Source organism: Petromyzon marinus, chromosome 47 (assembly GCF_048934315.1).
Source record: "Petromyzon marinus isolate PM22_M1 ecotype Great Lakes invasive population chromosome 47, UKy_Petmar_22M1.pri1.0, whole genome shotgun sequence".
In the NCBI taxonomy this organism is placed as follows: Eukaryota; Metazoa; Chordata; class Hyperoartia; order Petromyzontiformes; family Petromyzontidae; genus Petromyzon; species Petromyzon marinus.
Window position 1 is genome coordinate 5,458,615 of NC_133713.1, and position 72,089 is coordinate 5,530,703.

Consider the following 72,089-nt stretch of genomic DNA (forward strand, 5'->3'; position numbering starts at 1 on the left):
CAAGAACATCTGCTGGACTACATAGTGATGGACCAGCAAATGCGAGCCCATGTGCTTGACACCAGGACCTACCGTGGAGCTGATCTGCCCTCTGACCATCGACTAGTCATCTGTCAGATGCGCCTGTCATTCTTCCACTCCGGTGGTGGGTATACACCCAGGACCCATTCCAACCTAAAGTGGCCTGGTCTCAGTTATCTGATGAAAGTTGCAAGCGAGAATTTCATCATCGCTTGCGACTGGGATTGGCATCGTCCCCCACTCCTCCTGATGTCGAGGGTAAATGGGCGAGGTTTAGGACTGTGACTCATGCAGCTGCAATGGCTGCTTTGGGTACGCGGTCCAGACCTCCCCAGAGACCCTGGCTGACAGAGGAGGTGTTCAGGATGGTTGAGAAAAAGTGACAGGCCCACTGTCATCGGCTACACAATCCCACATCAGAGGATGAGGAGGCTTACTGCAGCCTTCGCTCGGAAGTTCGGAGAGCCGTGAGGCACTGCAAGGATGGGTGGTGGTCGCGGGTTGCTGAGGAGATGGAGTCTGCCTCAGTGGCCAGCGATCACAAATCTCTATTTAACTCCATCAAAAAAGTAACCTGTAGCGCCACACCTATTACCATCATTAGGGGAAAAAACGGTGATCCAATCTCCGACCCCCAGGAACAGGTTTGCAGATTTGGTGAGCATTTCTGTGAGGTCCTGGGGGAGGGAAAATCCCTCAGCCAGGAAAACATCGTGACACAAAGTGAGGATAATCCTGCTGAGGCTGCGGTGCCTCAAATATTGGAAGAGGTCACCCCCTGTGAGTGGCTGGCTGAAGTACCATCTGTTGAGGAAGTACTGAAGGCGATCCGGAGTCTGAGACCAGGAAAGGCAGCGGGCAGAGATGATCTCCAAAGCGAAATGCTGAGGGAGGGTGGCGTTTGTGCACAGACTGCCCTATATTACATCATAACAACAGTCTGGACCACTGGACGGGTTCTGCAGGATTGGAAGGATGCCCTGGTTGCCCCCCTCTTTAAGAAGGGGGACCGCACAGACTGTAACAACTACAGGGACATCTCACTCCTCAGTGTGCCGGGAAAGGTCCTGGCAAGGATTATTCAACATTGCATTGCCAGGCACGCTGAGGGGAGGCTTGCGGAGCCCCAATGCGGTTTCAGGAAAGGGCGGTCCTGCACAGATGCCATATTTTCTGTCCGTCTGCTACAGCAGAGGTGTAGGGAATTCCAACAAGACCTACATCTCTGCTTAATTGACCTGGTCAAGGCCTATGATATTATCAGTAGGCATGGGCTCTGGGTTGTTCTTCGTGCTTTTGGAGTCCCTGATCCTCTGCTCACGATCATTAAGGACCTTCATGATGGTGAGCGGGCCTGGGTAAAACTACGTGGCCGGGAGTCAGAGCCATTCCCTGTACACCTTGGGGTGCGACAGGGATGTCCTCTGGCTCCCATATTATTTAACATCTATTTTGACCACGTAGTTCGTGAAGCCTTCAATAGCTGTACCGGGGGAATCTCCATTTGGTACACATATAATGGGAGGCTGCTCGATGCCCGGGTGCGGTCAAGGGATGGCTCCCTATTGCTCAACCACGTTCTGTATGCTGATGATTTGGTAATAGCTGCTCATTCAGAGGAGGAGTTGGAGACGCTGCTGCTGAGACTGGAGCGTGCCACTAAGAGATGGGGCCTTACCATCAGCCCCACCAAAACTAAGCACCTGCCTGGGTATTTTGTACCATCGGACACTCCACCCCCACAACTCCAAATCGGTGATGGGGCAGTTGTGGAGAGAGTGGAGAGTTTCCCATACCTGGGCAGTGTGCTTATGACCGGCTCTAGTTTAACAGCAGAGGTCTCACTCCGAATCATTCGAGCGGCAATATCTTTTCATCGGTTGCGTAACGCTGTGTGGAAGCTACCTGGTCTGTCGCTCCGCACTAAGCTTCAGGTCTTCTCGGCCACGGTCATTCCCTCCCTTCTCTACGCTTGCGAAACGTGGACCCCCTAATGGAGCATCTTCGCCGGTTGGAAACATTTAGGCTGGCCTGCCTACAATCCATCCTGGGTTTAACCAGGCTGGATTGTGTGAGGGGCTCAAAAATTCTTGAAAGATCTGGGCAAGGTCCAATCGGTGAGCTCCTTCGGCAGGCAAGGCTGCGTTGGCTGGGTCATGTAGCCCGTATGCCCAGCCACCGCATGCCGAAACAGCTTTTGTTCGGCCGGATAGAGGGGGCTAAACGGGCGCGGCACGGGCTAGGTCGACTCAGTCTCAAATCAGTACCCGGTGCGATGTGTAAACATCGCCACTAGGGAGACAAAGGCGGCCGGGCGTGGTGCTGGCCACCCACCCCCTCGTGTACCGTGCCGGCCTTCAAAGGTGCTCGCTAACAGCACTTTCCCGTGCAGTCTGTTAAGGCTATACGGGGGATCTTTGTCTTTTTATGGAGCCCAGAACACCAAACACGCTGTATACAAGTGGGGGTCACACTCAACACTGATATAACTATACCCACGTCAACTTGTATATTAACTTTAGATAACGCCTTCACCCGAAGCGCTGTACAAGGGTTATGCGTAGTTTAATGGGGATAGCTAAAGGTGAAACGGTGAACAGGGAGGGGGTATGGAGTGGGAGTGTTGAGTGGGTGCGCGGATTACGGTGGGTGCCTAGGGATGGAGGGATTGATGGGCCAGGGGAGAAGAGGCGGGGGTCTTGAGGGAGGGGCGGAAACTCGACGGGGAGGGTGCTGCTCGTTTCATGTGGAGGGGGAAGTTTGTTCCGGTGGCAAGGGGGTGAGTATGGAGCGACGGGGCGACTCAGAGGCGCCTGTAGGAGGAACCACAGACGAGGAGTGGGAAAGCGGTGAAGAGCTGGCCCCGAATTCCAATCCCCCCCCCCCACCCCCCAAGCTCTGGGGTGTCTCCACGTATGAAGGTGTCACCGGTCAAATCCGCCCGATGATAGATACAGCGCTGGGGGGGGGGCCTTCATCCAGCAGCGGGTTTACTAGAGGCTGTCAACGAGTCGGGTATGATGGCGTATCCACTGGATTGTCAAACGCGCGTTCCCTCCCTTTTATTTTAAAGCAAAAGTTGGAGGTGAGTCTTTGAATCCGACCGGAACGCCTCATGACCTGGAGACTACGATCAGTGCAAGCGGCCACGTGGTTCAGAGCTTCACAGCTCATCGGATTTCCCCAGTAGAAATAAACATTCTGGTTCTGAAAGGACGCGAGTTCGCATCCCGCTTGGGGATTGGCTCAGCCGATCATCTTGCCTCCGGGGTCGATAAATACGAGTACAACTTTGTGGGGGAACTCAATAGTGGCCGTCCTATAGATAGGCACGCCCCCGTCATAAGAATATGGAATTTATCCCACTGACTCAGGGTTGTGAACGGAAGATCAGCACCAATGTCTCAATGAGCATTTGAGCAGCAAATCAATTCGTGACTTTAACTTGACTTTGAATGCGATTATCAATTTTAAACTAAACTATTGGCAATTTTTTTTTTATATTTTATCAGTTAAGGCCCCCTGAGCTATACAGCTGTTTTCCAGAAGCGACCTGGCCAAAAATGATAGCTCAACAAAGCGGCTTATCATCACGTGGAAATTTATACCAGCCTAATTTCTCTAAACGCGTGTGGTTTCTAAGGTATGTGGATCACCATCATCATCACACAGCTGCCGCTATGGTCGCTGCTATTAATGCTGGTAACATTAAACAAACAAACAAACAACACAAATAGCTGAATGCGCTTGCTGATGATACATTTCCTGCAAAGCGGCGTACGGTGCCGACTCAGCACGTCACCTCTCTGCAAGAGATAAGTAGCATGGGTACCCCGCGAAATTATGTGTGTGTGTGTCACCCCCCGTCTTGAGCCATCTGCCTTTAAGACTCTAACGCAGCACCGCGCCTTTGCGACTAGCGCCCACCACTGCTGAGAGACTCGACAAACCTCGCAGCGTCGCCCGCTAAAATCGCCAACGATCACCGGCATCGTCGCCAGCCAGCCGGGCCCTAACCTGTTCGCTCGCTCGATCCCACGTCCCGTCAATTCGTTGGTGGCGCGATTGGAACGCGTGATTCCCGAGACGCTGCTGGCGCGTGGGCACGAGGGATGGTGCGGCCGGTGTACGGACAGCGAAAGGGTTAAACCGACGCCCGTGAGTCTGGATAATGGCTCCACGGGTAAAACAGCAGCAGCAGCAGCAGCCTTGAGTGGTCAGCAAATGAGTAAAACAAAAAAAAACCGATCCCGCACTCTTTCTCAGGGTCGCTCGCAATTAAAGCGCCCATTGCCATTTGCCGTTTGGGACTATTTGTGGATGCGCGCGGAGGCGGGGCTGATGGGGGGGGGGGCTGATGGGGGGGGGCTGATGGGGTGGGGGCTGATAGGGGGGGTTGATGGGGGGGGGCTGATGGGGGTGGGTGGGGGCTGATGGGGTGTGTGGGAGCTGATGGGGTGTGTGGGAGCTGATGGTGGGGGCTGATAGGGGGGGTTGATGGGAGGGGCTGATGGGGGTGGGTGGGGGCTGATAGGGGGGGTTGATGGGGGGGGGCTGATGGGGGTGGGTGGGGGCTGATGGGAGGGGGGCTGATGGAGGGGGGGGATGAGTGGGGAGCAGTAAACGTGGGGAGTCGAGTTCGTGAAGCTATGGCCAAGTGTGGCGATGTAATCGAAAGCTCCCTCCACCCCCCCACCCCCCAACCTCTCTCGCACTCTCTCCTCCGCCACAATTTAATGAGTCACCGCCGTAAATTTTTTTGAGGGGGGCGAAGTATTATCTGCGCTAAATAAAACATAATTAGCGGCTTGGTTTGACTTGCGTTGTACCGCTGTGCTTCGCCTGCATCGTTTGTCGCCGTCTCGCTGCTGCTGCTGCTGTTTCACGCGTCCCGTCTCCTTTCGCGTCTTTTGCGGCGGTTCCGTTCCGCCCGTTCGGCAGCGCGGTGCCGGCGAGGGAGCAGAGGAGTGCAGTACAACGGTGGATTTGACTTCGCCGTTCCGTGTTGCCTTCAGCTTAGGGAGGGGAGGAGGGGGTGCTTTGGAGGTAGGGCAGCTTGGTGGTTGTGGGTGGGGGGTGGGGGTTTGGGTGCGGGGTAGGAAATCATTACATTTCTGACCAGAGACATCGGGACCCCCCAGCAGAGCGAGAGAGCGAGTCGAGTGCTCTTCCTGGTTTACGGGAACCCGCGTCTCTCCCCCCCCCCCCGCGTCTCTCCCTCCCACCCCCGTGTCTCTCCCTCTCACCCCCCCCCCCCCCCCCCCCACAGAGGGGTCCGTGGGGGCCCTGGGGCGCGCCCTCGAACCCCGAGGGCAGCCGTCGTCCTCACCGTCCGAGCCGGCGTCGGTTTCGACATTGGTCTATCCGCTGTTGGATGATCGTAATTCTCCCCCAAGGCGTTAGTCGCGGTGGCTAGGAGACGTTAACGACCTCGCCTGGTATACAGGAGGCCGTGGGTTCGATCCCCGACCCTGGCGCCGGTTATGTCGCGTTTGTGTTTGTTGTTGTAACTTTCTGACCCTGCGCCCCGACTGGACATCTGTGATAAAGAGCTTTAGAGCTCATCGGATTCTTCCTGCAGTATAAACACAGATTCTGATTCTGTATATTTGGAGTTTGCATGTCTCGATCTCCCCGTGGTCGTGTGCCCTATTCGCCTCCACATTGAGAGTCAACGTCACGCGTTCAGAGCATTTGCCTGCTATAAATGTCCACTTTGATAAGCCACTTCGTTGAGCTATCATTTGTGGCCAGCTCGCTTCCTGCAAAATAGCTGAGTCGCTCAGTGGGGCCTTACCTGGTAAAAATAAAATAAAAACATTGTTTAGTTTTAGTTTGACCTCCCGCAACCACGATGTGAACTGGGAACCTTCAACTCGTGGGCCACTCGCTCCGCCACGGAGCCACGCGGTCGGATAGCGCCACCGGCATATCCCCGAAATGAGCGACACTTTCTAAACCCGTATCCAATTACCTTCAAAGGTGACACCATAACTATGATGGGGGTGATTTAAAACGGCGTTCTCAATCGCATGTCCCCCGGCCTACTGGCAAACCCTCGTGGACTTTAGTGGGGCCCCTGGCGTACGACCCCCCCTCCCCCCGACACAACACACAACGAGTCAACACACCCCTCCCCCCCCCCATCATCATCGACGTGCTGCTGTCGAAACCCAACAACGCCTTCAAAATGCGTGGAGGCCCTCGCACGCGGACGATGTCTGATCGGCGAAAGTGGGCGACGCCCACTCTGGAACTGAGTGAACAAAACACTGATTTAGAACAACAATTGAGCGTGAGGTTGCCCACCTTTGTTTGAACGTCCTGATCTGGTTTGCAGTCCCGAGCGAGAACTATCACATCCCGGCGACTTGCACCGTGCGGCCGACTCAAACGTTTAAAGGCGTTTTTGCTGTTTGTTTCCACATTAACGAAGCTTCAAGCTCTTGCGAGACAGACCGGGGGACACGCGGCTGTGGATGGATAGCTACGAGAGGAGAGACGCTGAAGTTGCTCTCTAAGTGATGCACTCCAGTCGCCCACTCAACAGCGGTCGATCGCCTCATTGTCACTCTGCTCTGGCGACTACTGGCCCATGTTTGCTCTTCCTGTGAGATTCACTCGGTGATTGCTTCACTCATGTTGAGGACTCGGCTCTACCAGACAATGACTGTTTCGTCTCACCCACCCAGCACACTGCGGGTCACACCAACACAGTCAGTCAGCACACTGCGGGTCACACCAACACAGTCACTCAGCACACTGCGGGTCACACCAACACAGTCAGTCAGCACACTGCGGGTCACACCAACACAGTCACTCACCACACTACGGGTGACACCAACACACTCACTCACCACACTGCGGGTGACATCAATACACTCACCACACTGCGGGTCACACCAACACACTCACTCACCACACTGCGGGTCACACCAACACAGTCACTCACCACACTACGGGTGACACCAACACACTCACTCACCACACTGCGGGTGACATCAATACACTCACCACACTGCGGGTCACACCAACACACACACTCACCACACTGCGGGTGACACCAACACACTCACTCACCACACTGCGGGTCACACCAACACACACACTCACCACACTGCGGGTGACACCAACACACTCACTCACCACACTGCGGGTCACACCAACACACACACTCACCACACTGCGGGTGACACCAACACACTCACTCACCACACTGCGGGTGACACCAACACACTCACTCACCACACTGTGGGTCACACCAACACACACACTCACCACACTGTGGGTCACACCAACACACTCACTCACCACACTGTGGGTCACACCAACACACTCACTCACCACACTGCGGGTCACACCAACACACTCACTCACCACACTGCGGGTCACACCAACACACACACTCACCACACTGCGGGTGACACCAACACACTCACTCACCACACTGCGGGTGACACCAACACACTCACTCACCACACTGTGGGTCACACCAACACACACACTCACCACACTGTGGGTCACACCAACACACTCACTCACCACACTGTGGGTCACACCAACACACTCACTCACCACACTGCGGGTCACACCAACACACTCACTCACCACACTGCGGGTCACACCAACACACTCACTCACCACACTGCGGGTGACACCAACACACTCACTCACCACACTGCGGGTCACACCAACACAGTCACTCAACACACTGCGGGTCACACAAACACACTCACTCACCCACCCACTCACCACACTGCGGGTCACACCAACAAACAATCACTCACCCACTGATTCACTCACCCACTCCCTCACTCATCCACCCACTCACCACACTGTGGGTAACACCAACACACTCACTCACCACACTGTGGGTCACACCAACACACTCACTCACCACACTGCGGGTCACACCAACACACTCACCCACTCACCACACTGCGGGTGACACCAACACACTCACTCACCACACTGCGGGTCACACCAACACACTCACTCACCACACTGCGGGTCACACCAACACACTCACCCACTCACTCACCACACTGCGGGTCACACCAACACACTCACCCACTCACCACACTCCGGGTCACACCAACACACTCACTCACCCACCCACTCACTAGTCTGCAGGTCACATCAACACACTCACTCGCTTACCCACTCACCACACTGCGGGTCACACCAACAAACAATCACTCACCCACTCACTCACTCACCCACTCCCTCACTCATCCACCCACTCACCACACTGTGGGTCACAACAACACACTCACTCACCCACTCCCTCACCACACTGCGGGTCACACCAACGCACTCACTCACCCACCCACTCACCACACTGCGGGTCGCACCAACACACTCACTCACCCACTCACTCACCACACTGCGGGTCACAACAACACACTCACTCACCCACCCACTCACCAGTCTGCAGGTCACATCAACATACTCACTCGCTTACCCACTCACCACACTGCGGGTCACACCAACAAACAATCACTCACCCACCAACTCACCACACTGCGGGTCACACCAACACACTCACCCACACACTCACCCACCAACTCACCACACCGCGGGTCACACCAACACACTCACCCACACACTCACCCACCAACTCACCACACTGCGGGTCACACCAACAAACTCACCCACACACTCACCCACCAACTCACCACACTGCGGGTCACACCAACACACTCACCCACACACTCACCCACCAACTCACCACACTGCGGGTCACACCAACACACTCACCCACACACTCACCCACCAGCTCACCACACTGCGGGTCACACCAACACACTCACCCACACACTCACCCACCAACTCACCACACTGTGGGTCACACCAACACACTCACCCACACACTCACCCACCAACTCACCACACTGCGGGTCACACCAACACACTCACCCACACACTCACCCACCAACTCACCACACTGCGGGTCACAATATTTATGTATCTGCTTCCTCCCTCGCACCGCTCCACTTTGGTACCCCCCCCCCTCCCCTCATCGTCTCTTCCTCCCCAAGCTCCGACAACGAAGAACCTTTGCTTAGTTCAAGACGCGCGCGTAACTCTTCACATGTTGCAGCTTTGAGAGTGCCGTTTGTTGCTGTCCGCTTCACGTTTTCTGGGTTCGCGGAAAAATTTAACTGATCGAATTATTTGTTGATGCTGTTGCTGCTGCGTTTCCAGCGATGCACAAGCACAAATATCAACAATAACAACAACAACAACAAGACAATGGACAGGTTCGACAACAATAACGCCGTGTGTGTGGCCTTCAAAAGGAATACACCAGATAGGCGACGTTTCGGGCAATGACCCTATCTCAGATATCGAGTGGACGTCCACTCTATCTCTCCGACGTCTCTGCATGTGTGTGCTACGACGAAGGGCGATGACCCGAAAACGTCGCCTCTTGCACTCATGTTAACGCTGAATCGGTTCACTGGGATGCACCAAATGCCATCGCACCCCCATGCCCCCCTCCCCCCCCCATTCTCAGCCTGCTCTCCCGGCTCAAGAACAACTCGACCCTTGTTTCTCAATGACGAATCGACACGTCCACGTGTGCACTAGAAAGAAAATAAATGTCGGAAAGGGAAGAGTTTTAGTTGTGCGGTGGGGGTGGGGGGGGGGTAGGAAGGGACATTTGTCTTCAAGTTTTCCCTTCAGCAGCACCCAGACGGAGAATCAAGCACACACAGATAAAGGGACCCCGTATAGCCTTTACCAGACTGATGAGGCAAGTGCTCTTCGCGAGCACCTCCGAAGGCCGTGACGGTACTCACAGCTGGTTGGCCAAACACCACACGCACGGCTGAATGTGTCTCCCTTTGTCTCCCGAATGGCGATGTTTTACACATCGCACCAGGTACTCATTTTGAGGCCGAGTCGGCCTATGGGAGGCCCCCAGGACCGGTTCAGATGCCCGTCACCGGTGGTGGTGGCCGTGGCGGGCGGGCGGGGGGGGGGGGAGAGGGAAATCGAACTCGCGGTGTGGACGGGTTCGTAGCGGAAGACGCCGCTAACCGCTGCGCCACCGCTCCGCCAGACTCGCTCAGGCCACTCACACCCACGCACACAAAGTGTTTAAAATAACCGAGGGGCACAACCGGCACGTAAATGTCCTTAACCACCCCACCCCCACTCACCTCCTTCCCCCTGCGGTTGTCTGAAACGAAGGCGGCGATGTTGGGAGCGAGACGAGGGCGAGGAGGGAGGCAGGCAGGAGGATGGGATGCCTGGGGATGAGAGCAATCTGCAGGAACTTGACAGCAGTGCTAAGTGCGTCAATTACCAATCACAACAAACGCGGTTATCTGAGCAAATAAACTGCACGGGCGCGTGCCTGGCGGGGTTTTTTTTTGTGTATGTGTGTGTCGTTGTATAAAAGTAACAATTTTTTTTTTTTACCGACGGGGAGTGATTGTGGAGGGATTTTTGTTGTTGTTATTATGCTCGCAGCGATGCTTTACGGTGAGGCCACTTCCTTCCACGGGGCCTCGCGTCGACGTTGAGACCACACAGGGCGCGGTGGTGACTGCGACGAGGTTCGAGGATGATGCTGAATTGCCGCTGATGATAAACTCGACAGGAAACCCACGTTTTTATTATATATATATATTTTTTATTTCACTGCCTCCAGGTAGGGGCCCACTGAGCGATGCGACTCTTTTTTTCCGAAGCGACTTGGCTACAAATGAGAGCTCGACGAAGTGGCTCGCCGTCGTGGGGAAAATGCAAAGCTGACAAATGCTCTAAACGCGTGACGTTGATGCTAATTGTGGAGGGAATCAACCGAAGGACCCGGAGATTTAATCCACGCCACCACAGGGACAGAGAGAGAGAGAGAGAAACACGCAAACTCCAAATGTACAGCAGCAGGCGTCAGGTTCGGGAACGAACCGAGGACCTCATGCATACCAGGCGAGGTCGTTAACATCTCCTAGCCACCGCGGGGCATCACCACCGCCACCATCTCCGTCGTGATGATGTTTGTGGTGGTGGTGGTGGTCAAGTCGGGGTGGGGAGCGGCAGCGTAGCGGCGAGCGCTACGCTGCGCTAAGAATCCGGCTTTCCCGAGGTCGATTCCCGCTCACGGCCATCAACACCGGGGACAATTATCTGAATCGGCCGTGGGACTCCCCTATGGTCGACTCAGCCTTAGATGAGTTCCTGGTGCGATGTGTTAACGTCGCCACTGGGGTGACGAAGGCGATCGGGCGTGGTGGCTGGCCTGCCACCCCCTCGTGTGCCGTGCCCGGCCTTCACAGGTGTTCCTCGCTAACAGCACTCGCCCCAACAGTCTGTTTTGGCCACACGGGGGATCTTTGTTTTTTTGATGAAGTCGTACACGTGGGGAAAAGCCACATCCCTTACCGTTTCATATTTTAGAGGTGCAATGGGCAGTAACCGTTATCACTCGTGCAGCACACTGCAGTGACCATGTGTCTTGCCCCCGGCTCGATTCAACAAAGGCGAGTGGAAGAGAGGAAGACGTGCAAATACGATATCGACGTCATCCACGAGTGCCCCAGAGACCGAGACGCACTTCGTGTCCACGGAGGGGGTCGGGTCACCCCTCCTCCCCTCTCCCCTCCCAACCCATCTCCCCCACCACCCCCCCCCCCATTTCTACCGCCAATTCTCTCCTTAGCCCCCACGGGGAGGGGTTCGGGAGGAAGGAAGCTGCCGCCTGCGATGGTTACACAACTCGTTAGGCCCGGCACGCGACATTAGCGCCCAATGGGCCGTGACGATCGGCGGAGGCAGTCAACGCCGAGCGAAGCGAGCGACTGCGCTTTGGCTTGTTCTCTGGGCTTAGACGGTCACCTCGGAGATGTCACCGTGGCCAAACGCGGTGATACCACCACCACCACCACCACCCACCAACCACCACCACCACCCACCAACCACCACGACAACCTCGTCCACTGCGAACTCACTCTCCTCTCCGCCAGATTACGCAGCTGCTGATGCACAGTTGTCAACCCCTACGGCTTAGCCCCTGTTCTTGTACAAGGAAATTGAGTTCTCGCGGACAGCCGTTTCAATGCGGGCAACAATTATTCCAATGTCTATTTGTGTTTAATTACTACTTGCGATGGGACTTTGTTGGATGAACTGGGCCATGAACGTTGAGATGTATAAGGGCACGGGGTGACCAATGAGGTCTGAATTGGTCTGTAATAAGTTAGGGAATGATAGGTGGGTTGTTGGCAGGTTTTCCCTGCTGTGACTCCTGCACAGGAGATACGCGCAGCGATGCAGGAGGTCACGCGTGGATTCGACCCCGGCCCTGACGCCTGCTGCTGTATATTTGGCAGATCGCTCGCCTACTTCAGCAGGTTTTTTTTTTACTGTGGTTGTCCCACCTGATGACGATTGCTTGTATTGCGATCGAAACGTCGTGATCTATTATTTTTTCTACCTACGTAACTTTAGCGAAAGAACCAAAGAGAGTTTTGATTTAAAGCTTTCGTGACTGCAGTAATTCATATTCTTAGTTCTTTCGGTAAAGTCACGTTGAAGGGAAACAACAAAATAATAAAATATATATAAAGAACAATAAAAATTCTCACGACGTTTCGACCATACGAAACGTCGTGAGAATTTTTATTGTTTTATATATATTTTATTATTTTGTTGTTTCCCTTCAACGTGACTTTACCGAAAGAACTAAGAATAATAATAAAAACCAAAGAGAGTGTTTATTTGGAGTTTGCGCATCTCTCTCTCTCTCTCACACTGGGTTCTTCGGTTGCTCCCTCCACATTGAGAATCAACGTCATGCGTTTAGAGTATTTGGCTGCTATAAATGTCCGCATGATAAGCCACTTCATTGAGCCATCATTTGTGGCCAGGTCGCTTCTGAAAAAGAGCTAGATAGCTCAGTGGGCATTATCCGGTAAAATAAAAATCATTTTTATAGTTTTTTTTATATATACTTCGGGTGCATTAACCATACAATACGAGCCATCTGCTTCACAGTTTAACAAAAATATATATACGACGTGCATAACATTTGTAGCATGACGTTGTGACACAGTAACTCTGTGTTATGAGAGCTATAATTTGCCAAAGCCAGCGTCGCCTCTGAAAAATACCTACATTGCTCAGTGGGCCTTGCCTGGTACAATAAATCAAACGTTTAGTTTAGTTTATAGTTTATCTCCCCAAGATGTGCCCTGTCGGTATCCCACCATCCGCGTTTGGGCCCTTCCCTTCCTATTTCTTCGCTAAATTATCCAGGACCACTCCGATGTCTGTCCCGGCAATCGGCGCTGCGCACGGTCCCACCCAGGGCAGACTTTTAAAAATGAAAAAAAAATCCAAACAGCTACAAACGCACCTGCCGTATTTCTCTTCCAGATTTCTCCATTGCTTCGCCATCCGCGTTTCGCCACGGCATCTCCCAGCATCCGTCTCAGACCTCCCTGTGCCTCCCAGAGTAACGGCTTCCATCGGGAGCTGCTGTGGATTTCAAGACGCTCCGGACAGTAAGGCGAACCCCGTTATGTACTTCTGCCCCGTGCCAATAAAGTTATACACATTTGGTCTCACACACTATATATATACACACACACACGCGCGCGCGCGCTCACTCTTAGCGGATTATAAGACGCACCCAGCAACTTTTTAATACACAGGGAGGAAACGTGAGTTTTGTAACCCGATCAATACGGTGATACTATTCAAGTTTATTCGTGATTAATATGAATACTTCACTTACAGCCCTCCGTCAATCCACTTGCTGGATGAAGGCCTCCCTACAAACGCGGTGTCGATCACGGCGGCCAATTGGACGAGACTTCACCACGGTGGACATTCATGGCCCAGTGCGCTGACCATTCCGCCACCGCTCCCCCCAATTTCCACTCCGCCCAAAAGCATTTCCCCGTGTCCCTACCTAATTAAGGCAAAGCTGATGTTAAGAATTTGTACGCAAAAGTTACAATAAGTCACACGCACAACGCCACTATAATGGGGGGGGGGGGTGCGGGTTACAACCCCCCACCCCCTGCCCTCCCCCCCAAGATAAATCATCATAACACTAATACCAACAATGTAATAATAATTACGTACGACCAATTTTGCCATCTTTTTTTTTTGGGAGGAGGAAGAGGAGCAGGGGGGGGGGTGACGTCTGTAACCCTTGCATGCGCACTTAGACAAATAAATGGAGCCGGGGAGCTTAATGGACGATTCCCTCTGCCGAAGTCGCCTCGGCTCCCGACCACCACCACCACCACCACCCCCACCACCACCGCCCGCCGACTGTTTACCTCCTTGCGCGGTGACGCAGGGAGAGGCCGGACGGCGCGGGCCCACCCACAGCGCGCGCTCCCCGCGTCCGTGTTTACGGGACACCGACAGCCCCCCCCACTCACTCACCCCCAACCCCCTCTCACTCACCCCCACCCCCCACTCACTCACTCACTCACCCCCACCCCCCTCTCACTCACTCACCTTCCCCCCTCACTCACCCCCACCCCCCCTCATTCACTCACCCCCACCCCCCTCTCACTCACCCCCACCCCTCACTCACCCCCACCCCCCTCTCACTCACCCCACCCCCCTCTCACTCACTCACCCCCCCCCCCTTCACTCACCCTCACCCCCGTCCTTCCGTTGGCCGCCACTTGACCGTCGGATACCGTGACCTTCAAAGCCGCGACGTGCCCTGCCTAAGGTCCCGCTCACTTTAACGTCGACGGTTTGAGTGATGGCCGTGAACCTCCGACGGCTCTCTAATCCACGCGGCCCTCTCTCTGCCCCTCTCAATGCAAGTACAAGCGTGTCTCTCCCTAAGCCTCTGCGCACAAATGTCATACTTTCCCCCCCCCCACCCCCCGTTCTTGGGTTTAAAACGCGGCGCGTGAAGAGATCAAAGGGACTCTGTTTAGTACATCAAGTAATTAATGTCTATTTGTGACACAGGAAGCCCCATTTAGCCAGTAACCCAGCTGGTTCGTAAGGTAGATCTGTGGTGCTTCAGCGCAGAGCAAGAACAAGAATCACCCCCCCCACCCCCCGTCTCATCCCTCAATGCGTTGGAAACACCGATGCTGTGTTTGACTCGCGTTTTCAACGTTCGACGCACGGCCCTTTCCGAGGGTGAACACCGCAAAGGAATGCGGCGGGATTCAACCCGTTTCGTCGGCTGTTTCCAAGACTTCACGGGCTCAGTATATATTAATATTTTTTTGGTTTTCAACTGGGCCATGCAAACCACATTGGAAGAGACGAGAGATGCGTCTTGTGTGCAGCGAGACGGGGATGTGAACGTGGCAGCTCTACCCGTGTTACTGCGCGCATCGGTGAGCCGGAACCCCGACTCGGCAGCTCGTGGTGTCCGAGACGGATGTTGGGAAATCGTCGTGACGAAGACGGGAGGAGCCATGCAGGAGTCCGGGAGAGAACGTGGCACGTGCTGCTATAAAATATCAACAGGGTGATAAGCCACCTCTTAGAGCTATCATTCGTGGCCAGGTCGCTTCTGAAAAAGAGCTACGTAGCTCAGGGAGGTGGGGCTTGCACGGTAAAAATAAATACATAAGCAGATTGTGTTGTAGACGAGCTTAGAGAGAAATGGTTGCGTTGGGTGGGACACGTGCAGGGTGGGGGGGGGCGCCGATTTGCCGGCATTGGAGTGGTCTCATCGAGTTGGATGACCGAGGGGGAAGACCCAAGACAATAGATGACCGAGGGGGAAGACCCAAGACAATAGATCACCGAGGGGGAAGACCCAAAACAATAGATGACCGAGGGTGAAGACCCAAGACAATAGATGACCGAGGGGGAAGACCCAAGACAATAGATGACCGAGGGGGAAGACCCCAGACAATAGATGACCGAGGGGGAAGACCCAAGACAATAGATGACCGAGGGGGAAGACCCAAGACAATAGATGACCGAGGGGGAAGACCAAAAACAATAGATGACTGAGGGGGAAGACCCAAGACAATAGATGACCGAGGGGGAAGACCCAAGACAATAGATGACTGAGGGGGAAGACCCAAGACAATAGATGACTGAGGAGGAAGACCCAAGACAATAGATGACTGAGGGGGAAGACCCAAGACAATAGATGACCGAGGGGGAAGACCCAAGACAATAGATGACCGAGGGGGAAGACGCAAGACAATAGATGACCGAGGGGGAAGACCCAAGACAATAGATGACCGAGGGGGAAGACCCAAGACAATAGATGACCGAGGGGGAAGACCGAAGACAATAGATGACCGAGGGGGAAGACCCAAGACAATAGATGACCGAGGGGGAAGACCCAAGACAATAGATGACCGAGGGGGAAGACCCAAGACAAGAGATGACCGAGGGGGAAGACCCAAGACAATAGATGACCAAGGGGGAAGACCCAAGACAATAGATGACGGAGGGGGAAGACCCCAGACAATAGATGACCGAGGGGGAAGACCCAAGACAATAGATGACCGAGGGGGAAGACCGAAGACAATAGATGACCGAGGGGAAGACCCAAGACAATAGATGACTGAGGGGGAAGACCCAAGACAATAGATGACCGAGGGGGAAGACCCAAGCCAATAGATGATCGAGGGGGAAGACCCAAGACAATAAATGACCGAGGGGGAAGACCCAAGACAATAGATGACCGAGGGGGAAGACCAAAAACAATAGATGACTGAGGGGGAAGACCCAAGACAATAGATGACCGAGGGGGAAGACCCAAGACAATAGATGACTGAGGGGGAAGACCCAAGACAATAGATGACTGAGGAGGAAGACCCAAGACAATAGATGACTGAGGGGGAAGACCCAAGACAATAGATGACCGAGGGGGAAGACCCAAGACAATAGATGACCGAGGGGGAAGACGCAAGACAATAGATGACCGAGGGGGAAGACCCAAGACAATAGATGACCGAGGGGGAAGACCCAAGACAATAGATGACCGAGGGGGAAGACCGAAGACAATAGATGACCGAGGGGGAAGACCCAAGACAATAGATGACCGAGGGGGAAGACCCAAGACAATAGATGACCGAGGGGGAAGACCCAAGACAAGAGATGACCGAGGGGGAAGACCCAAGACAATAGATGACCAAGGGGGAAGACCCAAGACAATAGATGACGGAGGGGGAAGACCCCAGACAATAGATGACCGAGGGGGAAGACCCAAGACAATAGATGACCGAGGGGGAAGACCGAAGACAATAGATGACCGAGGGGAAGACCCAAGACAATAGATGACTGAGGGGGAAGACCCAAGACAATAGATGACCGAGGGGGAAGACCCAAGCCAATAGATGATCGAGGGGGAAGACCCAAGACAATAAATGACCGAGGGGGAAGACCCAAGACAATAGATGACCGACTAGGAAGACCCAAGACAATAGATGACCGAGGGGGAAGACCCAAGACAATAGATGACTGAGGGGGAAGACCCAAAACAATAGATGACCGAGGGGGAAGACCCAAGACAATAGATGACCGACGAGGAAGACCCAAGACAATAGATGACCGAGGGGGAAGACCCAAGACAATAGATGACCGAGGGGGAAGACCCAAGACAATAAAATACCGACGAGGAAGACCCAAGACAATAGATGACCAAGGGGAAAGACCCAAGACAATAGATGACCGAGGGGGAAGACCCAAGACAATAGATGACCGAGTCGGAAGACCCAAGACAATAGATGACCGAGGGGAAAGACCCAAGACAATAGATGACCGACGAGGAAGACCCAAGACAATAGATGACCGAGGGGGAAGACCCAAGACAATAGATGATTGAGGGGGAAAACCCAAGACAATAGATGACTGAGGGGGAAGATCCAAGACAATAGATGACCAAGGGGGAAGACCCAAGACAATAGATGACCGAGGGGGAAGACCCAAGACAACAGATGACCGAGGGGGAAGACCCAAGACAATAGATGACCGAGGGGGAAGACCCAAGACAATAGATGACCGACGAGGAAGACCCAAGACAATAGATGACCGAGGGGGAAGACCCAAGACAATAGATGACTGAGGGGGAAGACCCAAGACAATAGATGACCGAGGGGGAAGACCCAAGGCAATAGATGACCGAGGGGGAAGACCCAAGACAATAGATGACCGAGGGGGAAGACCCAAGACAATAGATGACCGAGGGGGAAGATCCAAGACAATAGATGACCGAGGGGGAAGACCCAAGACAATAGATGACCGAGGGGGAAGACCCAAGACAATAGATGACCGAGGGGGAAGACCCAAGACAATAGGTGACCGAGGGGGAAGACCCAAGACAATAGATGACCGAAGGGGAAGACCCAAGACAATAGGTGACCGAGGGGGAAGACCCAAGACAATAGATGACCGAGGGGGAAGACCCAAGACAATAGATGACCGAGGGGGAAGACCCAAGACAATAGATGACCGAGGGGAAGACCCAAGACAAGAGATGACCGAGGGGGAAGACCCAAGACAATAGATGACCGAGGGGGAAGACCCAAGACAATAGATGACCCAGGGGGAAGACCCAAGACAATAGATGACCGAGGGGGAAGACCCAAGACAATAGATGACCAAGGGGGAAGACCCAAGACAATAGATGACTGAGGGGGAAGACCTAAAACAATAGGTGACTGAGGGGGAAGACCCAAGACAATAGATGACCGAGGGGGAAGACCCAAGACAATAGATGACTGAGGGGGAAGACCCAAGACAATAGATGACTGAGGGGGAAGACCCAAGACAATAGGTGACCGAGGGGGAAGACCCAAGACAATAGGTGACCGAGGGGGAAGACCCAAGACAATAGATTACCCAGGGGGAAGACCCAAGACAATAGATGATGGAGGGGAAGACCCAAGACAATAGATGACCGAGGGGGAAGACCCAAGACAATAGATGACCGAGGGGGAAGACCCAAGACAATAGATGACCGAGGGGGAAGACCCAAGCCAATAGATGACCGAGGGGGAAGACCCAAGACAACAGATGACCGAGGGGGAAGACCCAAGACAATAGATGAACGAGGGGGAAGACCCAAGACAATAGATGACTGAGGGGGAAGACCCAAGACAATAGATGACCGAGGGGGAAGACCCAAGACAATAGATGACTGAGGGGGAAGACCCAAGACAATAGATGACCGAGGGGGAAGACCCAAGACAATAGATGACTGAGGGGGAAGACCCAAGACAATAGATGACCGAGGGGGAAGACCCAAGACAATAGATGACCGAGGGGGAAGACCCAAGACAATAGATGACCGAGGAGGAAGACCCCAGACAATAGATGACCGAGGGGGAAGACCCAAGACAATAGATGACCGAGGGGGAAGACCCAAGACAATAGATGACCAAGAGGGACGACCCAAGACAACAGATGACTGAGGGGGAAGACCCAAGACATTAGATGACCGAGGGGGAAGACCCCAGACAATAGATGACTGAGGGGGAAGACCCCAGAGAATAGATGACTGAGGGGGAAGACCCCAAACAATAGATGACCGAGGGGGAAGACCCAAGACAATAGATGACCGAGGGGAAGACCCAAGACAAGAGATGACCGAGGGGGAAGACCCAAGACAATAGATGACCGAGGGGGAAGACCCAGGACAATAGATGACCCAGGGGGAAGACCCAAGACAATAGATGACCGAGGGGGAAGACCCAAGACAATAGATGACCGAGGGGGAAGACCCAAGACAATAGATGACCGAGGGGGAAGACCTAAGACAATAGGTGACCGAGGGGGAAGACCCAAGACAATAGATGACCGAGGGGGAAGACCCAAGGCAATTGATGACCGAGGGGAAGACCCAAGACAATAGATGACCGAGGGGGAAGACCCAAGACAATTGATGACCGAGGGGAAGACCCAAGACAACAGATGACCGAGGGGGAAGACCCAAGACAATAGATGACCGAGGGGGAAGACCCAAGACAATAGATGACCGAGGGGAAGACCCAAGACAAGAGATGACCGAGGGGGAAGACCCAAGACAATAGATGACCGAGGGGGAAGACCCAAGACAATAGATGACCGAGGGGGAAGTTCCAAGACAATAGATGACCGAGGGGGAAGACCTAAGACAATAGGTGACCGAGGGGGAAGACCCAAGACAATAGATGACCGAGGGGAAAGACCCAAGACAATAGATGACCGATGGGGAAGACCCAAGACAATAGGTGACCGAGGTGGAAGACCCAAGACAATAGATGACCGAGGGGGAAGACCCAAGACAATAGATGACCGAGGGGGAAGACCCAAGACAATAGATGACCGAGGGGAAGACCCAAGACAAGAGATGACCGAGGGGGAAGACCCAAGACAATAGATGACTGAGGGGGAAGGCCCAAGACAATAGATGACCCAGGGGGAAGACCCAAGACAATAGATGACCGAGGGGGAAGACCCAAGACAATAGATGACCGAGGGGGAAGACCCAAGACAATAGATGACCGAGGGGGAAGACCTAAGACAATAGGTGACCGAGGGGGAAGACCCAAGACAATAGATGACCGAGGGGGGAAGACCCAAGACAATTGATGACCGAGGGGAAGACCCAAGACAACAGATGACCGAGGTGGAAGACCCAATACAATAGATGACCGAGGGGGAAGACCCAAGACAATTGATGACCGAGGGGAAGACCCAAGACAACAGATGACCGAGGAGGAAGACCCAAGACAATAGATGACCGAGGGGGAAGACCCAAGACAATAGATGACCGAGGGGAAGACCCAAGACAAGAGATGACCGAGGGGGAAGACCCAAGACAATAGATGACCGAGGGGGAAGACCTAAGACAATAGGTGACCGAGGGGGAAGACCCAAGACAATAGATGACCGAGGGGGAAGACCCAAGACAATTGATGACCGAGGGGAAGACCCAAGACAATAGATGACCGAGGGGGAAGACCCAAGACAATTGATGACCGAGGGGAAGACCCAAGACAACAGATGGTCGGAGTCTCTCCGGCCAGGATGTTGGAGGTCGCTGCGTGTCGACCGCGCAGCAGCGGCAGGATCTGGTGGAGGGCTTCAGGCGTTGCTTCGCATTGAGGCACGGCAGTGGCATCGCGGGGTTTCGTCACGGCGACGACTTGGATCTCGATCCGTGATCTTGATTGACATTCACGATTTGCGTGCCCACCACCACCACCGCCACTGCCGAGACCTCGGAGAGGAAACCGCGAGCCACGCTCGGACAGTGTCGTGACGCCCCCCACTCGCGTCCCATTCACTGCCGCGCGGCGATCAGAATTCGTGGGAAATGAAATCGGGGCCATTAACCGCGCCGAGGAATTTAATTGAAAATTAATGAAACCGCCGTCATTAAAATGCGTGTTCGGTGGTGGAGGATGCGCCTTCGCTTTTGTTCGCGTTAATGAAGTGTCTGTGAAGTGAAGTTACTTCTCGCGGCTCGGGTTACCAGAGAACACACGCGGCCACGTGCGTGTGTGTGCGTGCATATGTGTGTCTGTATGTGTGTGTGTGTCTGTGTGTGTGTCTGTCTGTGTGTGTGTGTGTGTCTGTGTGTGTGTGTCTGTGTGTGTGTCTGTATGTGTGTGTGTCTGTGTGTGTGTGTGCATCTGTGTGTCTGTGTGTGCGTGTGTCTGTGTGTGTGTGCATCTGTGTGTCTGTGTGTGCGTGTGTCTGTGTGTGCATATGTGTCTCTGTGTGTGTGTGTGTGCGTGTGTCTGTGTGTGTGTGTGTCTGTGTGTGTGTGTGTCTGTGTTTGTGTCTGTCTGTGTGTGTGTGTCTGTGTGTGTGTGTCTGTGTGTGTGTGTCTGTGTGTGTGTGCATCTGTGTGTCTGTGTGTGCGTGTGTCTGTGTGTGTGTGTGCATCTGTGTGTCTGTGTGTGCGTGTGTCTGTGTGTGCATATGTGTCCCTGTGTGTGTGTCTGTGTGTGTGTGCATCTCTGTGTGTGTGCATCTCTGTGTCTGTGTGTGCGTGTGTCTGTGTGTGCATGTGTCTCTCTGTGTGTGTCTGTGTGTGCGTGCGTGCATCTGTGTGTCTGTGTGTGCGTTAATCTGTGTGTCTGTATGTCTGTGTGTGCGTGCATCTGTGTGTCTGTGTGTGCGTGCATCTGTGTGTCTGTGTGTGCGTGTGTCTGTGTGTCTGTGTGTGCGTGTGTCTGTGTGTGCATATGTGTGTCTCTCTGTGCGTGTCTGTGTGTGCGTGCGTGCATCTGTGTGTCTGTATGTCTGTGTGTGCGTGCATCTGTGTGTCTCTGTGTGCGTATGTCTGTGTGTGTATATGTGTGTCTCTCTGTGTGTGTCTGTGTGTGTGTGCGTGCATCTGTGTGTCTGTGTGTGCGTGCATCTGTGTGTCTGTGTGTTGTGCGTGTGTCTGTGTATGCATATGTGTGTCTCTCTGTGTGTGTCTGTGTGTGTGTGCGTGCATCGCTGTGTCTGTATGTCTGTGTGTGCGTGCATCTGTTTGTCTGTGTGTGCGTGCATCTGTGTGTCTGTGTGTGCGTGTGTCTGTGTGTGCATGTGTGTCTCTGTGTGTCTGTATGTCTGTGTGTGCGTGCATCTGTGTGTCTGTATGTCTGTGTGTACGTGCATCTGTGTGTGCGTGTGTCTCTGCGTGCGTTTGTCTGCGAGTCTGTGTGCACGTGTGGGTCTGTGATTGAATATGTGTCTGTGCGTGCGTGCGCCTGTGTGTGTGTGGGGTGTGTGGTTGCGCAGCGATTTGCGCGCTGCGCTACGAACCCCGCGAGCCGAGTTCGCGTCCCGCTCACGGCCAACACTAGTGACAATTATCTGAACCGGTCCTGGGTTCTGCAAGGTCGATGGGCACCTGGTGTAGTGTGTAAACATCAGCACTGGGGAGACAAAGGTGGTCGAGGTGGCGTTGACCATCCCACCACTTCGTGCGCTGTTTTGACCTCAATAGTTACCTGCTAACGGCACTTTCCCCAACAGTCGATTACGGCTATATGGGCGATCTTTGCCTTGGCATGCTTTGCTTACCTGTGTCTATCTATTGCGCACGTGTCTGCCAGAGTGATTGTGTCCACGTGCGTGAGTGTGTGAGAGTTTCCATGCACGCACTTGCCCTCTGATAGCACCCACGTACAACCTGCGATCGACGTACTGGGACAGCTTTGTCTTTGTTTTGTGTACACGTGCCTGTTTACACGTCCGCGCGTGTGCATACGTGCGTTCCTACACGTGCATGTGTAGACGTGGATGCCTACACGTGCGTGCGTACACGTGCGTTCGTACACGTGCGTGCGTACACGTGCGTTCGTACACGTGGGTGCGTACACGTGCGTGCGTGCACGCGCTCAGGAAGCACGGCATCGCCGTGCATTGAGGAGACGCAGTAACTTCGCTCGACGTGGCGTTTATTTTTTGAGCAATTGCGGAGAGCGAGTCACGAAAAAAATAAAACCCCCAGCGATAATCACGACAATAACAATAACAGCGTGAGCGCAAGTGACGCCTTCACGGTCGATCCTTCCTAACGAGTTCATTCGATTCCCACCGCGGTCACTTAAAACGATTCATTCATTCGTTCGTTCGTCCGTGGTGCCTCTCGGTCCAACGGCCGTGTGTTGGGGTGCGTGGGGAGCGGTGGCGGTGTGGTTAGCGCGCTGCACTGCGATGCGCTGCGAACCCAAGTTCCTTAGCCACGGTCGACATCGGCTAACACGAGTGGAGAGTGAATCCCGCACCGGTGCCTTGGCCCTCCGCTCGGTAGATTCTATGTAAAGCGTGAGCGATGGGAAGACAAAGGCGGCCGGGCGTGGTCCTAGACACACCATCGTATTCCGCCATGAATCGGTAGTCGCTGTGTAGGTTAATCTGGAACCTTTGCTTTAGTGCCGTCATCATCATCATCATCATCGTGACATCATTGTCCATCCCACTACCATAACCACCACCACCACCACAACTAAATTATTATGATGAGCAACAGCACTACCACCACCACAACCGTGGAACATTATTGCCATCCCAACAACAACAACAATCAACATCATGACCACCACCACTACTAAAATTATCATCATCATCATCATCGTAACCACCACCACCACCAGCATTACCACATCGTCACCACCACAATTAAAACATAATCACACCCCACGCATCACCACCACCACCACCATCATCACCATTAATTCACAACGCAGAAGTCTGCTCGTGTGCCAGTTGCAAGGGGTAGAAAGGTGGCCGCGCCCTGCACCAGGCTCGTTCCGTGCTGTCCTGTGCGTGTGCACGTTTATTTATCCTGCGGCTGAGTATCCGAGGCCTTATAAACATCTTCATCCTAATGGTTTCTTTCTTTACAAATCAGCAAATCGGATACTGATTTTTTTTTTTCCATGGCAAAAGCAGCATTACCCAGGTCGTACACACACGCACACTCATACACACTCATACACACACATATACACTCATACACTCATACACACACATACACACTCATACACACACACCCATACACACTCATACACACGCATACACACACATACACACTCACACACACTCACATACACACACATACACACGCATACACACACATACACACTCATACACACACACACACACTCATACACACTCACATATACACTCATACACATACATACACACACTCATACACACTCATACACACACTCATACACACTCATACACACACATACACACTCATACACACACTCACACACTCTCTCACACACACACACTCACACACTCTCTCACACACACACACTCTCTCACACATTCTCATACACACTCATACACTCATACACACACCCATACACACATACACACGCATACACACATACACACTCATACACACTCACACACACTCATACACACTCACATACACACTCATACACATACATACACATGCATACACACATACACACTCATACACACTCATACACACCCATACACACGCATACACACTCCTGTAAAACATCACTCCATCTCTTCTCTAGCCCGTGCCACGCCCGTTTAGACCCCTCTATCTGGCCGAACAAAAGCTGTTTAGGCATGCGATGGCTGGGCATGCGGGCTACATGCCCAGCCAACGCAGCCTTCCCTGCTGAAGGAGCTCACCGATGGGACTTTGTCCAGATCTTTCAAGGATATGTGAGTTCCTCACACAATCCAGTCTGGTTAAACCCAGGATGGTGTCGTAGGCAGTCCAGCCTAAATGTTTCTAACCGGCGAAGATTTTCCATTAGGGGGGTCCACGTTTCGCAAGCGTATAGAAGGGAGGGAATGACTGGCCGAGAAGACCTGAAGCTTCGTGTGGAGCGACAGACCAGGTAGCTTCCACACAGCGAGTGAGACCTCTGCTGTCAAACCGGAGCCGGTCATGAGCACACTGCTCAGGTATGAAAACTCTCCACTCTCTCCACAACTGCCCTTTCACTAATTGGGAGTTGTGGGGGTGGAGTGTCCAATGGTACAAAATACTCAGGCAGGTGCTTAGTTTTGGTAGGGCTGATGGTAAATCCCCACCTCTTAGTGGCAAGCTCCAGGTTCAGCAGCAGCGCCTCCAACTCCTCCCCTGAGTGAGCAGCAATCATCAGATCATCGGCATACATAACATGGTTGAGCAATAAGGAGCTATCCCTTGACCGCACGCAGGTATCGATAAGCCTCCCATTGTATCTGTACCAGATGGAAATTCCTCCGGTACAGCTATTCAAGGCTTTCACGAACTACGTGGTCGAATATTGATTTGAAGTTTCCGTGATTGCAGGGATCCATACTCTTTGGTTCTTTCGGTAAAGTCACGTAGTAGGTATAAAATAAAATAAATTTAATCATGACGTTTCGATCGCAACACAAGCGACCGTCATCAGGTGGAACAGATACAGCAGGAGAAGTTATCTTGCTGTATCTGGAGAAGTTCTCCTGCTTTATACGTGGTCGGAATAGATGTTAAATGATGTGGGAGCCAGATGACATCTCTGTCGCACTCCAAAGTGAACAGGAAATGGCTCCAACTCCTGGCCACGCAGTTTAACCCGGGCCCGCTCACCATCATGAAGGTCCTTCATGATCGTGAGCAGTGGGTCAGGGACTCCGAAAGCACGAAGAACAACCCAGAGCCTAGGCCTACTGATGGTATCATAGGCCTTTACCAGGTCAATGAAGCAGAGATGTAGGTCTTGTTGCAATTCCCTACACCTCTGCTGTAGCAGACGGACATAAAATATGGTATCTGTTCAGGACCGCCCTTTCCTGAAACCACATTGGGGCTCCGCAAGCCTCTCCTCAGCGTGCCTGGCAAGGCGATGTTGAATAATCCTTGCCAGGACCTTTCCCGGCACACTGAGGAATGAGATGCCCCTGTAGTTGTTACAGTATGTGCGGTCCCCCTTCTTAAAAAGTGGGATCACCAGGGCATCTTTCCAATCCTGCGGAACCCGTCCAGTGGTCCAGACTGTTGTTATGATGTCATAGCAAGAGTCTGGATTCAAATAATCGTCCCTGGTGTTGGCCGTGAGCGGGGATCGAACTCGAGTCGCACCTCTGATTAGCACGGTTGGCTACGGACGGTGTGAAAGAAGTTCAACATACATACATACATACAAAATACACACACACAGACGCATATACCCACACACACACACATATATATGTAAACACCCATGCACATATACAGGCACATTTATGAAAACACATACACACAAACAGATCGACAATTACAAACAAGCGCTGACATTTGCGAGCATAGCATGGGAAACATCCGAAGCCGGGAAATATTTGCAGGCACGAGACACATTTTCCAAATAGCAATTCCGAACAATTTGGTAAAAGCAAAAAAAAACACACAACATCTTTATTACGTTTAATAACTTTTTTTAACAACAACAAATAACAAAATAACGTTACGAGCGTGACCATGTGGCGAGAGTCTAAACACGCAGCTCGCAATTTCACAAGTTAAACGGTTCAAATGCATTCGCTGAATAAGCCAAAGCCATTGCCCGCGTCGGCAGATTATTATTTTGTAACGGCAGCGATGCTTTCTGGCGTCGAAGGTCAACGCTCCAAATGGCTGAAAGTGTGGATTCGTTGGAGTGGAACGCTTCCGAGAGGAGGCTTACCGAGGAGGAGATGGTTTGGATGGTATCAGCTCGCGTTCGCTGCCGGGCACATTCTTAATTACAACGTGAGGGATGGCGGCAGCTTGCGGAGGCTTTCATCCAGCAGTGGATTGACCATGGCTGATGATGGTGATGGTTTGGGGATGTCTTCATCCAGCAGTGGATTTACCATGGATGATTATGGTGATGGTTTGGGGATGTCTTCATCCAGCAGTGGATTTACCATGGATGATGATGCTGATGGTTTGGGGATGTCTTCATCCAGCAGTGGATTGACCATGGCTGATGATGGTGATGGTTTGGGGATGTCTTCATCCAGCAGTGGATTTACCATGGATGATGATGCTGATGGTTTGGAGAGGTCTTCATCCAACAGTGGATTTACCATGAATGATGATGCTGATGGTTTGGGGATGTCTTCATCCAACAGTGGATTTACCATGGATGATGATGCTGATGGTTTGGGGATGTCTTCATCCAACAGTGGATTTACCATGGATGATGATGGTGATGGTTTGGGGATGTCTTCATCCAACAATGGATTTACCATGGATGATGATGGTGATGGTTTGGAGAGGTCTCCATCCAGCAGTGGATTGATACTCGTCAATGACAACAAGAACCGCCACAAAGACGACACCGTGCTTGCATCAGCAGGCACTGTCACAAAGACAAAGCTCCCCCGTATAGCCCACGCAGGCTGTTGGGGGCAAGTGCTGTGAGCGAGTAGCACCTATGAAGGCCGGAACGGCACACCCGAGGGACCGTACACTCACATACAAAAGACAAAGTCCCCCCCATATAGCCTGGCCTTACCTTTGGGGGAAAGTGCTGTTAGCGAGCACCTATGACGGCCGGGGCGGCACACGAGAGAGTGGGTGGCCATCGCCACACCCGGCCGCCTTTGTCTCCCCAGTTCACATCGCAACAGTAGCACCTGTTTCAGGTGCTACTCGTGCTAGTCGTCACCACTGTCGCTAGCCGTGAGCGGAATTCGAACGCGGATCGCCGGGTTCGTGGCTGTGATGCTTCCATTACCTTGTTAAATGTCTTTACATTCACAGGCTAAATGTCTCACTGACATAGCCGCTGTGCATTAACAGATTGGCGTGCTCATCTCTAGCAATACAATGGTCGCCTCTTCAGCACCGTAGTCGTGAGGCATATCAGGCTCTCCGATCTTACATTTACTTGCAAATTCCATCTCTAGCGCCGCCCACTTGCCCTTGGATTGCACCCATCCCAAACCTTTATAACCTCTTGCTGCAGCAGCTCTCCCGCAATATTCATTCCTGCCTCAGCAGTTCTCCTGCTGTATTTTTTTCACCTGAAGACGATTGCTTGCGTTGCGAGCGAGACGTCGTGATCTAAACATTTTTTTTTCTATCTACGTGACTTTAACCGAAAGACCCAAAGGAGTATGAGTTCCCCGATGAGCTTTGACGTTAAGAGCTCGGAGACCTCTCCGCCGTGAAGGGCGCTGCATCCAACACATTCATCATCGTTATCACTGCTTGACTACTCCCACAAAGTGGTACCAATTTTATCCGCCCTGATGGGTTGAGTGACCTCCCCCCAACCCCCGCTCCCCCAAACCAGCGCTCGCGACCTTCCGAATGTGCGCCGCTCGCTCCGCCTCCGAGCCACGTGACCGTCTCAATCACAAAAGCATCGCAATAACGTCCGACTTAAAAATAAACTAGAAACTAGGTCTGCGGTTATAAACGATAACACTAAAACCAATCCCCGCATTGATTTCTCTGCTCCACCGCTATTGGGTTTTGGCAGAGGTGATACAGGGTGTGAGTGAAATTAGAGATGTGTGTGTGTGTGTGTTTCTGAGTGTGAACGCGTGTACGTGTGTGTGTGTGTCTGAGTGTTAACGTGCGTATGTGTCTGTGTGTGTATATCTCACTGGGGAATGGTGGTGTAGCGGTTTAGCGCTACGCTGCGCGACGAACCCGGCGACACGGAGTTCGATTCTCGCACACGGCCAGCACCAGGTGACGATTATCTAAACCGGTCCTGGGCCTCCCCTAGGTCGACTCAGCCTGAAATGAGTACCTGGTGCGGTGTGTAAACATCGCCACTGGGGGAGACAAAGGCGGTCTGGTCACCCACCTCTTCGTGTACCGTGCCGGCCTTCATAGGTGCTCGCTAACAGCAATTGCCCCTACAGCCTGTTACAGGCTACACGGGGGATCTTTGTCTCAAGGTGCATCCAGCATGGCACAAGTGCCACGGTGACGTCACCGCCACTCTGTGGTGAACGGCGGTTGCTGTTGTGCCTGAGTGGTAGCGTATCGCTTTAGCACGCTGTTCTATACTACGAACCCAGCGACCCGAGTTCGATTTCCGCTCACGACCAACTCCAGTGGCCATTATCTGAACCGGTCCTGAGCCTCCCCTAGATCTACTTAGCGTAAACAAATGAGCACCTGGTCCGATGTGTATAAAGCATCAGCACTGGGGAGACAAAGGCGGCCGCGCGTGGTTTGTGGCCACACTACCTCCCTCATGCGCAGCGATATTCGCGGGCAGCACTTGCTCAAACAGCCTGTGTGCGCTATACGGGGGTGGGGGTGGGGGGGGGGGGGTGGGGGGCCTTTGTCTTTATGTGTTGCGCGTGGGTTATTGTTGATGTCAACTCCGACCTCGTGGTGCCACGGTCAGAGCCTCATGCCACGTGGACACGCGATCGATCGTCGCGAGACGGAGCCGAGGAGCAGCGAACGGGACAAGAGGAGATAGAGGAGAGAGGAAAACGAAGAGGGAGGGAGAGAGCCACACAGTGTGGAGAAGTATGGTCAAATAACCACCACGAGTATCCTGGGGAGGCCCTCAGCCAGCAGTGGAGAAAATAGCGTGCCACGTGGACATCTTGATCCAGGTCTCAACTTGAAAAGTAAACGTCTCGGTCTTGCACCCTGGTTTAGATAGAATACGTCGCTCAATCGGCACATGTTGGATGTGGAGGAGGTGTAAGATGTTACGTGTGTATGCTGAACTTCTTTCGCACCGTACGTAGCCGACCGTGCTAACGGGAGGCGCGGAGTGTGCTGGAGTGTGGTGTTGCCAGTGTGTTCGGAGAGCGTGATATGTATGTATGTTGAACTTCAACCTAAACTATTAAACGAAACCATTTTTATTTTACTAGGTAAGGCCCACTGAGTTACATAGCTTTTTTTTCAGAGGTAGACCTGCCAACAAGATGATAGCTCAACAAAGTGGCTTGTCACGTGGAAATGTATAGCAGGAGCCAAATACTTTGAACGCCTGATGTTGATTCTAAATGTGGGGGGGGGGGGGGGGGGGGGTCGGGCGGGTGGGGGGACCGGAGAAAAATCCACGCGATCACGGAGAGAGAGAGACACGCAATCTCCAAGTACACAGCAGGCATCATTTTCAGGATCGAAACGCACGACCTCCTGTATACCGGGCGAGGTAATTAACATCTCCTAGCCACCGTTTGCCAGAGGCGACAGAGCCGGGATTGCCACGCTGCCCTAGCGGTGTCGGCGGTCGCGGCAGCGGCCGCGGTAAAAGATGGCCCCGCAGAGCGGCCCTGATGAGCGATCGATGCCAAGTGGATCACGGGGCTCTGTTAGCGGCCAGGGCGCCTGTCCAGACAGCTTCGCCCCCAACGAACGTCATTTTTCAAACTTAGCTGGGAACTCATTCCACAGAGATGCATTTACTGGGGAACACCAAGGGCAAGAAGTGTGTGTGTGCTTGTGGCGGATTGGGGTGACGCATATTAAGCATTTTTATTCCACTGGCACATTCGAGCCGAGTTGTCACAAAGCGCCAGGGGCCATCACAGTCCCGGGTGGTTTTCCCACTGGTTAATTTTTTTTGTGCCGGGGCTCTGCCTTGCAAGCGAACCCGTGACGCGCCGGCCTCACAAGACATGTGATGCACTAAAACAGCGGTCGGGTGGTGGAGGGCTACGCATGCTTCGGCTCACTCGCGCCATGCAGTTGCACGAACGCCTGTCAAGGTAACATGCCGGAGTGATGTCCTGCTCAAATGAGCATTGATGCATTGGTGCTCATCTCCTAAGCTAGTGGTGGAAATTCCACGTTCACACGACGAGGGTGAGACTCTCCATAGGACAACCCATGCTGAATGCCCCACAACGTGCTCCCCATTGTATCGACCCTGGAGGCAGAGATGATGGGCTGAGTCAACCCCCGCAAACGACGATTTGAACTCGCAACCTTCCGATCGCGAGCCACCCGTTCTAGCGTCGAGTCACCTGACCTGGAGTTTTACCTATTAAAGTAAGTTTTTGTCTGTATGTCTGTTTGTGTGTGGACGCAACGTGCGACACTTTTAATTCACAAACCGTGGGGTTTACTTATTTAAAAAAAAGTACCCAGATACCACGCGGTAAGCCCCGGGGTGAGCCAGCGCTATTCGTATTTCACATCTGTCAACTTTAAAGTAGTTAAATTAACAATTTATTGCTATTAATTAATATATTACTACGCTGAGCGTGCGCCAAAGCAATCATCTGCGCATGCGCGAAACGCTGACCCATGGGTGGGGGGAATTGTCATTTGCGTAAAAAATGCAAAAAAAATACACACAATACTGAGGTAAATTCTTCAAAGTGTGATGTCCTCCCCCCACCCTAATGTGTGCACTTACTACTATAGGGTCGGTAGAAACTACTATAGTCCGTAGATACTACTACTACTATAGGGCGGGCGGGGAGGTGGTGGGGTGGGGGCGGGGTAGGGGCCCAGCCCCAGCCGGCCAAGGCGCCACCTCGGCTGGCTGGGCAAGCTCGGCGAGGCCGGGGGCTCTGCACGGGACTAGGCCTCACCACGGCACTGTTAGTAGTTAGCTGCTATAGAGTCGGTAGATACGACTATAGAGTAAGTAGATACTGCTATATAGTCAGCAGATACTGCTATAGAGTCAGCAGATACTGCTATAGTCAGCAGATACTACTATAAAGTTAATAGTTACTACTATAGTCAGTTGATACTACTTGAGAGTAAATAAATACGACTATAGATTCAGTAGATACTACTATAGTCATTAGATACTACTGTAGAGTCAGTATATACTAATATAGAGTTGGTTGATACTACTATAGAGTCGGCAGATACTACTATTGAGTCAGTAGATACTACTACTACGACTGCAGTCAGTGGATACCACTACAGTCAGTAAATACTGCTACAGTCAGTAGATAATATTATACAGTCAGTAGATACTACTATGGTCAGTAGATACTACTATAAAGTCGGCAGATACTACTATTGAGTCAGTAGATACGACTACTGCAGTCAGTAGATACCACTACAGTCAGTAAATACTGCTACAGTTAGTAGATACTACTATAGGGTCAGTAGATACTACCGTAGCATTAGTAGTTACTACTATAGACAGTTTATACTACTATAAAGTCAGTAGTTACTACTATAGAGTCGGTAGATAATAGTATAGAGCCAGCAGATACTACTATAGATTTAGTAGTTACTATTATAGTCAGTGGATACTACTATAGAGTCAATAGATAAGACTATAGATTCCGTAGATACTACTATAGTCCTTAGATACTACTGTAGAGTCAGTATTTCTACGATAGAGTTGGTTGATACTACTGTAGTGACACACTTCGCAGACACTAAAATAAGAGGCACTCTGTTTACTAAAGCTTACACAGGCACAGGGAACACTATACTTAGGCCATGACAGAAACAGGCTGCCTGACCCACAACGCTGTAGACGATGACGAAGACGATGACGAAGACTTGTGTCGCTCCATGGGTTTCCCTCCAACAACAGCCCTGAGTCCTCTCCGGGGTCCCACTTTTATCCCCCAGCGCAACCTCGCTCCCCCTTGGCTACGCCCCCCCTTCTAGAACCTCCTAGAAGGTTCCCGGGCTTCTCCCGTACCCCCTCCGTCACGTTCTCCCCACATCCCTTCCTCCTGCCTACCCCCTCACCTGCTGGCCAACAGGGTTGCTGTGCCAGCAGAGCCCCATTTTGCCGACAGCCAGCGTTACACGCCGTAGTGACCCATTCCATATCACTATATTACCCCCCCCCTGTGAAGAAGAAAACAGCCGTCCCGGCTGACCTCCATACCCTGCATAGCGGGATAATACAACAACCAACAACAACAACAGCCCAATACCAACAAAAAACACTTTTGTGAACGCACCCCCAATAACCCAACCCCCAGACTATATACAACACCCGACGACCGCTGGCATGCCACAACCCACGAACCTCGGAAGGACCCAGTTCAGGCAGCGAACACAGCCCAGCTCGTGTCTGTGACCACTTGCCAGACGGTGGTGGAACAATTATCGCAACCAGGGCGGTCATTTAAACCGCACAGATTTTGTACGGGTTCTCGTCGCCGGGCCACCAAGGCGGAACAAGAGCGGGTTCCCCGGGCACCCCGGGGACGGCTTGAAGGTGGCCTAGTGGGTACGGCCCCTCCCGGGAGGAAGACGAAGGGACAGAAGAGGAACCGGGATGTGGTCGTTTCGTCCTTCCTGAGTCTCTTGTGCTGTCTCACTGAGGCGCAACCTTTGTGACCGTATGCCCGGGCACGTCGGCCACATCAGACACCCAGCCTTTGGGTAGTGGGGATGAATCGACCTCGCAGCCTAGAAGCGTATTATTAACTAATACACAACACATATTGCAATCCCTTACAGGTTAGTCACATGCTAAGTGGCCGATTGCTGATCTGTTACATCATTGCATACACCTCCACCTCTGTCTCTGATCTCGAATCCTGATGGGGTTCAATAATGATGACGTCATCCTGCACTACTTAAGACCGGAAGCAGGTGGATGGCTTCACTCTTCTGGAAAATCGCCCGAAGATGCTGGATGTAATTTCCAGCGAAACGTCGTACTCAAATTGTAAATGTTGTGGATCCACTCTTCAATACACCGGTGTGCTAAAGTAGTGAACTATTTGTCTTTTGTCAAGGTGGCACATTTCTTACTGATTAGTCGTGTCGGGTGGTGGAGGGTTGCGACACATTTATAAATTACGCGATCTAACCCAAAAACCTTTATTATGAATAATACTGGTCGCGAAAGCCTACGTGTTAAACTGATCCCCCGTAAAGACTTACAAACAAACTGTTGGGCCAAGTGCTGTGAGCGAGTCGCGCCTATGAAGGCCGGCACGGAACACGAGGGGGTGGGTCAACACCACGCCCGACCGCCTTTGTCTCCCCAGTGGCGATGGTTACACACCACAACAGGTACTAAATTGAGGCTGAGTTGACCTAGGGGAGGCCCAGGACCAGTTAAGATATTCGTCACTTGTGTTGGCCATGAGCGGGAATCGAACTCGGTCCGCCGGGTTCGTACCGCAGTGCGCTAACCGCTACGCTACCGCTTCCCATTCTCTCCCGCACACAACCACACACATTCATTCACTCAACAACAGTCGCCGTTCACCACTAAGGAGCGGTGACGCCACCACGGCACTTGTGCCATGGTCGGTGCACTTTGAGTCCACGTGAAGTGTCGAAGACCCGCCGGCAGGTCATTGAACAGACCCAGGTGCCATGGCTTGACTGACTGAGATGACTGGCAGATGCACCAACTGTGCCTCCCGCTGTGCCAACTCGCTGAGTTTTATCTGCCCGGCGCACCGCTCGTTGTTGTGAGCGTCGCTCCTCTGCCCTCCGTTGTTGCTGGAGGGCGACTGCCTCCAACTCCCAAGCAGCGTCCTTCACGAACCTCCTCCGCAGAGGCCGATCTTGACTCCGCTGGTAAAGATTTCACACAATCTATAGCTTTGGCAGTGATCTGCCGATGAGCTGTAATGAGGGCGAAACGAGTCCTTTCATCATGTGTGCTGGCAAAACAAACGCTGTTTGCTGTTGTTTACACGACCGGCGATGCTCCATTGACATAATTCACAGAGCATTAGGCAAAGAGCAGGATAAGTTCTGAGTGCAGGGGTGGAGGAGAGATTCAATTAAATAATAATAATGATACATTAAGTAGCAAAGGCGCAGGCCTGCGATTGCTTGCCCACGCCACCGCTTGCAGAAGTGCCTCTAACGGGAGCTCCAGAGTGGTTTTTGATCTTCTCTTCCACGCTGATCATGCGTGTGTGGAAGAAGGTGGGAATAACCACACTTCACCCCAGCACACGCAACCTGCCGATGGAAGGGGGTGGCTTCCGATGAAACTTGCACCGCCGTGTTCAACTGCCGCGCCAGGAGATCGAACCGACTGACGAACTCTGGGATTACAAGAGCAGTTTGCTAGCCATTACACGACGGGTTGCTTCAGTAATAATGACAAAAACAACAACAACAATTATTCCCTTTATATTCTCGGTTCTTTCAGTAAAGTCACGTAGAAGGGAAACAATAAAATAAGAATATAAAACATATTATTTTTATATATTTATTATTATTTTTATTATTTTATTCTTTCCCTTCTACGTGGTGACTTTACCGAAATAACCAAGAATATGAATCCCTGCAGTCACGAAAGCTTTAAATCTAAATTTAATTATTCCCTTTGTTTAATGGATAAATCCTCACTGGGCCTCAAGACTCGTGATGGCACCGTGGGGTGGCGATGTTGCCGAAGAGAGTCTTGTGCGGGTCATTTTTCAGCATGGGGGGGTGTCTTGTTGTTTTTTGTTTGCCCAGTACTAGTGACATTGTTTTTATTTTCTATATATATGGAGATTTAGAGAGGAAACCAGAGAAGCCAGAGGAACCCCATAGAGAACGGCGGTGGAGAACGTACACACTCCACGTGGAAAGGCGCCCTCTGTTGGGGATCGAACCCAGGCTCTTCCGGCTGTGAGGTCCGCGTGCTCGTGATTACCACAGCGCCACCATGGCCGCCAACCCTAGTGAGGGTTCGTGTGGAGGAAACTGGGTTTTGTGAGGGCAACACACACACTCTGAACTCCGCACAGACGGCTGTGAGAGCCGCAGAACCCTTCTTACCGACCACCCCTGTTAACGACTAATCGCTTAACGGCAGGCCTCCATAGAGCCCAATGTGTAGTGTATAGTGTAGTGTATGGTAGTGTAGTGTATATTAGTGTAGTGTATAGTAGTATATAGTGTATAGTAGTGTAGTGTATAGTGCAGTGTATAGTAGTGTAGTGCATAGTAGTTGTACAGTGTAGTGTATTATAGTGTAGTTTATAGTAGTGTTCTAGTAGTGTTGTGTATAGTGTAGTGTATATTAGTGTAAAGTGTAGTGTATAGTAGTGTAGTGTATAGTGTAATTTATAGTAGTGTGTATCGTAGTTGCATAGTGTAGTGTATAGTAGTGTAGTGTATAGTAGTGTCTAGTAGTGTAGTGTATAGTAGTGTATAGTGTAGTGTATAGTGTATAGTAGTGTAGTGTATATTAGTGTAGTGTATAGTAGTTGTACAGTGTAGTGTATAATAGTTGAGTGTATAGTAGTGTCTAGTAGTGTTGTGTATAGTGTAGTGTATAGTAGTGTAAAGTGTAGTGTATAGTAGTGTAGTCTATAGTGTAGTGTATAGTAGTGTATAGGGTAGTGTATATTAGTGTAGTATATAGTGCAGTTTATAGTAGTGTGTATCGTAGTTGCATAGTGTAGTGTCTAGTAGTGTAGTGTATATTAGTGTATAGTGTAGTGTATAGTAGTGTATAGTGTAGTGTATAGTCGTTTAGTGTCTCCATAGAGCCCAATGTGGTCGCTCACCGACCATTCCCCTGTTAATGACGGGCTATTGTCGCTACAGTAAATATTAAATAATGCATTGATTAACCATGTTTCTTTAAACAGTATGTGTTTATAATCTTGTTAGTATCTTTACGTATTAATATCCATTGTTTAAACATGATAAACGTACGTTTTTTTTGAGTGACAAATGGGTAACTTTCGATGGCTATCGAAACGAATTAAACCTTTAACCGTGTATTTTCCTTTTTACTCGCTTAACCACCAAATCACTAAACGACCGGTTTCCTGGAACCAACGACCGTCGTTAAGAGGAGGAGGAGGAGGAAGAGGAGGAGGAGAGGGCTTCTACTGAACATCATTGCCGCACCACTGTCGGCTGGGATATGCCACATCCCAAGCCCCGCCAGGTCTCCTGCGGACGCTCTGACCAGGACTCGACCCCTGATGAGCTTCCCACGAGATCGGCCGCATTGAGGGCGGGCAACGCCAGAAATGCCGTGCCCTTGTCCACGTTAGCATGGCCGGATTCGCTGTCAGCTCCACTGACGCGCTCCTCCACCGTAATCGCGGGAGTGATATCAAATTAATCGCCAGGTCGATGTTGAAAGACGAGACCGCGCTGGCTTTTTTTTCTGTTGAGTCGAATCTAATTGATTAAGCCATTACGAGAGGGGTGAGGGGGTGGGGGTTGCGGTGGGATGGGTGGGGGGGGGCAACGGGAGTAGAATCAAGACGGATCAATGGAGTAAATTTAAGCCGATCTCTGTCCGTTGCTGTAATGAACTCGCGCACGAAATGCCTCGAGGCTCCGCCAATGGTAAACAAAGACAAATACCCCCCCCACCACCACCACCACCACTCCCGCTCTCTCTCCCACGCGGTGTACCCCACACAGGCTGCTGTCGGGGACACGACGTGCTTGTTAGCGAGCACCCGTTTAAAGTCAAATGGGCTGCGTACAACGAACCTCGCCGCTGTCCATCACGCAGCAGTTTACTCGCTTTGAAGGCGGAGTCGACACAGGAGATGTCCCGGCACCGGTTCACACTTTGGCGCACGATGCTCTCTCTAGCCGCCGTGCTAGCGAATCGAACTCGGGACGCCGGGTTCGGGTCGCCGGGTTCGTAGCGCAGCTACAGTACCACGAGACAAAGACAAAGGTCACCCGTGTAGCCTTAACAGGCTGTCGGGACAAGAGGAGCACCCACGAAAAGCCGGAGAGGTCGCACACGAGTCGGGGGGGGGGGGTGGGGTTGGTTGGCCAGCAACGACGCCCGGCCGCCTTTGTTTCTCCTCGTGACGACGTTTACACCTTGCTCCGGGGTACTAATTTAAGGCTGAGTCGACCTAGGCGAGGCCCAGGACCGCTTCAGACAACCGCCACCGGTGTGGGTGGCCGTTGAGCGAGGGGAATCCGTGTCGCGTCGCTAACCACTGCGCCAACCGCTCCCCGGCTTTGCGCAGTCGCGAAATCTCCCCACCAACTTTCGGGGTCGCAAGCCGCTTCTACAACGTCCAAGGGATTCGCTCTCAACAACTACGGCCAATCGTCGGGGAGCAGATGCGCTCCAGGCGAACAGCTCCGACAACGTCGCTCCGTAATTACCAAAGTCCGATGTTGCCTCCGTGAAATCGTTGCACGCAATCTTTCTGCAGATATGTCACATTTTTGGATCGGTATACGGTCCTTACATTCCTCGGCAAAAAAAAATACCCCCCGAAGCGCCTTACATCCATCACGCCTCATCTCAACCATTCAACCAGACGAGGGGGGGGGGGGGAGGGAGGGGGGGAACCCCCAGTGGCAGCTGTCCATCTGCGGCACAAGGCGACTCGGCACAGCCCTGCACGGAGGCATTCGGCTGCCGGTACCGGGGCTATGATCGGTGCTGCTGTGTTGCAATGTTAATTGGGCAAAAGTTCGAATTTTCTTCGTGAGATTTAAAACTGATTTCTATAGAAAAAAAGTATTTTTGTGTTTAGTTTTTCTTGTTATCCCTTTACCACCCGCACCTCTGAATATCGCAGTTGGCTACATACGGCGCGAAAGAAATTCAACATACATACGTCACCAGATCTTTCACGTCCTACTGTCGAGCAAGCGGTGCATGGTATTTGACGGTCAATTCAAGACGCCATATTAACCAAGGCCGCCTTCCGGAATCGAACCACAGACCTCCACAACAAGCGGCGAACGCGCTGCCGCTGGGTGATGCCACCCACACTACGAGTCCTCTTGACCACCACGCAGAGGACACAAACGCCCCCCCCCCCCCCGTATACTCTTTGACTTTACCGAAAGAAGCAAAGAGTATGGATTCCTGCAGTCACGAAAGCTTCAAATCAAGATCCCCTGTATAACCTAAACGGGCTGTTGGGGCAAATGCTGTTAGCGGGTAGCAGCTACGAAGGCCGGGACGGTACACGAGGGAGCGGGTGGCCAGCACCACGCGCGGCCACACCAGGTATACCCATTTTGAGGATTGAGTCGACCTATAGGTACACACACGCGTTTGAACTCGCGCGCTACACGTTTTATCAGGACCCACAATCTGAAAGAGAGGGTTGGTTGCCTCGAACATCTGGCAATTCTCCAGCGTTGATTTCAAGCGAGCCTGACCGCTGGATGATTATGATGATGATGACGACACGGCGCGCACCGACGCCGGCCCAGGGGTTGCTTGTATTGAACCAATGCTGCTCAAATTCCGCCGTAGGACTTGTGTCGAGACCGCTCTGCGTGTGTTCGTGCCGACAGACAGCTGCGACGATAGAGACGCGGCAGGGTCTGCGAAACCGACGCGCTCCGGTGTCTGTCGGGGGGGGGGGGGGGGTACAGACGCCCAAAGTCGCTGCCACTCTCTGTCTGTGACGCGATCCTGGCGAATCGCCTGACAGAGCTGGTTGATGCTCTTTGGTTCTATTGGGTAAAGTCACGTAGGTGAAAATAAAATAACACAAAAAAATCACGACGTTTCGGCCACAACACAAGCGGCCTTCATCAGGTGAAGGGACGAGACTTGTCTGGTAGGACAGCGCTGTATGGATCCTAGGAGTCACGAAAGCTTTAAATCTAGAAGAGCTGGTTGATGTTATACCAATCGCCAGCGAAACATCAACTCGAATTGTCAGCGTTGTCGGTTCACTCTGCAACACGCCGGCGTGCTGATGTCGTCACGCATTGGCACGTTGTGTTTACGTGACAAACCTTACTAAAAGGCCGTGTCGGGTTTAGTGGGTTAACGACACATTTATATTTACGCGATCTAAGCCCCAAAACACCTTCGATATGAATCAAAATCCCCTATTGGTTTTCGCCTCGCAGACGGCAGTGAGGCGGTGCAGGCCGCTGGTCTCGTTAAGTTCTGTTGCCTGCTGGCCGAGTCGCCCTCACTGGAACGAGAGGCCTCGAGATGAACAGGGTCCGGTCCGGAAGATGATCCTCTGACTCCTCCATATCACCTCTGACAACTTCTGACAACCTTTGACTTCTCCCCAGGAAACCTTCTGACCTGTCTCCCGATCAGGTCACGCTGTAGGGTAACACACAGCAATGATTCTTGTATCTATGGGATTGTTTATTGCCAGTTATCAAAATGATGAAGCACTAACGCAGGTGTTTAGATGTTCGAACACCGAATAGGTTTCTTACATTAGTTTTACTGATTCTAATAATTGCGCCGATTGACAGGCACATGTCAATCAAGAAGCACGATGATTCTGCAGCTGCTGATGGTGACGATGCTCTGGTAGGAATGGATATTATGCACAATTTAAACAAAAGGACAACAGACGTTTCGAATGTCCGTCGAAATCAGTTCTCACGCTCGAAAGTCGCCAGGCCGAAGTTGCCCTCCGCTCTCTCTCCCTCGCTCAGAAGGACCTCGCGGCCACATATCGCCAGTAGAGGGAGACGCGGGATCGGGAGAACGCGATGAGTGGAGGGGAGAGGAGGAGGATGATGGGATGGAGGAGCAGAGGAGGCAGTTGGAGATAGGAGCAGACGAGGATGACGAGGTGTATTTAGGCACCGCAGTGGCAAGATGTTATCTCCCTCGCCTGGTATGCAGGAGCACGTGGGTTCGATCCCGGATCCAGGCGATGCCTGTTGTATATTTGGAGTCGGCGTGTTCTCTCTCTCTCTCTGCCCACGGTGGCCGCGTGGATTGTGCTCCGGTTTCATCCGGTGTTGCCCCCCTCTCCTGTTTAAAGCCCTGAGCCAGTGTGGGGAAATTCCACATTCCTATAGCGGGGGTCGAGTCTAGGACAATCGTTGTTGATTTCTGCCCACAGGGTGTAGGGTGACAATGATTAGAACACTAAAGGCATGCGCGCAAATCCATTTCTCACTCCGTCAGTCGCCCACCTATTCAGTCAGTCAGTCACTCACTCACCCATCGCCTCACCTGTTCACTACTCACTCAACCACCCATTCACTCACTCACTAAATGACACATTCCTTCACTCACTCACCCACTCAACTACACATTTCCGCACACACCCACAAACTCGCCCATTCCTTCCATCACTTATCCACAGACTATCCAATACATTTCCTCACCCACCCAACCCACTCCGCCACCCCTCCCTCCCTCCCTGCCTCCCATTCACTCAACCCACCCATGCCCTTCCCTCGCTATACCTGCAACACCCATTCACTCACCCCCTGAACCCACTCGCTCCCTCATCCATCGGAACTCCTCCCCGCTCCACCCATTCACCCCATCCTCCATGCCCTGCCCTCTCATCCCCTTGCCTCTCGCATCTCGCATGAGTCGGGGGAGTCTCTGAGTCGCGGCCACGCCGAGCTCGCCGCTGATTAGAATCCTGGAGCCTCACGCGTGTTGCCACTGCTCCTCTCCTTCCCTACGGAATCAAATTTATTTATTTATTTACCACCACCACCACCACCACCACCTTGCCCCCCCCCCCTCTCGCCCAAGGTCATAGAGGATGTGTGTCGTGCCGGGAAGTTTTCGCCTCTTGCGTTCGAGCCGCCAAATGAGAAGTGAAATGTGGAATTGGAAAATCCGAACGCGCAGAAGTTGATGGATGAGAGCAATATCTCCCTCCGTAAGTCGGGAGATTATTCGCTTACCTGATTATTTCTACAGAAATCTGAGATATCTTACCCCCCCTCTCTCCTCCTCCACCTCCACCACGTGCCCCCCCCCCCCCCGCCTGCTCCCTACGCCACTCAACTACCAACTCAAATATTTGTATTTATATATACTCCATACACATATGTATACTCCATACACATACAGTGAGGGAAAACAGTATTTGACCCCCTGCTGATTTTGTGCGTTTGCCCACTGACAAATAAATGATCAGTCTATAATCTTAATGGTAGGTTTATTTGAACAGTGAGAGACAGAATAACAACAACAAAATCCAGAAAAACGCATGTCAAAAATGTTATGAATTGATTTACATTTCAACGAGGGAAATAAGTATTTGACCCCCTCTCAATTAGAAAGATGTCTGGCTCCCAGGTGTCTTGTATACAGGTAACGAGCTGAGATTAGGAGGACACTCTTAAAGGGAGTGCTCCTAATCTCAGCTTGTTACCTGTATAAAAGGTACCTGTCCACAGAAGCAATCAATCAATCAGATTCCAAACTCTCCACCATGGCCAAGACCAAAGAGCTCTCCAAGGATGCCAGGGACAAGATTGTAGACCTTCATAAGGCTGGAATAGGCTACAAGACCATTGCCAAGCAGCTTGGTGAGAAGGTGACAACAGTTGGTGCGATTATTCGCAAATGGAAGAAACACAAAAGAACTGTCAATCTCCCTCGGCCTGGGACTCCATAAAAGATCTCACCTCGTGGAGTTGCAATGACCATGAGAACGGTGAGGAATCAGCCCAGAACTACACGGGAGGATCTTGTCAATGATCTCAAGGCAGCTGGGACCATAGTCACCAAGAAAACAATTGGTAACACACTACGCCGTGAAGGACTGAAATCCTGCAGCGCCCGCAAGGTCCCCCTGCTCAAGAAAGCACATATACATGCCCGTATGAAGTTTGTCAATGAACATCTGAATGAATCAGAGGACAACTGGGTGAAAGTGTTGTGGTCAGATAAGACCAAAATGGAGCTCTTTGGCATCAACTCAACTCGCCGTGTTTGGAGGAGGAGGAATGCTGCCTATGACCCCAAGAACACCATCCCCACCGTCAAACATGGAGGTGGAAACATTATGCTTTGGGGGTGTTTTTCTGCTAAGGGGACAGGACAACTTCACCGCATCAAAGGCACGATGGACGGGGTCATGTACCGTCAAATCTTGGGTGAGAACCTCCTTCCCTCAGCCAGGGCATTGAAAATGGGTCGTGGATGGGTATTCCAGCATGACAATGACCCAAAACACACGGCCAAGGCAATAAAGGAGTGGCTCAAGAAGAAGCACATTAAGGTCCTGGAGTGGCCGAGCCAGTCTCCAGACCTTAATCCCATAGAAAATCTGTGGAGGGAGCTGAAGGTTCGAGTTGCCAAACGTCAGCCTCGAAACCTTAATGACTTGGAGAAGATCTGCAAAGAGGAGTGGGACAAAATCCCTCCTGAGATGTGTGCAAACCTGGTGCCCAACTACAAGAAACGTCTGACCTCTGTGATTGCCAACAAGGGTTTTGCCACCAAGTTCTAAGTCATGTTTTGCAGAGGGGTCAAATACTTATTTCCCTCATTAAAATGCAAATCAATTTATAACATTTTTGACATGCGTTTTTCTGGATTTTGTTGTTGTTATTCTGTCTCTCACTGTTCAAATAAACCTACCATTAAAACTATAGACTGATCATTTCTTTGTCAGTGGGCAAACGTACAAAATCAGCAGGGGATCAAATACTTTTTTTTCCCTCATTGTATGTATACTACGTACACATATGTATACTACATACACATATGTACACCGCATAGGCACGATGAACAATGACAACAGATCTCCTGTATAACCTTCAAAAGACTGCTGGGGCAAGTGCTGTTAGCGAGCACCTGTTAAGCACGTCAGTGGGGTGTAGCCAGGTAAAAAGGATCGGCAACCTTTTTATCCAGAGCTGCGATGATTACAACGTGGCACCAGGTAACTCATTTGAGACGTAATCGTTTAGATCATCTTCATTGATGTTGTCCGTGGGCAGGAATAGAACTCGGGTCATGGGTTTCGTAGTGCGCTAACCACTGCACCACCGCTCCCCAAAAACACCACACAAAGACAGATAAACGAGACAGCAGCTATATCCTGTGGTGTAATAGTGTCCTACCTCGTCCTCCACCCACTCCTTCTCCACCCACGCCACCTCCACCCACGCCTCCTTCACCTACGCCTCCTTCACTCACTACTTCTTCACTCCCTCCTCCTTCACCCACTCCTCCCTCACCCACGCCTCATTCACCCACTCCTCCTTCACCCATTCCTCCTTCACCCACTCCTCCTTCACTCCCTCCTCCTTCGCCCACTCCTCCTTCACCCACTCCTCCTTCACCCACGCCTCCTTCACCCACTCCTCCTTCACCCACTCCTTCACCCACTCCTCCTTCACCCACTCCTCCTTCACCCACTCCTCCTTCACCCACGCCTCCTTCACCCATGCCTCCTTCATCTACTCGTCCTTCACCCACGCCTCCTTCACCCACGCCTCCTTCACCCACTCCTCCACCCACTTCTTCTTCACCCACTCCTCCTTCACCCACGCCTCCTTCACCCATTCCTCCTTCACCCACTCCTCCTTCACCCACTCCTCCTTCACCCACTCCTCCTCCACCCACTCCTTCACCCACTCCTCCTTCACCCACTCCTCCTTCACCCACTCCTCCTCCACCCACTCCTCATTCACCCACTCCTCCTTAACCCATGCCTCCTTCACCCACTCCTCCTTCACCCACTCCTCCCTCACCCACGCCTCCTTCACCCACGCCTCCTTCACCCACGCCTCCTTCACCCACTCCTCCACCCACGCCTCCTTCACCCACTCCTCCTTCACCCACTCCTCCTTCACCCACTCCTCCTTCACCCACGCCTCCTTCACCCACGCCTCCTTCACCTACTCGTCCTTCACCCACGCCTCCTTCACCCACGCCTCTTTCACCCACTCCTCCACCCACTTCTTCTTCACCCACTCCTCCTTCACCCACGCCTCCTTCACCCATTCCTCCTTCACCCACTCCTCCTCCACCCACTCCACCCACTCCTCCTTCACCCACTCCTCCCTCACCCATGCCTCCTTCACCCACGCCTCCTTCACCCACGCCTCCTTCACCCACTCCTCCACCCACTCCTCATTCACCCACTCCTCCTTCACCCACGCCTCCTTCACCCACTCCTCCTTCACCCACTCCTCCCTCACCCACGCCTCCTTCACCCACGCCTCCTTCACCCACGCCTCCTTCACCCACTCCTCCACCCACGCCTCCTTCACCTACTCGTCCTTCAGCCACTCCTCCACCCACTTCTTCTTCACCCACTCCTCCACCCACGCCTCATTCACCCACGCCTCATTCACCCACTCCTTCACCCACGCCTCCTTCACCCACTCCTCCGTCACCTACGCTGCCTCCGTCCGCCCCGCAATGTGAACGCTGTCGTAGAGCCTCTTGAGAGACAGGGCACAGAGTGCGGTGAGCCTCGTCCACTGTTCGAGGCTCCCTTCACCCGGGACAGCATCGCCTCGACTTTTCATTGAACAAGAACGACACCGCCACCATCGCCACCACCGCCACCATCGCCACCACCGCAACCATCGCCACCACCGCCATCACCTGCTGTCCCGCGCAGGCTATGTCACCACTTGTCCCTGGGTTCACCAATTAAACGCATAATTTATTGTAGTGTCCGTCTATACACCCCCTCCCTCCCTCCCCCGCATGCGCACGTCTATTTATTTAGGAGCGGGGACAAGTGTGGTTAAACAAGTTCCAAGAGCGACACCTTCATCCGGCAATGGATAGACACGAGCGTCTGTTGCTCGTTTGTGAGACGCGTGAGCGAGAATTGCTCCTTGGAAAGTAAACTACGAAAGTATTCTCTTTTATTTTTACTTTACCAGGTGAGGCTCACTGAGACTGCGTTAGCTCTTTTTACAGAAGCGACCTGGCCATCACACATGATAGCTCAACGAAAGTGGCTGATCGTCGCGTGGGAAATGTTTTGCAGCTGAATGCTCTAAATTCGCGATGTTGATTCTAAATGTGGAGGGGAAAACCGGAGAACCCGGGGGGGGGGGGGGTGGGGTGGAATTCACTCGACCATGGGGAGAACAAGCAAAATTCGAATATACAGGCGTCGGGGTTTGTGATCGAACCCACGACCTCATGTATACGAGGCGAGGTAGTTAACATCCTCGGTCCCTCGAAGTCCCTCGCGTAGCCTCAGAAGCGCTTCCCTATTCCGAAAATTCCATTTGCTAAAACTTTGGTAACAAACAAAAAACCAGCCATTACGCGTTGCTGCTCCACTTTTCCGGAATCCCCTTGGCGCTCATCTACAGCTTGATTCCCCTCGCTTCACGCCCCCTCTTTTATTATTATTATTAATACTAGCTGTAACTACCCGGCTTCGGCCGGGACTTGGATCCACCACGCCCGGCCGCCTTTGTCTCCCCAGTGGCGATGTTCACACACACCAGAAGCAGTTACTCGTTTGAGACTGAGTCGATCTAGGGGAGGCCCAGGGCCGGTTCAAATGATCGTCACCGGTGGTGGCCGTGAGCGGGAATCGAACTCGGGTCGCCGGGTTCGTAGCGCGGCGCGCTAACCACTACACTACAATGCGTTACGCTTCCACATGCGCGGGTCACGTGACAGATTTGACGTCACAGCTCACTGCAGTGCTAAAACAAATGCATTATTGAGCTCCCCCCCCCCCCAAAAAAAAACCTAAAGTTTATTTTTATAATTGTTGCATGGTGTACAGTCTGGAAAGTACCCACATGGCAAATTTCAAGTTTGTTGCATGTCGGGAAGTACGCTAAACATTTTGAACAGACACACATAATCACAACTTTGCCTTTTACACGCTTTGTCTGTTGTATCCTCAAATCTTGTAACTCAATGTTCACCCACTTCCCAATGTGGTATCGACTGCAAACTTGGTATACTTATGTCATACTGATGACAATACTATATTCTATCATAAAAAAATAAATTTTTAAACATCAGTTTGTATACGTTATGTTTCGGCTTGGGTCTAATTGCCCACGCTCAACTGACGTTGGCTGTAATTGGCCACGGCACCCCTTACGTTATGGCGAGCTTCGGGGCCGCTTCCTCGAGTCGTGGAGTTCTTCCATTACTAGTACGGTACATTTCATTAAAGCATGTTTAAAAAAAAAGTTTTTTTTTTTAAATATTACTTATTTACATCATACACCAAGCACACACGAGCAAATTCCTTGGGCCCTGTGCCTCACTTTTTCTTGAGCCTGTTGCTCTCATGTTGCACAGTCTGTTATGATTCCCGTGTGTTTCGTAAACGACCGTGTTTGTGCGATGTGCAATACTCCTTCAGGACCCTGCTGAAGGAGTATTGAGAGTCGTCTTGATTTTGTTGTTGTTGTTGCCATCCCTGGGTACTTCTTGTGGAGAATATCCAGGCAACTGGATAAACGGAATCATCCGTGTGAGGCTCTGGACCTCTGTGTGAGTCTATGGGTCTTTTTGTGCGCATATGGGTCTCGATGTGAGTCTCTAGGTCCTCGTGTGAGTCTATGGGTCTCTCTGTATAACACTAAGCGTTCTCTCTGTGTGAGTCTCTGTGTGAGTCTCTGGGTGAGTCCCTGTGTGAGTCTACGGGCCTCTCTGTATGACAAGAAGCGTCCTCTCTGTGTGAGTCTCTGTGTGAGTCTCTGTATGAGTCTCTGTGTGAGTCTCTGTGTGAGTCTCTGTGTGTGTCTCTGTGTGAGGCTCTGTATGAGTCTCTGTGTGAGTCTCTGGGTGAGTCTACGGGTCTCTCTGTATGATAGGAAGCGTTCTTTCTGTGTGAGTCTCTGTGTGAGTCTCTGGGTGAGTCTCTGTGTGAGTCTACGGGCCTCTCTGTATGACAGGAAGCGTTCTCTCTGGGTGAGTCGCTGTGTGAGTCTCTGTGTGAGTCTCTGTGTGAGTCTCTGTATGACAGGAAGCGTTCTCTCTGGATGAGTCTCTGTGTGAGTCTCTGTGTGAGTCTCTGGGTGAGTCTACGGGCCTCTCTGTATGACAGGAAGCGTTGTCTCTGTGTGAGTCTCTAGGTGAGTCTCAGTGTGAGTCTCTGTGTGAGTCTACGGGCCTCTCTGTATGACAGGAAGCATCTCTCTGTGTGAGTCTCTGTGTGAGTCTCTGTGCGAGTCTCTGTGTGAGTCTCTGTGTGAGTCTCTGTGTGAGTCTCTGGGTGAGTCTCTGTGTGAGTCTCTGGGTGAGTCTCTGGGTGAGTCTATGTGTGAGTCTCTGTGTGAGTCTCTGGGTGAATCTCTGTGTGAGTCTCTGTGTGAGTCTCTGCGTGAGTCTCTGGGTTTCTCTGTATGACAGGAAGCGTTCTCTCTGTGTGAGTCTCTGTGTGAGTCTCTGTGTGAGTCTCTGTGTGAGTCTCTGGGCGAGTCTCTGTGTGAGTCTCTGTGTGAGTCTCTGTGTGAGTCTCTGGGTGAGTCTCTGTGTGAGTCTCTGGGTGAGTCTCTGTGTGAGTCTCTGTGTGAGTCTCTGTGTGAGTCTCTGTGTGAGTCTCTGGGTGAGTCTCTGTGTGAGTCTACGGGTCTCTCTGTGTGACACGAAGCGTTCTCTCTGTGTGAGTCTTTGTGTGAGTCTCTGTGTGAGTCTCTGTGTGAGTCTCTGTGTGAGTCTCTGTGTGAGTCTCTGTGTGAGTCTCTGTGTGAGTCTCTGTGTGAGTCTCTGTGTGAGTCTCTGGGTGAGTCTCTGTGTGAGTCTACGGGTCTCTCTGTATCACACGAAGCGTTCTCTCTGTGTGAGTCTCTGCGTGAGTATCTGGGTGAGTCTCTGGGTGAGTCTCTGGGTGAGTCTCTGGGTGAATCTCTGTGTGAGTCTACGGGTCTCTCTGTAGGACACGAAGCGATCTCTCTGTGTGAGTCTCTGTGTGAGTCTCTGTGTGAGTCTCTGTGTGAGTCTCTGTGTGAGTCTCTGGGTGAGTCTCTGGGTGAGTCTACGGGTCTCTCTGTATTACAGGAAGCGTTCTCTCTGTGTGAGTCTCTGTGTGAGTCTCTGTGTGAGTCTCTGTGTGAGTCTCTGTGTGAGTCTCTGGGTGAGTCTCTGTGTGAGTCTCTGTGTGAGTCTCTGTGTGAGTCTCTGGGCCTCCGTATGAGTCCACGAGCACGAAGCAACGGACGACGACGATGGCACATTTGGTGTTTCCGTGTATCCAGAGAATCCCCCGGTAACCCGACACCCCCCCCCCTCTCTCTTCTCTGTGGAAGCCTCACGCCGAATTCATGGATTACAGCTGCCCCGCCCCCGCCCTGCCGGTCATGCGTCATCATCACCGACGTCACAGACCCTCTCAGCTCTCTTCGTGCCCTTGCGCGCCGGGCAGGACAGGTGGTTTAAGGGGCCGTCCATAAATGACGTCACGCGATTTTTGACGAGTTTTGACCCACCCCCCCCTCGTCACACGGCGTCACAAAGAGTCAGACCGCCCCCTCAAATATGACGTCACAAAGCTCTGCCCCACCCCCCCCCCCCGAAAAACCATATTTCCATTTTGAAAATAAAACATGTTTCAAATCGCTTTAAACTATTGTCATTCTAGTGCGTATTTAACGTGGCGCTGCACTCTGATGTCGTAGGAGTGTTGTTACAACAATTCTATATTTATTTAAAGTTGCGCATTTTGATGTGACGTCACATTTCTCAACCACTCCCCCCCCCCCTCGTCACACATCGTCACAAATCTCTGCCCCCCCCCCCCACCCCTAGGTGCGTGACGTCATTTATGGACGACCCCTAAACGGGAGAGTGAAAGCGCCCCCCCCCCCCTCTCCCCCATCTCTCTCTCTCTCTCCTCCCCACTCTCCCTCGCGGTCTCTCTCCGCGTGTCCACTGCCACCAGTCGTGTGCCCGCCTGCTTACAGCGGCGAGGGCCTCGCGTCAATCAATGAATCGTGGACGCTTTGTTCAGCAGCAGAAAGGGCCCCCCCCTCCCCCCACCCCCACCCCCGCCTGGGCGAGAGACGGAGCGGAATGTCACAGGGGTGTCGCTACGGCAAACGTTTCACGCGGCTTGCCCGCAATCCGGCACGGCCGTGAAGGTCTTCAGCGAGGGTTTGGCCGATCACCGCACTTGTTACTAAACGTTACGAGAAGGCAGTACAGTCAACGTGCCGACTGCCCGTCACTTGTCCCCTTCTGCACGGGGATCGAGTGTTGCTTCCTCGCATGCGTCATGGATTTTCTCCGAGCGCGTTATGAACGCTCGACCAGTTGGCTGCAGAGCATCTTGATACGTGGAGAACTGCAGAACAGTGGTTGGCACCTGCTCACCGCCTGGCGGTCTTCCAGATTGGTCTGTGGTTCCTACTTCAGCCATTGTGAGATGCAATTTGCATGAATGACGCCATATAAAACGAATCAGGTTGTTTTTTAGATTAGCTATATAGCCATTCCTTGCATGTCTGTGAGTGTTGGATTTCATTCCAAGGGATTTTGTTGTTGTTGTTGTTGTTCAAAACATGATCCGGAACCCGCCGATTCACTCAGATCGCTCGCTCGCTCAGCCGTTTCCCTGTCACTCTTCAATCGCTACTACCATAGTGAGACTGTTCCCGTGGGGGCTACCTTGTTGATTCGTCTAATCCAAACTGTGCTCAACCGAAACACTGCAGGTCACAACAACACCAAAGCAAAGATCCCCCGTGTAGCCTTAACAGACTGTAGGGGCAAGTGCGAGTTAGCGAGCACCTATGAAGGCCGGAACGGTACACGAGGGGGTGGGTGGTCACCACCACGCCCGACCGCCTTTGTCTCCCCAGTGGCGATGTTTACACACCGCACCAGGTACTCCTTGGAGGCTGAGTCAACCTAGGGTAGGCCCGGGACCGGTTCAGATAATCGTCACTGACGCTGGCCGTGAGAGGGAATCAAACTCACTTAGCCGGTCTCGTAGCACAGCGCACTAACCACCGCGTCACACACACACACACACCAATACACATTGACACGCAAAAAAAAACACTCTGTCGCACGCTCACAATGCACAGACTATTCGCCGACTCGGGAACTCTCCATCACAGTTAGTTCTGGACTCTCTGGTCGGGCCGGGCCCACGATCGGGACAATTCACAGACGTGCCCAGTCAACGATCGGAACAGTCTCTGGTCGGACCAATTCAGTGATGAGATCACAGCTGTGATGGGATAATAATAATTATCATTCATCCGTGATCGGGTGAATAGATCTCTGATCAAGCCAATCCGGGCTCTGTTCAGCCCTGCGATCGGTCCCATCCGTGGCCGGGCCGAGGCGCGCGTAACGTCCAGCGCGGAATTGATTTGGGGGCCAAGGAGAGTGGAGATCGCTGCGTGTGGGGGGGGGGGGGGGGGGGGGGCGGAGGGGGTGGGAGAGTTGGGGGGGCTCATGAATAATGGAGCGAGCCCGGATCCATGGCTCTGATTTATTGATGGCGCGCGCCCTTGAAGAGGCTGGGACCGCCCTGAGAGCGGAGAGAGGAGCCGGGTAGTGGCGACGGTGGTGGTGGTGGTGGCGGTAGTGGTGGTGGCGGTAGTGGTGGTGGCGGTAGTGGTGGTGTCGGTAGTGGTGGTGGCGACGGTGGTTGGTGGTGTCGGTGGGTCCTACTCCGCCTGGGAGCGAAGGCCCCAACTGTAACAACAACAGCAGCGGCAGCAGCAACAACATCAGCAGCAGCAACATCGCCCTCCCCCTTCACCTACTTTGAAACTACTCGAGACTGGTGTATGTGAAACATCGCCCCCACGTCATGAGAGAGCCTCCCTCTGTACAAATACCGCGAATACCAAAGTGAGTCACTTTGGTATTCGCGGGAGGCACAGTGGGAGGGGGGGGGGGCACAGTGGGAGGGGGGGGGCACGGTGGGGGCGCCTCTGCCGGTCACCCTCAGTCAATGAACCCATTCCACCTGGGACTGCCCCGTGACCTCCTTCCCGCAGCGAGCCTCCCACACTTCACATGAAGGCCTCGAACTGCACTTAGTCTGGCACAAGCGCCATGATCACGCCATCTCAGTGGCGAGCGCCGTCTGCGTGCGTGTGTGGTGGGGGGGGGGGGGATGTGTTAAACGTCAGTACTAAGGCACTTGACAAAGGCGGCCGGGCGTGGTGCTGGCTACCCAGCCCCTCGCGTGCCGTTCCGGCCGCCAGAGGTTATGCGGGGAATCTTTGTCCCGAACAAAACTTGGGACACGTGCTGTTAGCCAGCACCTATGAAGGCCAACAATAACGACGACACACTCACAAACATTGAACATGGTTATCTTCCCATGTAGTTTCGCAGGGTGTCGGCGTGACTGTCATTAGCGAGCATTATCTGCGAGAGAAAAAAGAGCTTTATAGCTCATCGGATTCCTCCAATACAAATAAATATTCTGATTAGGGCCGACACGGCGCGTGTGGCAAGAACAACGCCCGGCCGCCTTTGTCTCCCAAGTGCCGATGCACAGTTGACTTCGTTTTGATTTTGAGTCATCTCGTGCTTTTGCCGACGATTCCTGACTCTTTTGCAAACGGCACCCGCCTCGTGTCTTGCCGCGTTGTCTCCCCGGTCCAACGAGACGAATCCTTGGACTCGTTGAAAGGCCGAGGTCGGCCTCCAGAGGGAGAGAGAGAGAGAGAGAGGCTCCGTCAGCACTGCTGCTGTTGCTGTTTGTTCGGCAAAGGCTCCGGCTAAAACCTCGCTTCAATTAACCACGCGTCAACATCGAAGTTTAATGAACACGGTCGTGTTATAATACGCCTCGGGCTTCATCTCTCACGGAATATTTGCTGGACCCGGCCACGCCCCAAACGTACACCCCGCCCCCCATCCCTTCGCCTCCCCCCCCAGATGTCAGACGGGGGGGGGGGAGGTGGTGGTAATTTTTCGGAGCTCAGCCCCGTCCGGCCCTGTGACAGCGCCGGCTGACACATTCAGCCGCGCCTGGGGGCTCGGCTCGCAAAGTGGCATCACCCCCCCCGTACACGCGCGAGGCTCCGGAATCGGAATCTGTATTCCTTCTGAAGGAGGAATGAAGATTGAGCTGTACGTTCCCCCCCCACCCCCCCCCCCCCCCCCACACACACAGATGTCCAGCAGGGGCACGCGGTTAGAATGTTATAACAACAACAACAACAACAAAACAATACCAAAACACACGATCGGAGTGCAAAGCAGGGGCAAGGCAAGCGGCTCACAACAAGGTATATGCAAACAAAACTAAACTCCTTTTTTTATTTAACCAGCTAAAACCCACTGAGCTATTAGCTTCCTTTTTTTTTTCAGAAGCGACCTGGCCACGAGTGATAGGTCAAGGAGGCGGCTTGACGTGTGGACGTTTATAGCAGCGAAATTATTCCAAATAATCCAAACGCGCGTTTCTGAGCCTGGGCTCGTGGGACCGGCTTGTCGCGCCTCTGCCGTTGTCGCCGCTGCTGCTGCTTCGTGACGCTCAATATTGCTGACAAATAGGCGATATCACTCCTGATATTATTATTATTTTTTATTTATGTAAGAGGTTATATGCGCAACATTACCCACGTGGGCACTTCACGGTCGACTAACAGCAGCCCGACAGCGTGCTGTATCCGAGCACGTGCCAAGGTGCCACGAGGCACACAGCTCCAACTTTGGAACCGGGGCCCCCTTTCACCGGGGAAAAAAAAACATTTGAATAACTCACAGCACACTCCTAACACACTCCTAACACACTCCTAACACACTCACAGGACACTCCAAACACACTCCTAACACACTCCTAACATACTCCTAACACACTCCTAACACACCCACAGGACACTCCTAACACACTCCTAACACACTCACAGGACACTCCTAACACACTACTAACACACTCCTAACATACTCCTAACACACTCACAGCACACTCACAGCACACTCCTAACACACTCCTAACTCACTCACAGCACACTCCTAACACACTCCTAACACACTCACAACACACTCACAACACACTCCTAACACACTCCTAACACACTCACAACACACTCCTAACACACTCCTAACACACTCCTTTTTTTGACCGTCTCCTTTTGTGTAAAGTAAAAAAAAACGAAACCTCGAAAAAAAAGGAACGAACAGCCAACTCCAGCTGCGTTCGTCGGCACAAGGCGGGGGTGGGTGGGGGAGGATGGGAGAGGGTCAACGTGACAGAGGCACTGCTAATTCAATTAGCGACGAGACCCATATCGCTTACGATCTGACCGGCGCGGGGGGTTGGGGTAAGGCGGGGGGTGGGAAGGTTGTGCCGAGAGTATGAGGATGGAGGAGAGTGGCCCTGAGGAGCGTAATTTTTGCGAGTGAGATCATTTGACTGCAGCGTTCAATCCTCGCCATCGACCACGGAGCCAAAGCAAAGCCGCGCTCGTTCGCTGGAGAGCATCGCACGCGCCAACTCACTCGGTGCCTTCTCGTTCATTAGAAGAAGACTCGACAGAGGAGGCGAAGACAAAGATGCCCCGTATAGGCTTTGTAAACTTTTGGGGCAAGTGATGGTCTCGAGTACCGCCTTTGAAGATGGCAACGGCCATCAGCACTCCCGGCTGCGGCTTGTGTCTCCCTGGTGGCGATGTTTAGACAGCGCGCCACGTGCTCAGTGCGGGACTGGTTCGGAGCTTCGTCAGTGGTGTTGGCCGTGAGTGGCATTCGTACTCGGGTCACCGGGGTTTGTAGGACAGTGTGTTAACCACCAAAGACACCACCACACCAAAGACACCAGCAACAACAGCACCACTAACGACAAAATAAACAGCACCACCACCGCCAAAAAAACACACACATCGCCACCACCACCACCACCACCAACATCAGCACTAACGCCACCACCAACATCAGCACTAACACCACCACCAACATCAGCACTAACACCACCACCACCACCACAACATCAGCACTAACACCACCACCAACAAACACATCGCCACCACCATCAGCACTAACACCACCACCACCACCAACATCAGCACTAATACCACCACCACCAACATCAGCACTACCACCACCACCACCACCAACATCAGCACTAACACCACCAACATCAGCACTACCACCACCACCAACATCAGCACTACATACTGTACCTGTCAACCCCTGATCAGTGCCTACCATATTAAAGATCAATTCAGATCGTATTATTGGTCACCCGGTGCCCTTTTAAATCTCAACGTTCATCCTACAGAGTCCCATCACAAGCAGAGAAACACAAACAAATAGACCAAAAAAACCCCCCCACATTTGTTGTCCCCGTATTGAAACGACCGCACGCCGTCAATGGCCCTGAGAACTCAATTGTCCCTGTACAAGAAGAATACGTGGCACTGCCAGCAGTATGGACGACAACCACAAGCGCCGCCGTCGTCGTCGTCACCAGTCGAGGGACCGTCACCTCGAGGCGTGATCCTCTTGCACCCGGTGTCGAACTCACGCGGGCGAAAGTAAGAGGCGCGTGTCGCGTGCGTTCGTTCCAGCGCCGTCCCCTGCCACCCCCCACCACAAACTCCGCCCCCCCCCCACCACCTCGCCCCCACCCCACCCACTACCCGCCCCCCCCCCCGTGCAGAATCGATTTCTGAATTAGGCGGCGATATTAAATAATGAATATACTTGCCGTGATTGATGTTTTTACATTATCACAATATCGGGTTATCAATCACGGGCCACTTGACTTAATGCAATAACGCGCGGAGTAGCGTCGAGTCTCGTTTGCGTAATCCGCGCGTGACACTCGGGGAAAGTGGCGGCGGTGGCCCCCGCGTACCGCCCTCACCGAGACGGGGGACACGCAGACAAAGATCCCCCTGCGTCGCCTCGAACAGACAGATTGGGGCCATGTGCCGTTCGCGAGTGGCACCTCCGAATGAGGGCACTGGCGCACGAGGAGGTGGGTGGCCAGCGGGCACCTCGCCCCGACCGACACCTTTCTTTGGCTGTCTCCCCCCGCTGGCGATTGCTTCATGCGCACACCGCAACCAGGTTACCCAATTGAGGCTGAGTCGACCTAGGGGGAGGCCCAGGTCCGCTTTGCGATAATAATCGCCGCAGGTGTTGGTGGCCGTGTGTTGGAATTGAACTGGGGTCTATGGGGTTCGTAGCGCAGCGCGCTAAACCACTACGAGACGCACACACACGCACACACACTCACTCATCGCCACGTCGACGTCCCAACCTCCCACGGCCCCGTTCAGAAATCAACCGACCCAACAACACTTGTCAAGCAACACTGCCCCTACAATGAACGAATGAACATATTAAACGGTCTACAAACCAACACAATCGCCAGCAACATTGCGCTCTCAAAGACAAAGATCCCCTTCCACCACCACCACCGGCACCACCACCACCACCGGCACCACCACCACCATCACCACCGGCACCACCACCACCACCGGCACCACCACCACAACCACCACCACCACCACGACCACCACCACCACCGGCACCACCACCACCACCACCGGCACCACCACCACCGGCACCACCACCACCGGCACCACCACCACAACCACCACCACCACCACCACGACCACCACCACCACCGGCACCACCACCACCACCACCACCGGCACCACCACCACCGGCACCACCACCACCGGCACCACCACCACCGGCACCACCACCACCACCAGCACCACCACCACCACCACCGGCACCACCACCACCGGCACCACCACCGGCACCACCACCACCACCACGTTTTCCCCCCACCGTCACCCTTGCTCACCCTCTTCTTCCTGCCTGCGCCCAACCTGGCACCCTCCCTGCTACCCTCCAGCCACCCCCCACCCAGACCCCCCCCACCCCCCCCCGTCTCCACCCCCTCCCACCCGACCAGGCCTCCTTCCCACGCACAGACATAATCACGTCGACCTGTGTGAACCCCTAATTGATACCTAGATGGATGGATGCATTAATAGAGAAGGGACCGCGTCTTTGTTTAAGCAGGTGTGGGTCTATTGGGGAGATAAACCTCTTCCCTTTGCCAGCGGGACAGTCTTGAAGTGGACAAAGTGTACTCAAGGCGGCCCGCGACTCTCTGCACGCGATTCGCATGCAGAATGATCGCAGGACCGGTTCAGAAAATCGTCACCGGTGCGGAATGCCGCGAGCAGAAATCAAACTCGGGTCGCCGGGATCACAGCGCAGCGCGCTAATCGCTGCGCCACCGCTCCCCCGTGAACGCAAACCCAAGGCACGCTCGGTGTGAACGCGTCCGCACGGTTGGCTACGTGCGGTGCGGAAGAGGTTCAACATACAAACATTACCGTGTGTCACTCTCCTAACACACTCCTAACACACTCCTAACACACTCACAACACTCTCACAGCACACTCCTAACACACTCCTAACACACTCCTAACACACTCACAACACACTCACAGCACACTCCTAACACACTCCTAACACACCCCTAACACACTCCTAACACACTCACAGCACACTCCTAACACGCAGCACACTCCTAACACACAGCGCACTCCTAACACACCCCTAACACACTGCTAACACACTCCTAACACACTCACAACACACTCCTAACACACTCACAACACACTCACAACACACTCACAACACACTCACAACACACTCCTATCACACTCACAGCACACTCCTAACAGACCCCTAACACACTATACTCTTTGGTTCTATTCGGTAAAGTCACGTAGGGGTAAAAAAATAAAACAACAAAAATCACGACTAAATTTTGATTTAAAGCTTTCGTGACTGCAGTAATTCATATTGTTAGTTTTTTCGGTAAAGTCACGTTGAAGAGAAACAACAAAATAATAAAATATATATAAAACAATAAAAAAAATTCTCACGACGTTTCGACCATAACTCAAACGGTCGTCTTCAGGTGTGTTGGTTCGCATAAATTTATTTTTAAACGGCGCATTTATTTATTTATAAAAAACGTTAGCGCCACGCGCAACGATTTGGCAGTTTACCCAGGACTAGTCCATCTATATTCTGAAAAGAGGAGGGGGGAGACGAAATTTTTTATAATGTATGCTGTCTGAAAACCACTGTAAGCGTGAACAATCAATTAAGACCTGAAATGGTTTATCAAATCTTTCCAATGATTGCTAAGATAGAATCCATCTTCTCGGTTGAAATTGTCTCTGTGCTTGTATATGTGGATAGCCTCATGAACGAATCTCTCATGGAAGCCAGATGGCTTACAAAGAACCTCTGTCTTGGAAAAGTCAATGGCATGTGAGCCTACTGAATTAGAACAATGATCTGCCACGGCCGAGGTGTTGGTCCTACCGTGTTTAAGGTCTGCTTTGTGTTCACGAATGCGGTCCGAGACATGGCGTTTGGTTTCTCCAATGGTAGTAGTTACATTGGAGAACCAACACACCTGAAGACGACCGTTTGAGTTATGGTCGAAACGTCGTGAGAATTTTTTATTGTTTTATATATATTTTATTATTTTGTTGTTTCTCTTCAACGTGACTTTACCGAAAAAACTAAGAATATAAAAATCACGACGTTTCGGCCACAACACAAGCGACCTTCATCAGGTGAAGGGACCAGTCTGTCTTGAAGACTGCGCTGGAGTGAAACAGAGCCAAGCTCAGACTGCGACCTTTAAGCTGTGTGAGAGGGATTAAGGTGCCTTGACAAAGGAATTAGCATACAAAATTAGCATTTGATTGGCGGACTTAGCATGATGAAAGGTGTAGCACAGTGATTGGCACCGGCAGTGTACCCGCCTGTGCTGCGAAAGTTTGGGGTACCACTACTTGAAAAAAGTATACTGTTGCAATGAAAATTAGTTTAATGTTTGGTTCGATTTAGAACATCTTTCCAATGGTTGCTTAATTTGAAACCATCTTCACAACACACTCCTAACACACTCCTAACACACTCACAGCACACTCACAACACACTCCTATCACACTCCTAACACACTCCTAACACACCCACAGCACACTCCTAACACACACACAACACACTCCTAACACACTCACAACACACTCACAACACACTCCTATCAAACTCCTAACACACTCACAGCACACTCATAACACACTCCTAACACACTCACAACACACTCACAACACACTGCTAACTCACTCCTAACACACGCTTAACTCACTCACAACACACTCCTAACAAACTCCTAACACACTTACAACACACCCCTAACACACTCACAACACACTCCTATCAAACTCCTAACACACCCCTAACACACTCACAGCACACTCCTAACTCACTCACAACACACTCACAGCACACTCCTAATACACTCCTAACAGACTCACAACACACTCCTAACACACTCACCGCACACTCCTATCAAACTCCTAACACACTCACAGCACTCTCCTAACACAGTCCTAACACACTCACAGCACACTCCTAACTCACTCACAGCACACTCCTAACACACTCCTAACACACTCACAACACACTCCTATCAAACTCCTAACACACTCCAAGCCCTCTCCTAACACACTCACAACACAATGCTAACACACTCACAACACACTCCTATCAAACTCCTAACACACTCACAGCACTCTCCTAACACACTCCTAACACACTCACAGCACACCCCTAACACACTCACGGCACACTCCTAACACACTCACAGCACACTCCTAACACACCCCTAACAAACTCCTAACACACTCACAGCACACTCCTATCTCACTCACAACACACTCCTAACACACTCCTAACACACTTACGACACACTCCTAACACAATCCTAACACACTCCTAAAACACTCCTAACACACTCCTAACACACTCCTAACACACTCACAGCTCACTCAAAACACACTCCTAATACAGTCCTAAAACACTCACAACACACTCCTAACACACTCCTAACACACTCCTAACACACTCACAACACACTCCTAACACACTCCTAACACACTTACAACACACTCCTAACACATTCACAGCACACTCACAACACACTCCTAACACACTCACAACACACTCTTAACACACTCACAACACACTCACAGCACACTCTTAACACACTCCTATCACACTCACAGCACACTCCTAACACACTCCTATCACACTCACAACACACTCCTAACACACTCCTAACACACTCACAGCACACTCCTAACTCACTCACAACACACTCCTAACACACTCCTAACACTCACAACACACTCCTAACACACTCCTAACACACTACTAAAACACTCACAACAGACTCCTAACACACTCCTAATACACTCACAGCACACTCACAGCACACTCTTAACACACTCACAGCACACTCTTAACACACTCCTAACACACTCACAACACACTGACAGCACACTCTTAACACACTTCTATCACACTCACAGCACACTCCTAACCCACTCCTAACACACTCACAACACACTCCTAACACTCACAGTACACTCCTAACACACTCCTAACACACTCACAGCACACTCCTAACACACTCACAGTACACTCTTAACACATTCTTATCACACTCACAGCACACTCACAACACACTCCTATCACACTCTTAACACAATCTTAACACACTCCTAACACACTCACAGCACACTCACAGCACACTCCTAAATTACTCACAACACACTCCTAACACACTCACAACACACTCTTAACACACTCACAACACACTCACAGCACACTCTTAACACACTCCTATCACACTCACAGCACACTCCTAACACACTCCAATCACACTCACAACACACTCCTAACACACTCCTAACACACTCACAGCACACTCCTAACTCACTCACAACACACTCCTAACACACTCCTAACACTCACAACACACTCCTAACACACTCCTAACACACTACTAAAACACTCACAACAGACTCCTAACACACTCCTAATACACTCACAGCACACTCACAGCACACTCTTAACACACTCACAGCACACTCTTAACACACTCCTAACACACTCACAACACACTGACAGCACACTCTTAACACACTTCTATCACACTCACAGCACACTCCTAACCCACTCCTAACACACTCACAACACACTCCTAACACTCACAGTACACTCCTAACACACTCCTAACACACTCACAGCACACTCCTAACACACTCACAGTACACTCTTAACACATTCTTATCACACTCACAGCACACTCACAACACACTCCTATCACACTCTTAACACAATCTTAACACACTCCTAACACACTCACAGCACACTCACAGCACACTCCTAAATTACTCACAACACACTCCTAACACACTCACAACACACTCCTAACACACTCATAGCACACACCTAACACAATCCTAACACACTCCTAACACACTCACAACACACTCCTAACACACTCACAACACACTCCTAACACACTCCTAACACAATCACAGCACACTCATAACACACTCCTAACACACTCACAACACACTCACAACACACTGCTAACTCACTCCTAACACACTCTTAACTCACTCACAACACACTCCTAACAAACTCCTAACACACTTACAACACACCCCTAACACACTCACAACACACTCCTATCAAACTCCTAACACCCCCCTAACACACTCACAGCACACTGCTAACTCACTCACAACACACTCACAGCACACTCCTAATATACTCCTAACAGACTCACAACACACTCCTAACACACTCACCGCACACTCCTATCAAACTCTTAACACACTCACAGCACTCTCCTAACACAGTCCTAACACACTCACAGCACACTCCTAACTCACTCAAAGCACACTCCTAACACACTCCTAACACACTCACAACACACTCCTATCAAACTCCTAACACACTCCCAGCCCTCTCCTAACACACTCTTAACACACTCACAGCACACTCCTAACTCACTCACAGCACACTCCTAACACACTCCTAACACACTCACAGCACACCCCTAACACACTCACGGCACACTCCTAACACACTCACAGCACACTCCTAACACACCCCTAACAAACTCCTAACACACTCACAGCACACTCCTATCTCACTCACAACACACTCCTAACACACTCCTAACACACTTACGACACACTCCTAACACAATCCTAACACACTCCTAAAACACTCCTAACACACTCCTAACACACTCCTAACACACTCACAGCTCACTCAAAACACACTCCTAATACAGTCCTAAAACACTCACAACACACTCCTAACACACTCCTAACACACTCCTAACACACTCACAACACACTCCTAACACACTCCTAACACACTTACAACACACTCCTAACACATTCACAGCACACTCATAACACACTCCTAACACACTCACAGCACACTCACAACACACTCCTAACACACTCACAACACACTCTTAACACACTCACAACACACTCACAGCACACTCTTAACACACTCCTATCACACTCACAGCACACTCCTAACACACTCCTATCACACTCACAACACACTCCTAACACACGTGTAACACATGCACAGCACACTCCTAACTCACTCACAACACACTCCTAACACACTCCTAACACTCACAACACACTCCTAACACACTCCTAACACACTACTAAAACACTCACAACAGACTCCTAACACACTCCTAATACACTCACAGCACACTCACAGCACACTCTTAACACACTCACAGCACACTCTTAACACACTCCTAAAACACTCACAACACACTGACAGCACACTCTTAACACACTTCTATCACACTCACAGCACACTCCTAACCCACTCCTAACACACTCACAACACACTCCTAACACTCACAGTACACTCCTAACACACTCCTAACACACTCACAACACACTTCTAACACACTCCTAACACACTCACAGCACACTCCTAACACACTCACAGTACACTCTTAACACATTCTTATCACACTCACAGCACACTCACAACACACTCCTATCACACTCCTAACACAATCCTAACACACTCCTAACACACTCACAGCACACTCACAACACACTCCTAACACATTCACAGCACACTCCTAACACACACCTAACACACTCCTAACACACTCACAGCACACTCACAGCACACTCCAAAAATTACTCACAACACACTCCTAACACACTCACAACACACTCCTAACACACTCATAGCACACACCTAACACAATCCTAACACACTCCTAACACACTCACAACACAATCCTAACACACTCACAACACACTCCTAACACACTCCTAACTCACTCGCAGCACACTTTTAACACACTCCTAACACACTCCTAACACACTCACAGCACACTCACAGCACACTCCTAACACACTCACAGCACACTCACAGCACACTCCTAACTCACTCACAACACACTCCTAACACACTCCTAACACACTCACAGCACACTCACAACACACTCCTAACACACTCACAACACACTCCTAACAAACTCCTAACACACTCACAGCACACTCCTAACACACTCACATTACACTCCTAACACACTCACAGCACACTCACAGAACACTCCTAACACACTCCTAACACACTCCTAACACACTCCTAACACACTCCTAACACACTCACAGCACACTCCTAACTCACTCGCAGCACACTCTTAACACACTCCTAACACACTCCTAACACACTCACAGCACACTCACAGCACACTCCTAACTCACTCACAGCACACTCCTAACACACTCCTAACACACTCACAACACAATGCTAACACACTCACAACACACTCCTATCAAACTCCTAACACACTCACAGCACTCTCCTAACACACTCCTAACACACTCACAGCACACCCCTAACACACTCACGGCACACTCCTAACACACTCACAGCACACTCCTAACACATTCACAGCACACTCACAACACACTCCTAACACACTCACAACACACTCTTAACACACTCACAACACACTCACAGCACACTCTTAACACACTCCTATCACACTCACAGCACACTCCTAACACACTCCTATCACACTCACAACACACTCCTAACACACTCCTAACACACTCACAGCACACTCCTAACTCACTCACAACACACTCCTAACACACTCCTAACACTCACAACACACTCCTAACACACTCCTAACACACTACTAAAACACTCACAACAGACTCCTAACACACTCCTAATACACTCACAGCACACTCACAGCACACTCTTAACACACTCACAGCACACTCTTAACACACTCCTAACACACTCACAACACACTGACAGCACACTCTTAACACACTTCTATCACACTCACAGCACACTCCTAACCCACTCCTAACACACTCACAACACACTCCTAACACTCACAGTACACTCCTAACACACTCCTAACACACTCACAGCACACTCCTAACACACTCACAGTACACTCTTAACACATTCTTATCACACTCACAGCACACTCACAACACACTCCTATCACACTCTTAACACAATCTTAACACACTCCTAACACACTCACAGCACACTCACAGCACACTCCTAAATTACTCACAACACACTCCTAACACACTCACAACACACTCTTAACACACTCACAACACACTCACAGCACACTCTTAACACACTCCTATCACACTCACAGCACACTCCTAACACACTCCAATCACACTCACAACACACTCCTAACACACTCCTAACACACTCACAGCACACTCCTAACTCACTCACAACACACTCCTAACACACTCCTAACACTCACAACACACTCCTAACACACTCCTAACACACTACTAAAACACTCACAACAGACTCCTAACACACTCCTAATACACTCACAGCACACTCACAGCACACTCTTAACACACTCACAGCACACTCTTAACACACTCCTAACACACTCACAACACACTGACAGCACACTCTTAACACACTTCTATCACACTCACAGCACACTCCTAACCCACTCCTAACACACTCACAACACACTCCTAACACTCACAGTACACTCCTAACACACTCCTAACACACTCACAGCACACTCCTAACACACTCACAGTACACTCTTAACACATTCTTATCACACTCACAGCACACTCACAACACACTCCTATCACACTCTTAACACAATCTTAACACACTCCTAACACACTCACAGCACACTCACAGCACACTCCTAAATTACTCACAACACACTCCTAACACACTCACAACACACTCCTAACACACTCATAGCACACACCTAACACAATCCTAACACACTCCTAACACACTCACAACACACTCCTAACACACTCACAACACACTCCTAACACACTCCTAACACAATCACAGCACACTCATAACACACTCCTAACACACTCACAACACACTCACAACACACTGCTAACTCACTCCTAACACACTCTTAACTCACTCACAACACACTCCTAACAAACTCCTAACACACTTACAACACACCCCTAACACACTCACAACACACTCCTATCAAACTCCTAACACCCCCCTAACACACTCACAGCACACTGCTAACTCACTCACAACACACTCACAGCACACTCCTAATATACTCCTAACAGACTCACAACACACTCCTAACACACTCACCGCACACTCCTATCAAACTCTTAACACACTCACAGCACTCTCCTAACACAGTCCTAACACACTCACAGCACACTCCTAACTCACTCAAAGCACACTCCTAACACACTCCTAACACACTCACAACACACTCCTATCAAACTCCTAACACACTCCCAGCCCTCTCCTAACACACTCTTAACACACTCACAGCACACTCCTAACTCACTCACAGCACACTCCTAACACACTCCTAACACACTCACAGCACACCCCTAACACACTCACGGCACACTCCTAACACACTCACAGCACACTCCTAACACACCCCTAACAAACTCCTAACACACTCACAGCACACTCCTATCTCACTCACAACACACTCCTAACACACTCCTAACACACTTACGACACACTCCTAACACAATCCTAACACACTCCTAAAACACTCCTAACACACTCCTAACACACTCCTAACACACTCACAGCTCACTCAAAACACACTCCTAATACAGTCCTAAAACACTCACAACACACTCCTAACACACTCCTAACACACTCCTAACACACTCACAACACACTCCTAACACACTCCTAACACACTTACAACACACTCCTAACACATTCACAGCACACTCATAACACACTCCTAACACACTCACAGCACACTCACAACACACTCCTAACACACTCACAACACACTCTTAACACACTCACAACACACTCACAGCACACTCTTAACACACTCCTATCACACTCACAGCACACTCCTAACACACTCCTATCACACTCACAACACACTCCTAACACACTCGTAACACACGCACAGCACACTCCTAACTCACTCACAACACACTCCTAACACACTCCTAACACTCACAACACACTCCTAACACACTCCTAACACACTACTAAAACACTCACAACAGACTCCTAACACACTCCTAATACACTCACAGCACACTCACAGCACACTCTTAACACACTCACAGCACACTCTTAACACACTCCTAACACACTCACAACACACTGACAGCACACTCTTAACACACTTCTATCACACTCACAGCACACTCCTAACCCACTCCTAACACACTCACAACACACTCCTAACACTCACAGTACACTCCTAACACACTCCTAACACACTCACAACACACTTCTAACACACTCCTAACACACTCACAGCACACTCCTAACACACTCACAGTACACTCTTAACACATTCTTATCACACTCACAGCACACTCACAACACACTCCTATCACACTCCTAACACAATCCTAACACACTCCTAACACACTCACAGCACACTCACAACACACTCCTAACACATTCACAGCACACTCCTAACACACACCTAACACACTCCTAACACACTCACAGCACACTCACAGCACACTCCAAAAATTACTCACAACACACTCCTAACACACTCACAACACACTCCTAACACACTCATAGCACACACCTAACACAATCCTAACACACTCCTAACACACTCACAACACAATCCTAACACACTCACAACACACTCCTAACACACTCCTAACTCACTCGCAGCACACTTTTAACACACTCCTAACACACTCCTAACACACTCACAGCACACTCACAGCACACTCCTAACACACTCACAGCACACTCACAGCACACTCCTAACTCACTCACAACACACTCCTAACACACTCCTAACACACTCACAGCACACTCACAACACACTCCTAACACACTCACAACACACTCCTAACAAACTCCTAACACACTCACAGCACACTCCTAACACACTCACATTACACTCCTAACACACTCACAGCACACTCACAGAACACTCCTAACACACTCCTAACACACTCCTAACACACTCCTAACACACTCCTAACACACTCACAGCACACTCCTAACTCACTCGCAGCACACTCTTAACACACTCCTAACACACTCCTAACACACTCACAGCACACTCACAGCACACTCCTAACTCACTCACAGCACACTCCTAACACACTCCTAACACACTCACAACACAATGCTAACACACTCACAACACACTCCTATCAAACTCCTAACACACTCACAGCACTCTCCTAACACACTCCTAACACACTCACAGCACACCCCTAACACACTCACGGCACACTCCTAACACACTCACAGCACACTCCTAACACACCCCTAACAAACTCCTAACACACTCACAGCACACTCCTATCTCACTCACAACATACTCCTAACACACTCCTAACACACTTACGACACACTCCTAACACAATCCTAACACACTCCTAAAACACTCCTAACACACTCCTAACACACTCCTAACACACTCACAGCTCACTCAAAACACACTCCTAATACAGTCCTAAAACACTCACAACACACTCCTAACACACTCCTAACACACTCCTAACACACTCACAACACACTCCTAACACACTCCTAACACACTTACAACACACTCCTAACACATTCACAGCACACTCATAACACACTCCTAACACACTCACAGCACACTCACAACACACTCCTAACACACTCACAACACACTCTTAACACACTCACAACACACTCACAGTACACTCTTAACACACTCCTATCACACTCACAGCACACTTCTAACACACTCCTATCACACTCACAACACACTCCTAACACACTCCTAACACACTCACAGCACACTCCTAACTCACTCACAACACACTCCTAACACACTCCTAACACTCACAACACACTCCTAACACACTCCTAACACACTACTAAAACACTCACAACAGACTCCTAACACACTCCTAATACACTCACAGCACACTCACAGCACACTCTTAACACACTCACTGCACACTCTTAACACACTCCTAACACACTCACAACACACTGACAGCATACTCTTAACACACTTCTATCACACTCACAGCACACTCCTAACCCACTCCTAACACACTCACAACACACTCCTAACACTCACAGTACACTCCTAACACACTCCTAACACACTCACAACACACTCCTAACACACTCCTAACACACTCACAGCACACTCCTAACACACTCACAGTACACTCTTAACACATTCTTATCACACTCACAGCACACTCACAACACACTCCTATCACACTCCTAACACAATCCTAACACACTCCTAACACACTCACAGCACACTCACAACACACTCCTAACACATTCACAGCACACTCCTAACACACACCTAACACACTCCTAACACACTCACAGCACACTCACAGCACACTCCTAAATTACTCACAACACACTCCTAACACACTCACAACACACTCCTAACACACTCATAGCACACACCTAACACAATCCTAACACACTCCTAACACACTCACAACACACTCCTAACACACTCACAACACACTCCTAACACACTCCTAACACAATCACAGCACACTCCTAACACACTCCTAACACACTCACAGCACACTCCTAACTCACTCGCAGCACACTCTTAACACACTCCTAACACACTCCTAACACACTCACAGCACACTCACAGCACACTCCTAACACACTCACAGCACACTCACAGCACACTCCTAACTCACTCACAACACACTCCTAACACACTCCTAACACACTCACAGCACACTCACAACACACTCCTAACACACTCACAACACACTCCTAACAAACTCCTAACACACTCACAGCACACTCCTAACACACTCACATTACACTCCTAACACACTCACAGCACACTCACAGAACACGCCTAACACACTCCTAACACACTCCTAACACACTCACAGCACACTCACAGCACACTCCTAACACACTCACAGCACACTCACAGCACACTCCTAACTCACTCACAACACACTCCTAACACACTCCTAACACACTCACAGCACACTCACAACACACTCCTAACACACTCACAACACACTCCTAACAAACTCCTAACACACTCACAGCACACTCCTAACACACTCACATTACACTCCTAACACACTCACAGCACACTCACAGAACACGCCTAACACACTCCTAACACACTCCTAACACACTCCTAACACACTCCTAACACACTCACAGCACACTCCTAACTCACTCGCAGCACACTCTTAAAACACTCCTAACACACTCCTAACACACTCACAGCACACTCACAGCACACTCCTAACTCACTCACAACACACTCCTAACACACTCCTAACACACACCTAACACACTCACAGCACACTCCTAACACACTCACATTACACTCCTAACACACTCACAGCACACTCACAGAACACGCCTAACACACTCCTAACACACTCTTAACACACTCCTAACACAATCACAGCACACTCCTAACACACTCCTAACACACTCACAGCACACTCCTAATTCACTCGCAGCACACTCTTAACACACTCCTAACACACTCCTAACACACTCACAGCACACTCACAGCACACTCACAGCACACTCCTAACACACTCACAGCACACTCCTAACTCAATCACAACACACTCCTAACACACTCCTAACACTCCTAACACACTCACAACACACTCACAGGACACGCCTAACATACTCCTAACACACTCCTAACACACTCACAGCACACTCACAGCACACTCCTAACACACTCACAACACACTCCTAACACACTCCTAACACACTCACAGCACACTCCTAACACACTCACATTACACTCCTAACACACTCACAGCACACTCACAGAACACGCCTAACACACTCCTAACACACTCCTAACACACTCCTAACACACTCCTAACACACTCACAGCACACTCCTAACTCACTCGCAGCACACTCTTAACACACTCCTAACACACTCCTAACACACTCACAGCACACTCACAGCACACTCCTAACTCACTCACAACACACTCCTAACACACTCCTAACACACTCCTAAAACACTCACAGCACACTCCTAACACACTCACATTACACTCCTAACACACTCACAGCACACTCACAGAACACGCCTAACACACTCCTAACACACTCCTAACACACTCCTAACATACTCCTAACACATTCACAGCACACTCCTAACTCACTCGCAGCACACTCCTAACACACTCCTATCACACGAGCTCGCCCGAACGAGGCCCTGTTCCCTGCCTCCTAACTACACATCGAGCCACTAATTTGCCGCATAATTTAATTCCTCGCGCCCGACTTCATAATCCTGTCCACGGCAATCAATGTCCGTGCCGAGATTAGACAACAGCACGTAAGATCCCCCAAATGCACGCCTACCCCTAACCCCTACCCCGAGCCGACCTCGCCTCACCCACCCCGTGCTGCGCTTTAAATCATCATCATCATCAGTGAGTAGCCATGATCAATCCACTGCTGGGTGAGGGCCACCCCAAGCCGCCTCCTGCTCCCTCCTCTCACCATCCTGCGATGTTACAAAAAGAAACATCCGTCCGACAATGTTGAACCGTTACGACGAATACGCATGAAGCGATGTCCTTGTGGCACATTCTCCTTGGGCTGGACATCATCGGGGAGCGAAGCGAGTGGGATTCACGCCGTCCCGCCAGTGACACAAACGCCTCTCGTGCGTTCGCCTAGAGGGTCGTGACGGCGTCGGCAATGTTTTCCGTCATCCATGATTCGTTTCGTCTCGCCGAACGGCGCCCCATGGTTTACGTGCGGCGCTCTTTGCCAGCGACATCTGACGATGCGGCCAGCATTTGTTTAACAGCGCTGACTCTTATTCTTGGTTCTTTTGCTAAAGTCACGTAGACGGGAAATAATGAAATAATAAAATAATAAAACAATACAATTTTCACGACGTTTCGATTGCAACACAAGCAATCATCATCAGCAAGAAAATTTGAAAAAAGTTGGCGGTTTTCATTCTTAACGTTAGCACCATGGACAGCGACTGGCGGCTTGTTCAGAACGGACGAGTCCATCTATGTTCGGAACGGAGGCGGGGGGAGATAACCAGAATGCAATGCGCTCTGAAAGTCACCGTAAGCGTGAACACAATCAATTAAGACCCGAAATGGTGTATCAAATCCTTCCAATGATTGCTAAGCCAGAATCCATCTTCTCGGTTGAAATTGTCTCCGTGTTTGTATATGTGGATAGCCTCGTGAACTGACTCTGCTCATGAGACGCACAAGGTCGAAACAGTCGCCGGCTTTTCCTCGTTCAAACAAATGCTGCTGCCGTGTCTGGATGACGTCGGTCTGGAAAGGCCAAGAGGCCGACCGACTTAAGCGACATTTGTCCACGTGTGTGGACACACAGCAAAGTTCTGCATGCACTACATTTAATGTTACCCACAATGACCCAGAGACAAAAAATTAGTGAAGAGCAGGTGCAAGTAAGCTGCGAGGGAGGGAACCAAGCTGTAGATGAGTGGCGAAGGGAACCCAGACACGTGGAGCAGCGACGCGCAATGACTTTGTATTGTGACCAAAGATTGAGCAAATGTGATTTTTAGTCGGGATGAGGCACTTTCTGAGTTGGAGGAACTGAGCGGCTTTCTAGGTCATTGGCGAACCCGGCGACCCGTGACAACACTGGCTGCGAGAGACAGGAGGTGGTGGTCGTGGTGGCAGCGTGGGCGAAGGAGGAGTGGGTGAATGAGGCGTGGGTGAAAGAGGAGTGGGTGAAGGAGTAGGTGAAGAAGTGGGTGGAGGAGGAGTGGGTGAAGGAGGAGTGGGTGAAGGAGGAGTGGGTGAAGGAGGAGTGG